Raw genomic sequence first — 72,089 nt, 5'->3', positions numbered from 1 at the left:
CAATCATGGTTTCCACTAAAAATATTAAGCAAAACATCAGTTTTCAAGACTGCTCTGAAGAAATGTTTCACCAAATCACATTAAAATGATTTCTGTAGGATCGTGCCAAAATGAATCTTTGCCAGCACAGAAATAAATTACATTTTAAAATATGTGAAAATATAAAACAATTTATGTTATAATAATATTTTACAATATTACTGGAATTTGGATCATAAAAATGAACACAAAAACACCTTTCACTAAAAACCTATACTGACCCCAAACATTTGTACCTTAAGTTTGTAAAAAGTTTTTTGGGTTTTTTTGTCAAATTTAGCTAACCTCTTGCTAGAGTTAAACTCCCAGAGACCACACACATGCAAGAGTGGAGTATAAGCTCTACTGATTAATTTAATCAATGGTGAGTGCTCTCCGTCTGTCCTTTTCTCCTCTACTTCACACCTGGAAACCCTTCCCTCTCTCTCACCTGCTAACAGGAGTTATTTCGGGTTCATTAATCTCTGTGACCTCCTGAGGAGACATCATAAACACACAGATGTGTGTGTCACCTGGAAGCAATGTGCGAGTTGTCTTTTCTGTGTCCACATTACCCAACAAACCCCTGGGACAAAGGCACTTCCAAGCAGGGCTCTAAAGCCATTTACACCCAACTCTGTCAATCCATCCAAAACAAGACTATAAATGCTACCAATGTAAACAAGGTCCAACATATTGAGATTCATCCACATCTGTAGGGAGTCAGTAACACTTTTAACCATATTATTTAACCATATTAGCACAGCTTATTCTTCTGTCAACCTTAAAAGAATACATTACAAATTATTCTGTTTTAAGCTATTCCAAATTGTAGAAAAATAAATAAATCAGTAAAGGTGGCAAAACAAATATTCATTATAAATACACATATTTTATTTAGTACTTAAAATTGCCTATAAGCTATATATATATATATATATATATATATATATATATATATATATATATATATATATATATATATATATATATATATATATATTTAGGCAAGGCAAGTTTATTTATATAGCACATTTCATACACAATGGTAATTCAAAGTGCTTTACAAAAGAGGAAATAAAATAATTACAAGATTTAAATAACAATAAAAGAAATTAAAATAAAATAAAAACACTGATTTAAGGTAAATTGAATTTAAAGCAAAAAGAGATTGATTTAAAGCAGTTTAAAATAATAGAAGCAAAGTAGCACAGTTTGGACACAGTTCATTCTGTAAAAGCACAACTAAACAGATGAGTTTTGAGTCTGGATTTAAAAGAGAGATTTATTTATGTGTTATGCTTAGTATAGGTCTAATTGTTATTGTGCTGTTAGCTTAGCATCATGCTAACTTCAAACTCTCTTAACTGCCCTGTTTAGAGCGCTACCTGCGTGTTTAATTAAGCTGTTGCCAAAGTAGAATTAACAAATTGGTGACTTACGAGGCTCCGTGAAGCTTATAAAGCTTCCTACATAGGCAGCAAACAGCAGGCTCACTAGGATTTGGAGCACAGTTAATGTCTTCCAGGATTCCCTGTTGGCTAAATCTGTTGTTGTTTAGATGCATTAATGTCTTAAAGGCTTACTGTTAAACAGCCATGTACAACAGTTAAGACAATAAACATTAATAGAAGTCAATCTACTACTCACACAACAGGACACTGTTAAGACTGAGAATGCCTATTATAAAGTAAAACATGCAGACAGTCCTTTAACATGTTTCTCAGCTGGGCCAAAGAAAACATTTATCCGACAAATACCTTCAAACCTTAAAGTGTGAGCAGCAAAACAGCAGCCGGTTCTCATGTAACCTGCTTGAGAGTGGATGATTCCGGTAGATTATGAAATCTGTGAACTTTTTCCCACTAGAACAATAGTAAGCGGCGTAGCGGAGTGGACACCAACTCAAACTCTCACCAGCAAAATATGGCTGACCTGAAGAAAGCACAACAGCCCAGTGGGAACCAGACATGATTTCACCTCACAGCCGGGCAAATAAACACAATCGGGCAAGAAAAACAAGAAAGATAACAAGCATAGAAACAAGTGAAAGCCATGCACGTAAAGCACTTGTTTGTACCTATCAAACATTGTGTGTTTGCCTGACGGTGAGTGAGTGTGTCTGTACCAATCTGGACACCATGTGTCTTTTTGTGTGAGTAAAGTGGTAGACGGCGGGACCTTCCTCACGAACGTTATTTCAGGTCACTGGGTATGATTAATGTCACGTCAACATCACCATCGCATTGGCATTAATTTGCAAGAACTGGTAGTTTTGCAAACTGAGAAGCCCACTGGGGTCGTTCATGTTTTCCACCCAGTCCATTAACTATGACCTGTTATACCATATTACACATACGATTTTTCTAAACCGAAGATTAGAGGATAAACTGAACCCACTGGGAACCGTATGTCAGAAAAGGTCAGTGAGCTCAGCGCGTGTGTTTGTGCTTGTTTGTGAGAAAGGAAGAGACCGAGACAGAAAGAGTGTGATCAGGCATGAGAGAGTATGCCGAGTGTCACAATTAGAGGATCAAACTCAACTCTATCAGATGACCTCAGGGGTCAAGGGTTAATGTGGATGTTCAGAAGTGTGTATGTGCATGCGTTTGAACAGGAACAAAGAGAGAGAATAGGAGAGAGACATACATTTTAGTTCCAAAACCTAGTGGGCTGCCTGCCTAGATGCTGGTTGCATTAAATGTTTAGACCAGTTTTCAATTTTTTTTTCTATAAGACTGGGCTTAATGTTTTAAAATTCAGTTACATAAAAAATGTAGTCCACGTTGAATCCAGAAAATGAGAATGACCGCTCTTGGGGCTGGTAGGTCAAGCTAGTTATTAAGTTTAAGCATCCGGCCCTGTCAGATTTTTAAAATCAGATGTCTTCGCTGTACAGAGGCTGTTTTGAAAAAGGTTTCCAACATTATGCTGCTTTCTGAAATATTTTTTTAGAAAGACGTTATCATACACTTTAAGTAAAAAGGCAATGGCAACAAATACAATAATTTAGGTTAAGAAACAAATATATTACAAACATACTCAGACACACACACACACACTTTATAAATATACTTAAGAAATAAGTAACTTAAGTATATTTATATATTTTGAATATATTTAATATTATTATTATTATATTTATTATTTCATCCAACATTAAGAGCTCTCACAGTTTAATTTGAAAACTTTTACCATGATTAAACATGTTTTTCAGAATTCCACAAATGCTCTTAAAAATATTTATATATATATATATTATTGCCTGTTTTTTGAGGTTCTATTTCAGTTATGATGCTTTGGGACCTTAGGGGAGTTGCCAGTATAGATAAAAGGCAGCAAGGCAAAACAGTTAAGGTAAAGAACTACAGAGAGAGAGTGAGAGACAGGTATTGAGAGGGAGAGAGAGGGAGAGATGGAAGTAGTGATATGAGTTTGGGAACTGCTCTCCATGTTAGCATGAAACAGGATTTTCTGCTGTGAATCTCATTTCAACATAACGACTCCAAGCCCTCATATTTCCTTAATCTGATGAATCAGTCTTAATCAAAAAGGCTGTTTTGTGTTGCTGGTGTCCCCAAGTGCCGATTAAAATCTGTAACGGTGCTGTTGTGCTTTTAAAAACAGACGATCTTGCTATGATTAGGTTTGGTCTGTTATGTTAGAGGCCACAGCTTAACCTGTGGATGTTACCACTCAGCAATCAAACCTTGATCTCTCTTTCCCTTTCTCTCTCTGTCTTTCTCAGTTTTTCTCCCAGGCTAATATCTGAACAGAATGAAACCACAGTTCTGAATTTCAGATCTGTTGAGGATAGCCCATGGCAGCCGGCACGCCAGCGGAGAGCTCTGTTCTTCCTGTGCTGTCTGTGAATAATCATAACCATCCATCTCACTTATGGAGTCAACTTGACCAATGGAGGAATGAGGAAGAAGAACAGATACACGTTTGTGAGAGAGAAGATCACAAGAGTCCTGCCACTTTTGCGCACAGTAATTCAGCATCAACGTTGTTTTAAAATACTAAATTTTAAATCATTTAACTTTGAACCCAGCACTCTGTGAATCCCTGGTGTGTTGGGCATCTGCTGGTGACATCCATTTTGATGATGATATGAGAGTGACATCCACAACTGCTCCATTAACAAGAGCTTACAACGGCACTGATGATGCCATCTTCACTCATTGTAATTAGTGTGTGTGTGTGTGTGTGTGTGTGTGTGTGTGCTGGTGGGTGGGTGGGTTTAAAGACCGGTGGTGTGTGGAAGTCATTGTAACCTTCAGATGTTTCCCAACCCACCCATCCAGAGAAAGAGAATTTAGCAGAGGACAATAAATCTGTGCAGTAAAATTGTGTGTCCATTTGCACTGGTACGAAGCATGTATGGATCGTGAGGTGAACGCATCCTTGTTAAAGCTCTTTGCAGTGTTTTTTTTTTTCTGTTCACCCAAAAATGAAGGAAAGAGTTAAACTGTTTAAGCTTTCAGTTTGTTACCCTAATAAAACAATATAGCATCATCTATTCAAAATACATTTATTTTAAACTTTGCAAACTTCAAATCCATTAACATTATTGACATATAACGCAATACTTACTGATATAAAATTATAATTAAACGTCATATAGAGTACCTATTTCTTTATCGCACATTTAACATTTCTTAATATCATGCCTAAATTGTGCTTTATTATCACTAATAATGAGGATTGATGCATAACGTACGATCTCAGTATAATATCAGTCTTTAAATGCAATATATTTAAAGTGTACATGAGTAGTACAGTATACTCGCAATAGTTCTATAGCAAAATCAAATATATATATTTAGTTGGACTTCAGCAATACCTACTCACAATTAAAGTGCATTGAGTAGACAATTATCAGCTTCATTATTCATTATTCAATTATCAGAATCATTATTTTCAATGAAAACCCAGTTGATAAGTGGTAACTATTTATGTTACAAAAGCTATATAGGTTTCTTCTCTTGTTAGTTTTCTGACAGCTCCCATAAATATGCTCTTGTCTTTCTAATACCATCTGATGATGCATATTTCACCTCTATTGTTTAGATTCCTGGATGTAATGGTGCGGCGAGAGATAATTAGGGATGTATGCAGTTCTGCTTGGCTAAATCGGTTTGTCCAAAACACGTCCTTTATCATGTTAGTGCGAGCACTCTTCCGTTGAGTAGCTGGACATTCCACTCTAATGAAATACTCTTTCACAAGATATTAAAGTTTATGGTCATAATAATCCGTGAGAAAGCAGGAGGGCAAATTTCGAGATTCGTTTCAGTGGCACTTTCTATGAAGCCGGTATACACTTTTACTTTTTTAAATGTTTTGAAACTTTTATTTCAATTTTAAATAAAAATTATTTACATTTTATTTTATTCACTCAAAGGCGTTCAAAGTATTAAAGCAATCAAAAACAATTTTCAGTGTCATATCATGTGCTAACTTGCATTACAGTGTTTACAGATTTTTAGTAAATATAAATGATTACATTGTGGGTTTGTGATGTGCATTAAAGGCATTGTGAACATATCTGCATCGCATAAACAGAAAATGTAAAGGGCTTTTTCTCCGTATGCGAGGTTCCTATATAGCGTAACAGGACCCCAGACTTTGTCTAATCCGTCGTTACTCGTAAGGCCAAAAACGGACCGGCCCATCGGAGGCCTCACAGAAGTGATTTGTAGCAATATTATTTTAAACATAAATCATTTGTGGCGAGAGGCGAGCTGAAGACAAGGGTTTATAATTTGTAACGTTCAGCATTTTTTCCGTGGTTTTTAAAAGCACTGGGCTTCCACTTGTATATCTTTGCCTGGCCAGCAATATCCCCTACGTAATTTAAAAACAACAGCGTCTGAGAGCCGCCGGGCACAAAGGATCAGCAAGTCAAACAAAGCCTTGAGCCCTCAGTGCCCCCTCGAACCTGCTCTTATTCAAACAGCCATTAGCATTTCCGCAGTGGTAATGATCGGAGCTGAGAAAACACCACAGAAAAACTCATGGCTCACATCCCACACACGCTTACTCAACTATCTACATGGAGATACACCAGTGACTTCTATAGCAAATCTTTGACATCTTTATGTGCTAATAAAGACACTATTTAGTCTCCTTAAAGACTATTTTGAACTCATTTCACTTTTCGAGATGTTTTTTTTTTTTTTTTTTTTCGGATCTAGCCACCTCCGGAGAGAAATTTGGTTAAACCAAAATAAATCTCTTAATAAAGCATCTGCTAAATGAATAAAAGTAAAGGGGCGAAATTAGAAACACACCCACGCTGATATACATCCTCTCTGGCGTGGTTCTCATGGGCTATGGTTTCTGTGGAGTAGAGAGAGCGTTCTTAGAGTTCATCAAGCCTTTGGAAAAGGAACGGGATATTGCTATTTGATTTAGAAACGGACACGGCAAATCTGCTCAATAGAAACTCTCATGACTAAGGCGTAACCTCCAAATAACCCTTTGAAATGAACTGTTGTATTTGAAATTTGCTGTGGCCCAGCTCCAGCGTAGCTCTCCAGAGAAGTCCAGACCTCCTGCAGTTTATAAAACCGACAACAGGTGTCACTGCTAATGTAGATCTCTGAACCCAAAGCAGAGCTGATGCTTCTCAGGACAAAACTCAAATTTCGTACTTAATTCCGAGATTGCCTTATTCTGTGGGAGTAGCATCTCATTCACTGCACGGATTGATGTACCGTTCACAGACACATTACTAAGGGTTATTACCTGAAGGGAAGTGTTTCAGTATTGGCTATTATATAGGACATTAATTTTATGCATCCAGGAACGGAAAGCAGTGCCGAATGACCTGTGAGAGTGCAGACAGAAGGCACTAACACTCCTATCCTCCAAATATACGTTTCTTATTTAGCTGGCAGGTCTTAGGTCAGCTTTTTGTTGTTGAGCTGTCTTCAGATGTCGCTTTCTAATTATTACAGTGTCTGTTTTCACACTTAAGCCTTGCAGAGGTGATTGATGTACACTAGAGTGTGGGAAACTAATTAGGAGCTCACGGCCGTGTGTCTGTGTGTATTGGACTTTACGGTCCTCCTAACATTCAAAACAGCAAAGACGAGATATGTTCACAAACATAGTATGCAGCCTCAACGTTTATGTGTACATAAACATAAACTCCTTCAAAAACGGCATCTTAAATGAATCAAAACTTCATAAAAAGTGATTCACAGTGGATTCTAATAGAGTTTGATGCACACAAATGCACACAAACACTGGGTGAATTTAGGGATGCACTATGCAAGTTTTCTTCAACATTGTTTTTTTAACTTATTTATTTAACTTTATTTTTACGTGTGTATTTTACTTTGTTTTGAGAGAGAGAATTATTGCATTGGATAATACTGGATATTTTATTGCCAAAGTACAATTATTTTTACTGTTTTTATCTTCAGAAAAACACTACAAATTGAAATCTTTAGCAAACTTCAAAGTTAATGTACATTTTCATACTGCTCACTATAATTCTATGATGGCTATTCACTTATAAAATTATGAATTTACTTACAAAATTGATTTCAGCTCCTCATGTTTTATTTTTTATTTAGACAAAATAGTAAAGAAATTATTAATTAGAACATCCAGTCCATTAGTTAACACACACACACACACACACACACATATATATATATATATATATATATATATATATATATATATATATATATATATATATATATATATATATATATATTAAATATATCATATAATTTATATGAATGAATAAAAATGGATTTGTAAATGCAAGTAAATATTTTCAAAATATATGCTGTCTTTAATAAATATACACAGTACACACAAATATACTACGTACATAAAAAGTTTTATTTCAGATGCAACTAATCATGATTAAGAGTTTCACAGCACTATTGCTTTTGGCTAATATATGAGTCCACTATCCATAATGCTTTTTCAGTAGGAAATGTATCTTATCTGAATCAGTAGAAAATTAGGATAAACTTTTTCACTGGAGAAAGTTTCATTACAGATAATTAACTTTGATTTGACCAAAAGTGACAATGTGTAATTAAAATATTGTAATGAAGGATCTGTTTATTACAAACACTCTTCTTTTCACAAGATGTTGATTGATTGATTGGAGTCATGTGGATTACTGTGATGATTTTATCAGCTGTTTGTTCTCATTCTGACGGCACCCATTCACTGCAGAGGATCCACTGATGAGAAAAAGCTCTGACATAAAGCTAAATTTCTCCAAATCTGCTCTGATGAAGAAACAAACTCAATGCTTAAGTGAGAGAACTTTTTTTTTTTTTAATTCATTCAACTATTGTTATAAAATGCTGTCCAGGCAAGCAGCTCGCTGAGGTACAATACAACAAAAAGCTACAATACAACAAGACAGACAATAAATCACAATTATACTCACAGGGAACTCAAACTGACTTTTTGCAAAGACAAAATGAAATGTTGCATGGACATATGCTCAAAGGAATCAATAGGAACATGAGCACTCGACTAATGGGTCATATGTACATGATTAGAGAAATGTAATACTGCCCCAAGGGTTTTATGCACTGAGTACATGAATGAAATGGAGAGTGTTAATGGTGTGAGATGCATGTGTGCGGGATGTGCTAGTGATATGCTCACAAGCAGCCTATAGAACGGCATCAAGGGGAAGACCACGGAGGACAGATGGTGCATTCACTCACACACACACTGGTGGCAGACAGGTCTAGGGCTACAGATGGTGACATCACAGTGGGGGTGTGAATGACAGAAGCCTTGCAATGAAGGAAAAAGGAAGAAGAGAGCATTTTGGGAACCGTGTTCACATTCGATTTTGTTTCTATATTTATATGCCGACAAATACTGGGTAGCAAAACTAGTTTGACAAAGAGGTGTCATGGCTGGATGTCGTCATGAAAATCTGCAATAACTAAGGAACAACACAACTTTCTGTACATTTAATAGAGTTTTTTCATTCTTACTTTTCTGAATTCTGAGTAATGACTGCTGGAAATTCATAACATGTATACATACATTATATTTTAATTTCAATAGTACTTTTACTATTACTATTATTAATCTAACTTTATTTAGTTGATCTAAAATACTGTAGCGTTTACTGTATTTTAAATTAAATAAATGCAGCTTTGGTGAGCATAAGAGACATCTTTAAAAACCTTTTGAGCCACTTTTACATGCAATTTTCAGTCAAATGAAACAACTATTTACATTTTTTACAGAAATAAATTACTAAAAATGGTGATACATGCACATGAACACACAAACTGACACTGTACGTAGGCTACATAAACACTTCTTGTGATTTCATGCCGCACTTCCATGCTGATTTGCATGTTTTGACCAAAATTACGTGTGTGTTATTGTCTGCTCTGACTTCACTGTCAGTTCTCAGGTCCCTCCTTTTGTATGACTTCCTTTAAACCACAAAGGCCAGACTATTTTAGCACACACCTTCCTGAATCACCGCTCGACCCTCCCAACACATGCTGACGCAAACACTTTTGGGGATTCAGTCCAGTTTTTATTATCACTAACACTTTCAAACATAATCACTCTCACATGCACACACACACACGTTATACCAACTCCTATTTATGCCTAATTTAACGAACACATGCGTAAATGTAAATGTAAATTAACTGATGTGTGAGACAGACTATGCAGCAAACAAATGTTCCTAAAAATATGCAAATTGTGAACAAATTTCCGAGCTGACTGATACCCATCGGCAGTGTCTTTGTGATTATGCAAACCGATTTTGAAGACTGCACTATATCTCATGGCTTTGTCATAAACAGTCTGTAGAAGACAGGACAGTGGGTCTGGAGCGACGGTTGGTGTTGTGTGATGGGTGGGGAGGATATGTGTGTGTGTGTGTGTGTGTGTGTGTGTGCTGCATGGACAGTGCATTTGTATTCTTTTTCCCACAGCCTTCTAAATCTGTGACTATTGTTCTGCGTGTGTATGCGTGTCAGATTGTAAGCGTGTCGCCGTCTCAGGTGATGTAAAATTGTGTCCCCTTGTCGCTGACTGAGATCTTGCGTATGCATGTACTTTAGTCAGTCTAACACTGTGTTGCACGTTCGTTATCGTCACTTCACACCACTCAAACCGTCTTTCTCCATGTATCATTCTGGCTTGTGTCCAGTAATTAAATAAGCACATGGGCCTTATGATGGTCGCACAGAGTGACAGAAGCCTCTTTCCCTTCCTGTCATTTTTGTCCCCACTCTCTATTCTACGTACAAGAGATTCCCACCGTAAGACACAAAGCAGCTGTAAACAATAGCAAAAAGAAAACAATAGATGAGATGTTTGTGTGTGTGTGTGTGTGTGTGTGTGTGTGTGTGTGTGTGTGTGTTAAAAGCTTCCATCTAGCACTCATAAAGGTTCTTCAGTTTGATTGCTAATGGTGCAAAAATATCTATTTGAAATGTATAATAATATAGTATTCATTATATTAGAATAGAATTAAAGTCTGTTTGGTTTAATAGAATAGAATAGAATAGAATAGAATAGAATAGAATAGAATAGAATAGAATAGAATAGAATAACTCCAGAGCTTCCATAACGTCATACACTTGACAGAGTACCTAAATTTAACTTGTGCACATAATACACACTCTTTATTGACCATTTGTGTGTATTTGTCTGTTTGTGTTAGCCACCTTTGTGCAGGGGCTTTCCTTGTGATGTCCAAGCAGAAAGACCGGAATCACACAACTGGTTAAGTACTTACAGTAACTCACTGGATAGTACTGACACATCTATTTTAGACTGGACAGCTTCCTCAGGTCAGTAAAGTTCAGCAAGACATTCAGCCTTCAACCATTTAGCCTTCAGTCTTTTACTGCTAACACAATTCAAAGTTATTTATGAAATAAAGATCATAAAATAAATGGTGCTAAGGTTCTGAAGGTTGTTACTTCTTTTTAAATAATCTTTGTCTCTGCAGTCTGAATGTCTTGAATACAATTGGCTTAGGAATGCTCTAATTTGTATATATTTCATACTTTTAAACCAGGATTCTTTTTATGATTAACATTATAAAAATACCAAATTGCTTATATTGTAAAAATGTAAAATGCATTGAAATAAAATGCCTTCTGTGTGAACAGCTGTTCAAAATGTAAGCAGCAGCGATATTTGTAACCCAAAATGAATTTGGTCTTCATAGATTTTTCCTTCTTACATAAATTCTCCCAGTTATAGCAGGCGTTATACTGTAAAATGTTATTTGAATGATTTTAATGCATAGCCAACAGATAAGACATAGCCAACAGATAAGATTTGCTGAGTGTAATTAACTTTCTCAAAGGATATAGCAATCAAATATCTAGTTTTGTCCTGTTTTAATCGGTTCTACAATGCACTTTTGTTGTATAATACTCTTTTCACTCCACCCTCAAGGCAGGTGAAAATATGTGCGTGAACGAGCATCAGTGTGTTACCATTTCTGTACTTTGCATATCTTAGCAACTTTGACTGGTGGAAACAGATGGCAGAGATCACCTGTGATGAGAGTGTGTGACGGCCAGATGGGGAACGTGACTGACTGACTGAGCTACGAAAAACACAAGGCATGTCATCCATTAATGATAACCATAATTATCTTTATTAAGTATTAACAAAATACATTTTGAGGATGTTAAGATACTGAGGGCAAGAGGAGAGCCAAATAAACGAAAAAGCTTTCTTGCCTTCAATTTGTGCGTGACTTTGTTTTAGCTCTATCACTGGTGTTGGTCAGAGGTGTCTCATTTTAGAATGGCACATTAGATTGAGCAGGTGTAGATGTAGTGTGTGTGTGTGTGTGTTAGACTGGAAGAGATAAAACTGTTATCTGCTGGAGATACGTGGGAACGCGGGATGTGAGCATTCCACGCATGAGCCCAGTTAAGGGAGGAGAGAGTGACCGAGGGTCACATTCAGGTCAACATCAAGTCACCATTACCACCCACTTACTTCTAGCTTAGATGGATGTGTTTGTTCATCTATGTGTGTGTATCTGTGGTAGGGCTGGAATGCTAGAGTTGTATATGTAGGTTCGCAAGAAAGAAATAAACACACACACACACACACACACCGGCAGCAGCTGCCTCACCCCATGAATCGCCACCTACATACTGGAGATCTGGAAGGTCAGAGGTGCTCACACACTGCAACTACCCAAAAATATCAGCCTAAGTATCTCATGCGTTCTCATACACAGACTCGAACTCCAAAACACAAGCTGTCTTCACCAAATGCGTCCGTCACTTCCATTTCGACCTGCTTCGTTTGACTAATAAACATGAAAACAATGCAAAGTTTGTTTGGTTGACTTATTGAGGAGAGACAATGTAAAGTTTAGGTATTCCTTGCTCAAATGTATCCCCTTTTGTTTGAATTCAGTTGTTCCTATGATTAAGGAACAAATTCTTAATCTGGGGTCAAGGTTTCTTGCTCCCCTCTTGTATGTCATGTGCAGAGCTCCGTAAAGCAGTGCAGCAGTATAAATAAATTCCCAGACATACATCCATCATGTTGGCAATGTCCTTTGACCTGTGTGTTGTTTAAGCTATGATGTATGGACAAAATCTGTGAAAATAATTCACTGTTTTTGCAAAATATGTAGATTTAAAAAAACGTTCAGCTCACGGGTCTTCTCCGTTTTTTTTTATTTGTCAGCTTCTGCCGGTGTCTCAGTTCATGTGGCCTTATAGAATAGCAATGTTTCTGCTATTGTACTATTTAGAATGATTGCTCTATCTTATCTTAATGATTTTTTTAAATAGATTTCTTACTTATGGCTGCTTTGTGGTTTGTGAGTATTGTATAATATGGGGTTGGCATCAGGGCTGTGGGTTAAAGGGCATCCTTAAAAGTGATCAAAAGACTGTGGCGGTGAGTGTCAGCGCTAAGCAGCTCTGTGTCACTGTGAGATGCTAGAAGGTGAAACTTCTCACTCCTCCATTTAGAATGTAAGTGTCACATTGACTCTGGGTCTTAATAGAGCTGTCAATCACACCTGACCTCAGCGGTCAATAACTAGACCACAGCATGAATGGCTCACTCAGGGACCAGTTGAGCTTGCATGCACACATACAGCTTGGAAAGTTTTGTTTCTTTTAGTTTAATTGAACAAATCATGTGACACTGAAGTCTGGAATCACAACTTTGTTTCAAACTGTAGACTTTGCCACTGCAATTAAGTGCAAGCCTGCTCTGGAGAATCATAAGTTAAAGGGTTAAAACTGGTACTCCTGTACTTATGAATGGGAGAAAGTGCAACACGCAATATGGTGTGATAATACTGCCTTCTAAATGATAGCATTTCGATCATTACAGTGGCCATTTTCCTTAAAAGGGACTTCGGTATATATCTACATTTTGCCTGAAGTGGCCTGAATTTCAGTGCAAAACTTAAAAAGACAAATATTTTTGCCATCATTTTTTAAATATAATCTTTTCCGGAGAGGCCACACATACAGACACCAAATTTCCACTGAGATATAAATAGAATTTTTGTTTTTAGTGGGCTATCTTGTTTGGAGCTTAACCTTTCTATGCTAGTACCCTAGTATGCTCCTCCCTGATCCAGTTCAGAGGACTTCACCTCACATATGAAGCAACAGTGCTAAACAAGAACGCAAACATACAGATACACAGCTTTAAAGAGATTCTTAGATCATAACGATATTCATGTTAGTGTTTGACATGAGCAGGCATGCACGTGCAAATGAAAGCCTCAGCCCACTTTAAAAGCTTGATTCATTGAGCGTCAGAGAGACGGACGAGGTGAGAGACAAAAGGGCGGTTAGTGACAGCGACACGCACACGCCGCATGAAAATGAGAGTGGAGACTGAGAGGGTAACGGCAAACTGTGCTCCGGACAGCCGGGGTGATGGATATAACGGATCAATCACATCTAACTATGCTACAGGACATCAGTCAAACATGAGGGACTTTCATTGTGCGTGTGTGTTTGTTGTATAAAGAGTGTGGCGGGGTCCTAAGGGGGTCTTTAGGGATGCAAGGAATGAGGCCAACAGGCATTTAAAAAGAGTTTAACGGTATTCATTGTCCACATCCAGTTTTCTAGCGTGCAGAGTCCTTTAGAATCTTCTTCAAGCATAACTTTTTTTATGTATCTAGAATCGGACATGTACACAGGCATTTCATAAGTTAAGGGTTTCATGTGGAACACAACTAACAAAGAGTAAAAATTATGATTTTTATTTTAATGCTGAAACATGAACGTATATGATCACTCCAGTCATTTCCATAGTGCAGCTAAAATGACATTTGCAGAAAAAAAACGTATAAAAATGTGTGCAAATGCAAGGCTTCTAATCTACAGTTATCTGGTTTATGTATGTCTGCTTTTCACCATTTTCCCATGTGAAAGTTTCTTGTGCAAACTTACTTCCCAAAGAAGGTGCACTTACTTGGGCCTGCTTGTTTCGTGATAGCTTTAAGTTGTTTTTTTATTTGTTTGTTTTATTGCAAATGTCACTTTAGGGTCTCCATACATTTGTGATTACTGGATAAGAACTTATATAACAGTAATTCAAACTGACTCTCTGTATTATAATAGAATAATACAGAGATTTGTGAATAAGTTCAACTCACCAAAAAAATCAAGCATCACTATGACGTTTGAGCTAGTTAACTCCTAGCTTATGAAATATGTTAGAGCAGAGAATAAATAAGAAAATGCATTAATAGAATAGAAATTCTTTTTTTTTCATCACTCTTCAAAGCCATAGCAGAAAGCTTCGACTCAAATGAGCAATGATTTTCATTGTGTGGTCCGTCGTGAGGATGTTTGTACAGTTCTGCTAATAAATTATTCTGACCATCAAAACAGATGTAACTAATGCATGTACGCACACGTGTGCATGCTCACACACAAAGGTGACGTCAACTTTAGGGCCTCTTGTTTCATTCCTTGCAGAATGGTCTCTCACGCTCTCTCTCTCTCATGATTATTCACTCTGTCATTCCAGCTTCCAGTCTCAAGACTCAGTAGCAGGAAATGGCCATTGTTTCTAGACCAGGTAGAGAATGGGACAGAGAGTGAGATGAGGAGAGGAGGTCTGGAGCCGTGATGGATGTGGCTCTTTTCCTGCAGGGACTTTCTCAGGCTCTTTTTCCTGTGTTGCCAACGTCTCCCTGCCTCCCTTTTTTTTTTCTCAAGGATCTCTTCGTAGAGATTAAATAGCTAAGAAGAAGGCAAAAGGAAAAAATATAAGGGTTAAATAAGTTGTTTTTTTACAGGCACATAAGAAAATCAAGAGTAGGAATGAATAAGACCTGGACATTTCATTTGTCTCTGATCACCTTTCAGGTCAATCCAATACTGCAGAAGTGACCTTTCACCTCTTTGCTTGGCCTGCCACAGTCTTCCATCTATATAGCCGTTTATTTTAAAAGAGTGTCTCAGAGCTCAATGCTCTTTGACAGAGTTCACTAACTACTTCTTTCTTCAATGACCGAGGCTTTGGGTCCACATCTAATGGATTTAATGGATTAGATCCGCATTTAAACTTGTAACACGTATGAAAAGTGAAGTGTGTCACTAGCTGCACCTAACAGAATTGCAGTCCGTTTGTTTGAGACATAACAACATTAGCTACACCGATGATGGGGCAGGACACCAAAACAATGGAAGATGTGGGGATTGTAAGAAACGTATTACTGCATTTTGTATGCTGCTGCTGCTAGTGGTTAAGAAGCACCTTTTTTTATTTTAAAAGTAAATTTGCAGCTCATTCATGCAAATTTCCCTGCCACAATTAAATGATGTTGGGGGTGGTTTTATGCTTTAGCTAAGTGGCTTTAATGCATTTTTATATGGCTGTAAGGAGAGTTGTTTACTTGTGAAAAGATCCCACACCTACATTTTTCTTTCTCCTTTCTCTTTTGCAATATATATATATATATATATATATATATATATATATATATATATATATATAACTACAAATAATTTAAAATAATTAATTAAATTTTTAATTATTAATTTTATGTCACATGTCGCTTCTGAAATCCTTCAGCTCTTATAAGTTGTACAATGGATGTATTATTTGATGACCACTTAATTCTTAGGGTGAGAAGTTTGAGGAACGGTAAAGGCTATAAAAACGTAACACAATATATGTCAGTTATACAGTTTTAATGGCGCCTAAAGGAAACATATACAGAGTTAACAAGCAACTGAAGCATGCCGGAGTGAAAAGCTTCTTGAATTTCCATGAAACCTCACACACACACACAGTAAGGTGACTCTTTGCAGAAACAACCCCAGGAGACTTTAAGAAGTCGGTGACCAGGATCAGTCCAGTGACCAACAACACTGAAGCTATAGCCGGTGTATGACCCTCCCCCCTTCAACACACACACACACACATACACGCTGCAGGACGGGTTAAAGAAACTCCTCCTGAGAGCCTTGTTCTCCCTCTCTCTCTGTCTCAGGTCTTTCTCTCCTTTCCTCTCTTCAATGGCCCTTTGTGTAGGGGCCCCTGGGACATCAACATGACAATGTGCCCCAGCGGTGGGATCCTGTGTTTGTTAAGTGCCCTCACCCTCAAGAGACAGAGGCTACGGCCAACTGAGAGGCGAGGTTAGCCAGAGAGGAGAGGCCATCTTTGATCAAACGAGTAAAAAAGGGGGAAGAAAGAGCGCAGCGACTTTTCATTAACTCGAGTAGCATGAAGGCCATTCATGTTGGAAGAGCGGGAAAAAGCAGCGGCATTATACTGCTCAACTAATCATTTAAAGATGAGGTTAATATGTTTGAGAATTGTAAAATGGCTCGACTGAAAGCGAGTGATCTGGCCTAAGGTAGCGTGGCGTCCTGTCCTTTGTGTGACGTAACTCCACTGGAAGGAAATGCCGTCGTTCTTAGTGTAGCAGCTGGGAAGTAAGTCATTTAGCTTGATGCTTATTGATTATATCAGACACGTTTAATATTGTTGACTTCCTATAAACACTTAAAACTAAAGGTGCTTCCAATGGTTTGTAAAGAAGCTTTAACATCTGAAGAACCTTTATGTTTCATAAAAGGTTGTTTGTGGCGAAAGAAGGTTCTTCAGATTATATAACGGTAAGAAAGAGATGGTTCTTTAAATAACCTTTGACTTTGTAGAATCAAAAATGGTTCTACTATGGCATCACTGTAAAATAAATCTGCAAAACATCTGCAACTATTACTCTGCCTTTTAGAAAGAATCAACTACATCTGTAACCCGAAATCCACAATTTAATCTCAAATTCAACTTAAAATTACAGTGTTCACCCACTCATTCTTGATTACTCATCTGAACAACTTTGTGTATATTATTCTGTCACACAATGACCACGAACACAAATTAACTGGTAGGATGATAACACTACAGGAGTCTACAGGTTTTTTTCTCCACTGGAAAGTAAAGCAGTCATTCTTAGTGTAGCTGCTGGGAAGTCATTTAGTTTAATGCTTGTTATGTCAGACATATATTTACATTCTCTGGAAAAACAACAGAGAACAGTTTGTTTGTGTTTAGGAATTTCACATGAAAAACCACTAAAATCTCCCTCCTCAAATAAAAACAGATCCCTAACATCTACAGCTATCGCTATGCTGCTTTCCAGGAAGTGAAAAGTTCTCAGTCTAACAGCTTTTCTGAAATGCCCCAAACTTTCACTTTAACACTAACTTCTCCTGAAATATGCAGTTTCGTCTCAAAGCTGACAGCATTCTCCCACTCGTCCTGGATTATTCATCTAAGCAGCTTTGTACATTATACTGTTACAATGACCATGGACACTGAAGCAACTCAGGGAAACTTTCTCTTATTCTCACAGAACAAATTCTCTTCAGCTACAACAACACACCATGCTGAAAGATGAACAGGCTCAAGAAGAGTTTGCTGAGGTGATGCTTGTAACACTGGAGTGCACGGTTTTTCAAATACTTTACCTCATCTTGTCGGTGGTATCTGCCAGTGAGTTATGGGCTCAAAGATGTGACCTATTTGCCCTGAAGCCCGTAAGCATAAATATAGCCACTGTGTCTTAACACTTAGTTTGACCAACTACTAATCAATCTTATTTTTCAAATTAGACTCATTTACCTTTTTATGTGTCTGACTTATGACTGATCTTGAAGAAAAATTAGATGACTAACCGATGGCTAAGTCTAGCAGTTTATACAGCTGGCATCCAGAAACAGTGTTTGAACCATAAAACCACTGCACTGTTAGTGATTAGTAAATAAATGTTTAAGGGATAGTTCACACAAACCTGTATGACTTCCTTTCTTCTTTGGAACACAAAAGAGGATAGGGCTGGGCAGTAAGACGGCAAACATTGTGGTGATAATATGAAAAATCAGTTTATAAAGAGAAAATTGTATCGTCCATATGTATATAATAGCAGTGACTTGATTCAAGCTTTAATGAAAAAGATGCAAAGGTATCACAGGCGACTCATTTTGTGGTCTGAGGGCATATGATGGGATTTAGTGAAAAATTACAATTATTATTTTGCAAAAATTCTGACTTTGGCCATTGGTTAAAAAGGCTTAAGTTTTCCACAGAAGAAAAAAAACTCATACACAGAACTGTGCAATTTGTGTAAAAAATGAGCAACAATGAATGATCCAAAATCCCCATCCTTGTTTTCTTCACAAGCCAAAACAAAAGAGAAAGTCTTCTTTCACTCTCTTATCTAGACCCTCTTTCCCAGTTCTTAAAACAGAGTCACTATGGCTTTGCTCATGTGTGTTTTAAAATAGCCTTGGTCGAATATTTTTAGCCTGTAGTTTATCAGAATAAGCAACTGCCTGTCACAATGCTCCCCTGGAGTTCGAATGGGCTTGGACCTAAACTTAGAATGACCGTTCTGTCAGCAAATGGGCCTGACAAAAATAGAGTAAGTTATGAATTGGTCTTCATATGGAGCTAGGATAAGCTTATCTCTCGAGGAAACCAACAAAATGTGCTAAAACAGGACCAGCAGAACGGTACACAGAAAAATGAAAACAAGTAGCCAAGAAACTGATTATTATTTTGTGGAATATGTAGTAGTGGTTGTCTAACCAGGTTGTTGAGAGTTCACCGAAATTCTTACTTTCCAGTAAATCACCCGTCCGCAGGCCCAAACAAAATCCACACCCGAAGAGCTCCTCAAAAAGCTCTGCATTCCTGTCGTTCGCAAAGTTTCACACATTTCACACCACATGTCTTTTTATTAGGCTCTACATTCCGGCTAATTTTCAGCTGCCTATAATAGTGTGGAGCTCCCAGCTCCATTTGACACTAAAGTTTGCATCATTTAAAAACATCAAAAATCAGCGGAGACAATGCAAAACGGTCTGTAGATTTTGTCTGGACCTGCCCATTAGATAATAACTTGTTAAGCAGCTCGTGTTTCTTTCGTTTGGAAAGTATCGAAATAGTGTATTTGTGAAAATGTGCAGTATACTGCTTGGAGCACTGTATCCACAAGGCAATGTGCTCGACTTAACCAACTCTTTTAACTGTGATATCTACAGTGGGTTTTATCCGCTGATCTATATATAATTATGTAATTATATATTGCATAGATCAGTGGTTTTATGTTTCTTACCTTATTTGATCAAAATGACAAATGTCAAAAGACATTTTACATAAAATGTAAAAATGCCAGACAATTATTTATTGAAAGGTATCTGAAATGTCACTCATTAAATATGTAATGCGATGACAAAAATAGCACCTAGCTTACTCTTCTTTACTGTGGAATACTCTTTTAACTTAGTAGCCTACTTAAAAATAAATAATTTAAAAATAACAGTAGTCAACGGCTTTAAGAAATAATGTTGCACACACTATTGCGGAGAGAATATAATGTAGACAGTGACCATTTTTTTCTGCATGACCACCAGGATCTTTGGATTTGGCAAAATATGCAGTTGTACCCATTACCGCTTATAATGCACTGTGTAGTACTAAAGTACTGTTTCTGTAAATTCTGCTTTGTAGTCATCGAAAGCGTTTTGTGTGAAAACGCCTCAGTGAGTTTTAGTGTCTCCTCTCCTCTCCTCGTGTCGCTCGCTCACTCGGCAGCAGCCCGGAAATATCCGAAAAGAGCCGAGCCCGTTGCATTCTGGGAAAAGGAAGACCGGAGGTGGTGGCCATATTGTTTGATTCCGCAGATTCACTGGAGCAGAAAGCAACAAAAATTCTCATTAAACGAGCTCATATTTAAAAAAAAATTACACGGGTAACCGTCTCGTAATATTATACGAGGTCGCTGCAGACCGTGCTGCGTTCACAAGACCCTCTTTAGCGCTGTTAGTCGGATTTGTTCGTGCAGAATATGGGTCGCTCCCGGAGTCGCAGCACGTCCCGGTCCAAACACTCGAAACACAGCCGCAGACGGAGTCGCTCCAGATCCAAATCCAGCAAGAAAAGGAGCAGATCGAAGGAAGTGAAGAGGAACAGAAGGTCCCGCTCGAGGTCAGGCAGCAAGAGGGACAGAGGTTGCTCACCCCCCGACCGAACCGACATGTTCGGCCGGACACTGAGCAAGAGGAACACCGACGAGAAGCAGAAGAGAGAAGAGGATGAAAGGAGAGTAGAGATAGAGAGACAGAGGAAGATGTAAGACGTCTATATATATATATATGTGTGTGTGTGTGTGTGTGTGTGTGTGTGTGTGTGTGTGTGTGTCATCCCTGTATGGAGAAACCGCGTTACTCACTTAAGTCTCTATGACGTGTCACTTAGTTTGGACAACATCCTCACTTCACTTACGTGCTTCAAATAGCAACTCTTTGTTGTTTATTATTGATAAGAACCTAATATACCGAGCTAGTGTGCAGAAAGTGACATGCTTCACGTTACAGGTCCGTATTCAGTGGGCTTTCATCACTCCATGGACGTCACACATCAGGTCATCTCATCGCTGAGATCTGCTGGCCGTGTTAGATGATACGTCTTTGTGTCTATCACAGATTGTTGACATGTCTCTTTTGTGATTGGGGACCACCGGTGTAATGTTAAGAGGTTTGGGGGAAAAGAAGGAAAGGGGGTTTCTAGTGAAAGAACAGGAAGAAAAGCGCTGCAGCCCCAGGCTTGAGCTTCACCCAGAGTACGTTGTGACCGCATTCAGGGTGTTTTAAAACTCAAAGAGAAGCCCCGGATCAAGTTTCATGACACTGAAATCAAATCAAAAGGTGGCTGCTGTTGTTTGATTTTTGTTTTGGCTCTGGGCAATGTTATGGCCACTTGGTTCAGTATTGTGCCTGTGTTTTGTGTTCCTTCTTAAGGCCAGGTGTGACAGCTTGCTCTCCTCTAATGGGTTAGTCGTGCTTAAAATGTAAATAAAGTTGAAACATGCTTTTGTAATCATGACACACTTTCCTGTGGGTTTATGATAATGTGTCTTTTTTTTAAGTTTTTTTTAAGAATTGTGCAGATCACAGGTGGAGCCTAGCAGAAGCATCTGCCTCTTCTTTAAGGATCAGCGATGCAGAATGTACAATTCGAATTTCTGCGACTAGCCGTTTGCAAAATTAAGCAAATTATACAAACTTAATTCTACTAAGTCTGTGTTTTATTTGTTAGCTTTTTATGCACATCAGCAGCATAAATAGAGCCTTTTCATGAGATCGCATTTATGTTCTTATAGCATCAGCGATGTTTGGTTGAAAATTATAAATGAAAACACTAAAAAATATCCAAATACAATTGCATTTAAAGTCAGAGTATTCAGAGTTCATCAATTTTGTGTTCAAATGTTTTTAATTGGTTGGCCAGTTGGTCAGTGATGTAATAGCATGGAAATACCGGCCTGATTGTGCAAAACATATTAATGCCTCACTGTCGGCCCTGATTCTCATGAGTTGTTTTGATGAGGGTTTAATCGGGGTCTTCCAATGAAACCGCAATGTGTGATCCTTTCTTTCTCGTGTCCTCCGCAGCCGTCAACAGGAGATCGAGGAGCGTCTGATTGAGGAGGAGACAGCGAGGCGCGTGGAGGAGCTTGTGGCGCGGCGTGTAGAGGAGGAGCTTGAGAAGCGGCGCGATGAGATCGAGCATGAGGTGCTGCGGCGGGTGGAGGAGGCCAAGCGCATCATGGAGGCACAGCTTTTACAGGAGCTAGAGAGGCAGAGGCAGGCCGAACTGAACGCCCAGAAAGCCAGAGAGGTAACGCTCGGTCGTTCGGAACGCAGCGGAGCTGAGCCGCAAACCGCACACCCGCAGCCGTGGCACAACCTGCCAATCGTTTCCCTCCGAGATAGAGGCTAATGATCGGCCGGGGAATAAAATTAATTACAAAATGCGGCCATTTCAAGGTGCGACGCTTGGAGCGGTTCCGTTGAGCTGCTGCCTGGGGAATCCTAATAGTTAAGGACACCGGGTGATGGAGTTCGTGTTTACTCTGTTGACAGACAAGCTCTGCAGTTTTTCTGTAATACTTCAATTTTATCGAATCACACACACACCTCTAGTACGCTCTCGGGGGTTTCAAGTGAATGTTTTGCCACGGCTGTGATGGAACAATATTACGTTTCCCATCTTTTCTCTCCCTTTTTATTTTTCACCCCTACCCTGCTCTCTTTACTCATATCTTTTAGCGTTTTACTGTCACCAATGTATGAAACTGTTTGTCTTCAATAAAACGCTTTTCTTAAAAAAAAGGTCACTCGGTGTTCAAACCAGACGTTTTTGTTCACGAGCTTACAGTGTGGCCTTCCACCATTATACACTTTGAAAGGTCAAGACAAACACATAAAGACGTTTTGTATCCACTAGACCGCACTTAAACTAGTTAATTTGCTAATCCATAGCTTGTAATTCCACCCCTTAACATAAAGGAGGGTTACTATGCTCTAATTGTAAAGACGCAACGAGTTATGAACGAGAAACTAATTCCATTCCACAAGCACACACAAAATCCAGCGGCTCAGCACTAATAGGGTTAGATATGTGCCCTCCTTCTGTACATTTTAGATTTGTGCCCTTCATCTGTAGCCCTGGTACTGAACCCTTAAATGAATCCGTATTGTTGTAGATTTAGGATGATTTTGTCTTCATTTGCACCATCAGTCACCTTCCCTTTATTGCTCATCCATTTCTGTCATATGTGTTTTATATTTATTAATTGCTGGTTTATTTATTATTTTTTTCTTAGATTTCTAACTTTTTTTTTTTTCCTTTGGCCGTTTTGACGTCATTAAAAGTGCAGTGTTTTTAAATGTACTTCTGTGTCCTCACAATTTGCTTTTCCTCAGGAGTGCTGCCGTACGGGTACACACACACACACACACACACACACACACACACACAACCCCATCCACACTCAACGGCACTGTACCGTTGAGCTTAGACGCCAACACATGACTGTTTTTGTTTTCACACAAACACATCTAATGAATGATCCCACCTTTGTGTTTTTGCAGTCTTTAACATCGTTTAACGTTAATAGCCTGACGTCCCCACACGGTAATGTTGTATGATTAACATAATTCATTTTCCTGGACTGTGCTATATATACTGCATGTGGTGTTGCTGTGTAAGAGCACTAGCTCGTGCTAGCAGCTCAGAAATTTTTAAAGGGGAGGTGCTGCGCTGTCCAGGACGGGACACACGGGACCAGGCAGTAAATACTCACCCCTTTAATCAGCAGTTGTGTAGGTACAGTACACAGTCAAAGGAGAAAGGCGTAGGTATACGAGCATTGGTGAGCCACTACTATTCACTCTCTCCTTTGTTTAAGTTAATCTTTCTTTGTCTCTCTCATTTTCTTTTGAATCCTTTTTGCTTATGGATGCTGATAAAGTATATAAAAAAAGAGAGAGAGAGAACGAGCTGATTGATTTGTTTTTTTTTTTTTTTTTTTTTTTTTCCCTTTTTCATCAGCAAACGAATGAGATTCTTCGTTAGTTGTTGATGTGTTGTCTATACATACCTGTTCTGTATGGATGTAAATGGATGTTTGGATGATTGCATTTACATATTACCTGGCTGGGATTTAAGGTGTGACTGAATACATCCGTGGGTGGGTTTTTGTGCTCAGTGTTGCATACATAGAGGTTAGCTTCAGACATTTGATGCTGCAGATCGGAATGTGAAATGTGGAGAGCGTGTGGAAGCGGGTGAGAGAGACTGCGCGAGTGTTGCTGGCTGGTACCTGTTTGTGCGAGTGGAGACGTGTTTGAGTGTGCAACTGGGTTTATGGGGACTTATTTCAGTGGATTTGTCTCCCCGCCCTAACATGTCACCATGTCACTCCTTTAGGCGGAAGAAAAATCCAAACGAGAGGAGCTGGAGAGAATTTTGGAAGAAAACAACCGAAAGATTGCTGATGCTCAGGCTAAGCTGGTACTTATTCCTGTTTTATTCCGACAGCAAAGCGCAAAACAAGAAACGAAAGCCAAACACAACAAAATAAGAAAACGAATATGTTCACAAGACAAAACTTAAGATTTGTTTACACACAAAGTGTCTTTTTGTTATGCATGTCCAGAAATTAGGGTCATAACAAATTTGAGCTATTACTGTGACCAAAATAATTCACCACCATATTATCCTAACCATATAGTAGGTACATGTAATTAATTGGTATTACTTAGTACTTAAATGTGTTATTATGCTTGATCGGGGACACCTTAAAATAAAGTTCACCCAAAAAGACTTTGTCCTTAGAGTTCTTATCCAGTGATAAGTGCTAACGTGGAATCTAAGCGTGTTTACTCAAATAGTTTAAGCCATTGTGAATGCTTAGGTGTGTGTGTTGTTACTGAATCTGAGAGAAGTCTAGAATCTGAAACGCTAATTCTGAACCTTTAAAATGGATGCTTGGTGGTGCCAGAATTTTTTTTTAATGTATATAGTAATGGTGAACATAATCGAAAAATTCACTTTTGATAATGCTTTGTGTTTGTTTCAGGCTGAGGATCAGCTCCGTATTGTGGAAGAACAAAGGAAGATCCACGAGGAACGCATGAAGCTAGAGCAGGAGAGGCAGAAACAGCAGAAGGAGGAACAGAAGATGATATTGGGGAAGGGCAAGTCCCGACCTCGTCTCTCCTTCACTCTCAAAGCCACAGAATGACCTCTCTTCTCTTCTCTTCTCTTCTCTTCTCTCCTCTCCTCTCTTCGGATGTGTGCTTCATGTTGAAGTGAATCGGAGTCTCAAAGAGAGGTCTGCCCTGTGCCCTGCTCTTCATAAACCTTGGAAAAAGAAAAACATTTGAATCCTCACGCTTCAAAACCGGACTTGCAGGCATCACCTCTGACTTACAGATCAGCGGCCATCTTTTGCTTTCTTCAGTATGTTGTATTGATATTTGACACCGTTACGCTGGATGCACCTTCAGAAACACAGGGCATTTTTTCGTTTTTTAACGGCAAGCAAATAATAATGAATAAGTGTACATATGTGTATATGCGTGTGCATGGTTGGTCGGTCTATATATCAGTGGTTTGGGAGCTCTGTTGGTACAAGCTCAGTCTAACTGCTGTTCTTGCGTTCAAAGAATAGGGGAAGTACAAAAAATCTTAAAAAAATGTAAATTGACAGACTTTGTTTTGTGCTTATCAGTGAACGTGTGCTGCAGGAGTGAGTGAAAGCATTTTGTATTTTTTAGGTTGTGGACTGAACACCTCAAAACATAGTTTCTAAAATGCTGCTTAACACATTGTTCCCATAATCACCAGATAAGAACTGCGTTTATAGCATTGTAACCTAGATCACATTTGTTCTTTTTGATGCACCGTGCTTAAATTGCTCTTTTTTTTTTAACGTGTGGCTAGCTAACTTATTTAGAATTCATAATGCAAGCATTTTGGTGAAAAAAGGTTACAATGTTACAAAGTCTTGTAATGTGTCTAGTGCTCGGTTGGTACCTTAAGGAAATCGGGAATCACAGGTAAGACTAGTTAGGGTGTGTGTGCGAGCGAGTTTGTGTGGGTGTATGAGTGTATGCTACAGGGTGTTCTTGTCTTGTGGTAAATTACCCCTTTGCTTGTGAACTGGGACATTTAGTGTGATGACCAATAAATCCCATGAACACAACATTGCCTGAATCATGTTTCTCGGGCGCTCTGCAAACCTCAAAGGAGTTTGTTTAGAGCCTCGGTATCCTCTTCTGGGAATTTGTAACCGCTCTCTTGCTTAATTTGAATGATTATTTTAATTCTGCAACACACCAGTCATTTGTTATTTTGCAAGATAATTACAGTAAAATCTAAACTTTAAAAAAACTAACACTTCTGCAGTTTTATAGTCACTTGAAGGTCAGTTTTTGCACGTTTTTAATTAAAGTAAAATTATAACTGTCTTATGAAACGTAAAGTGCAGAATGAGGATTTGTAGAGCATTAAAAAAAAACTAATCCCAAGAAACTGCCCTCATTAAAAGGTCTAGTGAGGTCATTCCATGAAAAAGGGTGTCTTTTGTGTTTCTCATGAACAGATGCGTAAACCATTACAATTAACTCCTTTTGATTAAGATGCAAAACGTCTATTACAAAAACGCCATTCATTCATTCATTCATTCCACTCTTCAAACACGAGTGTTTCTTAAAATAGTAATTCATGGTTAGTGAGGGACAGCTTTTAACTGTGTTACCGCGATTGCCTACGCAAAGCAAATGATTAAAAACCTTCACAGAAATACCCCAAGTAATTTTTTTATAATAAACACCTTGTAGTACATATTTTTTTTTTATCCCAACAAATAAAATAGTTTACATTTAATACCACGGTATTCTTCATCATCTGTCAACCTATTTTGAAAAATGACCCATTAACTAAGTTTAATGAAACACTTCTACCGAGTTAAAGACGTATAACCTAATCTTCGTTTGAGTTGAATCTCTGTTATTTCTGGGTCTTACCTCCGGTTCTCAGGTGGCCCGCGTAAGAAGCTAATGGAAATGTTGGCAAACCCTTCTTTTCACAGACGTGTGATTTTTGTTTTTCGACGAGCCCGCACGATGCAGTCCTGTGCGTGTATCAGTCAGTGTCAGGTTTAACAATACCGGCCTGATGAACGACTGTGTAACGCCGAAACTCTGACCCCTGCGCGCGCTCGACCCCGCGGTTCTTTTATGGACGTGCACGCAGCGTTCAGCGCCGGGCAGAAGTTAGGACGGCTGTTATGATCGGTGCAGAAGCGGTGCGTGAAGTTTGGCCGGGAGCGTCCATACCTCGCTGCTGTTTGTGCGTGCAGGGACGCCAGCAGGTGTGTTTGATCGCGCTCCGAGGGACCCGCGGACCGTGAGATCGTTCGCGTGCAACTGAATAAACATCGACGCGACCCCCTGATTTCAAAGAGCTGAGAAGTTGCTCGGAGTTTATCTTGAATGTGTGAAGAGCTGTTTGCGTTTCATTTCATGACACTTTGGGAACATTTAGGCTGAAATATTCAAACTTAAATACTAGGCCAATCCACATTTAAATGTCTGAACTAAAAAGCAAAAAGATAAACACATATATAAAGAACTGAGTAAATGTAAGTAATGTAAATAAATTGATAATTAATTTCAATTGAATGGATCCTTTTACAGTGCGTGTATATATTTAGGACAGACCAGTGCACGTGGATTGAGATTATTATTAATTAAATCATAATTGTTGTTAAAAATGATAACTAGGCCATATTTGTTTTAGCGCTCTGAAGAAGAATTCGAGAAAGAATGATCATGCTACAGATTGCAAGTTTAGTTCTCTACGTGACACTTTTAAATGTCCACGTCTCGTCTGCGTTGGTTATTTTTAAGATAGTTGAGGAAATTGCCGTTTCCGTGTTTTCCCGTAGGGATGACTTCTTGAATTGTGTTAGCTCGTCCTATTGTTTGCTTTTGTTTGCTAGTGTGAGAGCGTTCTCAGAAAACACACCGCCATTGCATAAAGTGAACCATTTATCACCTTTGGAGCTCTCTGTGAAAGTGGCGCTTGAAAAGCGGTTATAAGAGTGCCTCTTTAATTTTTGCGCTTGCGGTTCAGCGCTTATATAGACCAAATATGTCTTTACGTAAACCAAACGTGTCATTTAGTCTATTAGATGCGCGGACAAACAGACGTCGTAATCAGCCGATTGGCGCTCCTTTGAAGTAACGCGTTAATAAACCGCCTCATTAATGCGCAGCGACCATTCGGCATGTGTGGCGTGTTAATGATCGCTTCGATGTGGAATCTGCGCGTTTGATGCTCTCTTAAACCAGCAGAGCGACAGCCCGCACGGCGATAACCAGTAAATATACGCTGATTCAATTACAGCCTTCGGAAAGTGTGAATGCTTTTCACGCCGGCTTTTCTTCACACTTGCGTCCTAATTTAGTTTTAGGCGCGCTGCTTCCTCAAGGCCGGACACGGCGAAAACTCGTTTCATTGACGTTTATTTCTCCAGAACTTAGGCTAGCAGTTAAACACAAACAGCCCGTGTTTGATACAATAGGCTAACACGATACAATAATAAAATAAGACGTACTATTACATATTTGTACTTTTTTGTATTAGGCTGTTTATTTTGACTGCGTTTGTACTGTACTATTTTTATTTAAATAGTGATAAGAGTGCTTCGACGAATGTTTTTTTACCAGTAAAACTGCTTTAACTAACTTTACTAAGAGTGATGTCGCCTGCTATGAGAAACTATCAGCACTGCGTGGATACTCTGAATTATATTAGGCTTAAAAAAACACGGTTGGATATTCTGTCAGTGTAAAATACAAAAACAGTGCTACGCTAATGCAACGAACCGTTTATTTAATTGACACGTGAATGTAAGAAGGATAGTGAGCTGTACTTACTTCTTCGCTGGTTTCTGTCGAGTTGGCCGCTAGTGGGCGCTGTTGACTGCCGAATGAATCCTCGCGCGTTCAGCAGGCGGCTCTCTGCCGACCTCAACCTAAATAAACGCCTTTATTTTAAGATTATTGGCCGTGTGGGACTCGAAACCGAGCTTTGTGCGTGTCGATGAACACGATAGTAGCAATAAAATATATATTTTTAAATGAACAATGATATTATAAAATATAATAGAGAAAGAGTAATGATTAAAGTTGATTAGGACGCGCGTGGGTAGTATATATTGTGCACTTGTTAGTATAGTTTGCTGTTTTTTCGGTGTAGTTTTGATACAGCCGCGATTATATACGTTGTATCTAGATATGTCTTTGAAATGCCGAAATGTTATTAATCCCTAAGAACTCAAATCTGGGTTGACGACCTGAAGTCCGATATATTCTTCTCCCATTGCTCGACCAGTCGCCAGGCGACCGCTTGATTGACAGGTTTCTCTCCACGGCCACCCGTCCAATGAGAGAGCGGGTGGGAGGAGCCGGCGAAAAACTCGCTCTGACAAATATTCCGCGTTGTAGACGCTCGCAGCTACTTGCAGTACAGTCTCGCGCAGAGAAAAGAGCGGAGTCCCGCAATTCACGCGCACGGCAGTTCAGTCCGGACCTGCAGGGCTCGAGCCGCGGCTGTTCTCTGCTACTGCGAGGGTTCCACGGCGACCCATGAGAACTTTCATTTGACTTCATCGTTTTGTTTTATTTTATTTTTATTTTCAGTCATCAGCCATTCTCATTTTTTTTGCTTCACCCAGTAAGGCTGCAATTAATTCATTACCGCTCATCTTTTCCAAACTGCCTCGTTCGTTTTTTTGGGGAACTCCGGTGGGTTTTTCCCCCTCGTTTGCCTGCCCGAACGGAATACCTCGCACTTGGAATTGGTACCTGCTTGGTTTATGGTCCGCACCGGGGGGATTAACTTCCATGTCTCCGCGGACATCCAGCACTTCGGCGGCGGCGACACCGGTCGCCTTCCTGTGAGGAATGTACGTGCTCCCCACGGCCGGTTGATAGGAGAGTGCTCCGCTCAGTCGTTTATTTTACCGAATGAGAAACTGCCTGCTGTCCGCGGTGCTGCTCTCTCTCATCTCGAGCAGGACTAATAGAGGAGTAGCTCTTCCCTTCGGGATGGTTCACTTCTAACCGGGCTCCTATTCAACATTTTTTTTTTTTTTTACTTTTTCTCCTGGAACGGGGGATACTGAGTTTGGATAGGCAGCACTCCAACAAGACGCTTTCTTTTTGTCTAATTAGAAATTCCCGCGGAACGGAATTTGACCGTAACGGTCGTAACGGACCATGGGCGACTCTCTGTGGAGATATTACTTTGGAGTTCTAGTCATCGCGTGCAAGGTGAACCTGTCCCGCGCGCTCATCCTGGACTCCATATACTGGAACACGACGAATACCAAGTAAGCCCCGTCCCTAACCCTCTCGCCCCCTTAGAGCGACGTCCAGAGCCCGAAAGCGTCGGGAAAATCGTGTACGGTGAAGCAGGATAGATGGCTTTGTGCGGGGCGTTAAGGCGTTTCTTTTGTAAATGAAAATTAATAGCAGGTGATGTGGATCATCGGGCTGAGGCTAGCGACGCGTTGTTTCCGCTCACAGGGGTTTGGGACATTAATCTTAAAAAAATGTCCTGTTTTACAGTAATTAATAACCCCCCCGTGCTAACTTGTAAATCTGAGGAAGAAAGAGAAAGAAATAATAGTTTTGAGTGGCCCCGAAGGACCTCGGGACGTAAATCCTGAGGGGATTTTTACCCAGATGCGATCTGTTTCGTGACACGAAATTACTTAAACAAAACGATGAAGGGAAATCAAAGGAGTGACATTTCGCGTTAATATAGACAAACGTTCACAGTGCAAGTGTTGCTTAATTTTCCAGCTGAGGCATAGCCCTAATGTTTTATTGAACGGCGTAGGCCCCAACTCCTTCACCTCAGAAAATGTTTGTGCGATTCTCACCGTCGCAATCTGATTTAAAACCACACGTACTAATAAACGGCCCCTTTCTTCGTTTTCACCATTTCTCTCCTGGTCGCTGCGTACGCTTTAACGTATTCTAGTTTCAGACGCGACGAGGAGCCTTTTAGACTAACTGCGTGTGTAATTCTCTAAAATGTTCTCTTGAAAGCGTCTCTTTTCCTCGGTCGTCACTCGCTGCGAAGTCAGCGGTAAAATGTCAAGACGAGCGCGCGCGTAGCACATCGGCGATGAATCATGCATTAAAACACCGAAACATCAAGTAACGCGGAGATCCGAAGGGGTCTCGCGCCCCGCGCGGGAGTCTCGAGCGCTTCGACGAGAAACTCAATAATTCAGCTTTAGCTCTCGGCCCATTTTTGTTGAGAAAGACCTCTCTCTTCCCCCTCCTGCGTGTACAGGGCAAGGGGCAGCACGGATAGACCGCATAACAGGTGTCCCGTGTTGATAATCGCGGTCTTTAGCGCGCACAGGTAAAAGTGCTCCGGCAGTGTCGCGAGCGCGCTTAAGTACGTTAATTAATAAGAGCGTAACTGATCTAAAAGGCTTCGCTCCGCACAGGATGCGCTGGGATTGAATTGTTGAGAGGATCTTATGCAGGAACTCTATATTACAGAGTTTCATTTATTTATTTATTTAGAAGCGCGTTTGTTAATTTAGGATAAAAATAATACATTTGCTGGGTCTAAATTGTATTGAGAGAGAAGATGGATAGCGTGGGTGAATTAGTAAGAATAAAGTGACTGTATTTGTAGAAAATTCTGCCGCGAGGGAAAAAATGAAGAGGATGACGTGTTGCATTGAGAGACTCAATTTTGCTGAATGCGCTCGTGACCATTGGCCCACTCCACTTAACCTACTTTTACATATATATAAGACATTCTTTTTAGTTGTTTTGTTCTTTTCTCTCTTTTTTTTTACTCTATAGGGAACTATATAATTAAAACGACTAATGTTTTAGCTGTATTTCAATACGCTAATTCAGCTGACGGGAATGAGTGATGAAAACTCGTGGAAAAGTTGCCGCTTATGCCCGTTGTTAATATACGTTTTCATAGTTTATTTATTTTTCCACAAATATTGCATGAGGTGCTTTTGTAGAGTAAAATCTTTTAATTCTAAGAGCACTTCTTGACGTACAAATAGAAATCTGGCCACTATTGATCTAAACTATCCTATTTTGTATTTTATTTCAGACTCTTCGCAGTTTGTCCCAGTACTAAACAGGACATGTCCATAGGTACTTTACACTAGCGTTTATGTTTCTCGGTGCTTCACAGTCGTATTTAGTAAGCAATTATGTTTTTGAGGAACACTTTGTAATTCTACTTACAAATGATTTTAGGTCATTAAATTTGTAGATAACTTGCACGCTGAATGTGACATGTCACCACCATGTCGATATCTTTTGTGACATCTTCATTGATGGAGACCCAGAGCGTCCATGAACTGACCTCCAGCGGCGCGGCGCTCTATTGTGTGTGTCACTGTAAATATGCAGGCCTCATTCTCCCCAGGCAAGTCGGCGTTCTGTGGAATTACTCACCGCGCACATTCCTGCCGTTCTGTTGGGGCACTTCAATGTATAGTCCTTTGTAGCACAGGACTAAATGGCGATGGCACTGATAGCTTTGTTAGCGTTGGCGGCTGCATTTTACCACCCGACAGGATAAACAGAGAAAAGCGCTGGGACATGGCAGGAGTCTCGTTACATTCAAATATATTTTCATGCGTTAGCGTGCTTGGTTTCTCCCGCTTGCCTTGTTTTTTTTTTTTAACTTTGGCATTAAATAATTTCATTGTATGAATTTATTTTTCAATAATAGATGAACCGAGAGCCTGACTCCAGTCTCGTATTGACTCAGAAACACAAATAATCAATAAACGAAAAAGTAGAACTTACTATCTGAAGATTAGAGAGAAATCCCATAGGTGTAATGTTTGTGAGCGCTGACTAGCGCTTCATCTAAACTATCAGTGCTGCAAAATAGGGGGTGTGCTTAAAATCCGTACCGTGCTCCCTATGGCCTTCTGTACATGACCATAACACTCCATAACACATAAGAAAACCATAACACTCGATCTCTGAGCAGCTGGGTTTTTTTCCCCTTCCATTGCAAAAAATATGTGTCAATTCAATACACAGTACTTTTTACCCCTCCACTGCTTTACCTCTAATGCGTCAGGCATGTAAAGACTCCTTTCCCCTCTCTCTTCTCTCTCCCTCACGTTCTTGTTCCTTCTGGTAATCCATTTTGTTGGAGGTGGAGAAACAAAAGCAGTCTGCTCTACACATTTTCAGTCAAAGGAGGTTCCCCCTTCTCTTCATTAGGAGATTACATCGCTTAGCAGGGTTCTGACGGGGGCACATCCATGGCTTCATACACATGCAGATACAGCATGAATGAGCGAGGGGTGAGTGGGCCATGAATAATAACTACCCCTGCCCCCCTTCTGCGTTTAGGGGTGCAGAAACTTCTTGATAGACTGCTAGCGAAAGGCTGTTATGATTTAGATACAGAGTTAACCATGTTCCAGATTTGTCGTCGCCGTATTAGCAGATGGGTGGAGATGTTTCGACGCTGGGAGAAAGTGAAGAGAAGGAAGGGGACTGAGGAAGAAGTGTGACGTCTGGGCGCAGAAGTTGATTGTTAAATTGCATTTGTGTTGCTTTAAAATGTGAGGAGAGGGCAGATGGGGCCTTTCGGGATTATGGATTGAAAAGATGAGGAAAACAGGAAAGAATGAAGGGATATAGGGTGACAAAGGGATAAGACGCCTGTCTGGTCGATTTGCCCTCTCACCCGACACAGGTCTCGGTCGCAAAGCATGATGGAGCGATCAAATCGCGAGATGTCTGTTGATCTCTTTTGTCCAGTGCTTTCTGTCTGCGTCTTTCTGTGCCCAATGAACCTCCATATTGGTCTGATGATTGAAAGTCAAACAGCTTAAGTTCCTCGCCCAAATGCGTCCGTCGGCCAGTGTTGTTTCAGGTCTTTGGGTTAAAACGCAGCGTTCCTATTGGGCCGGGATTAGGCTACTGCTGTCACCGTGTCACGGCTCGGCCCACACAACTAGAGATTAACAGAAAAAGAAAGAAAGAGGGAAGCTTATGGACAAAGATTCATATGCAAAAGCTCCATCTGAAGAGAACGAGATATATGGAAACATTGGGGGTGTGGATTTTAAACAGAGTTGATCAGGAACACATGTGTTAGTTTTAGTTTTAGCAAATGAATCCGTATTTTGACCCCTAAGAAAAAAACGAAAAATGAAAAGGGCAATAGCGAATAAAGAAACAGATGTCTTATCCTTTACTCTTTAATGCTTTTCAGACATCCATCCAGCCCACCTGTTTCTCAGCATCGGTTTTATCGTTTATATCATGCCTAAGTTGCCAGAGATAGCCCTGAAAGTCTTCTACTCATTAACCGCTGTTTTTCTTTTCTTTTGCTTTAATGTCTATGAGCAAGCTTATTTAAACGGCTTCATTTTGAAGTGCTTTTAGAAAGGCTGCCAAAAATGAATATTTCAGCCTGAGCACAAGTGAATGAGTCAGTGGGAAGAAGACAATAAGAAAAGATAAAACAGATGCCTTTTGAGTTTAAAAAACATAGATATGAGAGGGGGAAAAAATGTGGATCACAAATAAAATTATGGAGAAACATCCTCAAGTGGCATGGCTGTGTCTCCTTAGATGTACTGCACATGTCCTGAGCGTTCGCTCTTACACGGACGCGCGCCTTTTCCGACTTAATGGCTTCTCTGTGTGCAGCTGCAGTCTTGTTAACAGAATGAGCGGTCTGTGTTAAACGTGTGCAAACCCTTATTCTGTCATCCTTTTCTTTTTCACATTCACATGTCCCAGAATATTTACGACCACCGGGAGAATCACCAAGGCTAAGGTTGTGGGGTTAAAGTGTGTCTTTTAGACAAGGATTAAAGCCATTTACAAACATGAGCGTGACCTCTGGCTTTATTTGTTTTACATCCCGCTCCCCACTCAAAACTAAAACTAGACTGTTTTAACAGCGGCTCCTGTAAAACACAGACACGTAAAACACCCTTTTAATAGGGGAATGTGTGCGTATTCGCTGTGGGGTGACCTTGCATGCCCTGCGGTTTAGGGCGATGACTGCAACGATGTATGTAACAACAAGCGTGTTGCATTCGGCCCATCTCTCCGTTTCACTTCCTAATTGCTTTTGCACATTAAATAGAGGAAAAATTAATTATTGGCATTAATGGCTCCTAACCTTTAACACTCGTCGAATGTTTCCAATGCACAAAAGAAGAATGTTTTTCATACCAAAAAATATGTTCACTGAACCCAGAATAGTTCTTCATTGGCATAGCTTTAAAAAATGTATTTGAAGAAAATGTGTAGCATTTTTCTATTTGGGAAAACGGGGCAGATTTGTAGTTTTGTAGGCGCGTGTGTGTATATAAACTTTAAAGGTGTGAACATGTTGTACTCTGGGAATTTGCGAGTCTCGCCCTCTTCTTTTGAAAGATCCCATGGCAAATATTCAAACACACCACACACATACGCGAGCAAACTGTTCTTGACTTTTCAAATAAGCTCACATAGCGATAAGACACGAGCGAGATAGGGATCCAGTGTTCGGCTCGAGAGGATTTGCGTGGCTAGATCTGTCGCACAGATAGTCCTGACAGCTACCCCGCTGCACGTCAAATGCACGCACACACAGCAGAGCAGTTTTCCCAGCTACTCCTGTTTTAGTCCCTCGAGGCGGATGGCTGGGAGCGTCGCCTGATGTGAGCTGCTGTGCTTTTCCTCCTTATTTCTCATGACATCATTTTCTTTTCACAGCACTTGGCATCAGAGAGACTATTTGCCTTTATTCTTAAGCATGAGCTGTGAGTCAACACCTTTGTCTCGTTCTAGCTGCTCCATTTTCTTTTCCGGTTTCTCATAAAGCAACTTAAAAACACTTGCGCATGCAGTTTAGGATCGTTTCAGTTATTCTCCTACGTTTTTATGATCCAGAACCCGTTTTATCCTTTATAATCGGCGCTAAATAATTGATCGCCCTCTTTTTTAATTATTGATCGACACTACGCTTCACCATCCAGCGTATTTTTGATCCTGAGAGCGGTTCGCATATGATTTATCGTCTGTGATGTGTCTCACTCAATCTCCGTCTCTGTTTTTCTTGAAGGTTCGTGCCAGGACAGGGTCTGGTGCTGTATCCACAGATTGGGGATAAGATGGACATAGTTTGCCCACGCGTGGAAGGCGGCTCAACGGAAGGAGTGGAGTATTATAAACTCTATATGGTTCCTCTGGAACAGCTAAAGTCCTGTCAGGTCACAAAGGCAGATACGCCTCTACTCAACTGCGTCAAACCGGACCAGGACGTCAAATTCACCCTCAAATTTCAGGAGTTCAGCCCGAACCTCTGGGGCCTGGAGTTCTTCAGGGGGAAAGACTACTACATTATCTGTGAGTATGACAAAACCACCCTTGCCGCGCTGCTCTGGTCAATTACGTTTGCTGGGGTTTGTTTATGTGGTTTTAAGTATCGGGAAATGTTGACGTTGTGGGGTGAACTACATTAGCAATGTTTTAGCGAGTCGTGGTGCAAATAATAACACATTTATACCACATTTGCTAGTGTTTGTTTACATCGGCTAAAATGGTTGTTAGTTCAGAGTTACAGAGACGGAAAGTTTCTGTTTGTGAGTGGCATTTGACCGTGAACGCATATGTACACAAACAAAAATGACTTCTCGTATACGCTTTGAACGGTTTTGCATGTGGGTCGAATTTTCACATTTGCAAGAACAATAACTGCTCACCTGGCCTCAAAACATACAGTTCAGGCTCAAAGCAAGCTGTATAAACAGCGGGTGAGGTGGAAGAGGAACGCAGGGATCTACCAAATGGAATAAGGCACACACACACACAAACAGAGCCTGCTTTGATACACAGCGTCAATCTCATTGCCCAGACCTGAGCCGTTCTCTCACTCTCGCTCACAATAAGAGTTCACTTCCAGCATAAGGAGAAAATCCAATTTTGCAGTTCTGGGCAAATTCTCTCCTCCTTTATTTTGCTCTCGCTCGGTTTCTCTTAAGCGACTCTAATTTGTGGAGAGAAAAGTAAAAGAGAGAAAAACGAGGTGGAGAAAGAGAAATTAGTTCATTTTGCTGCATTGTAGATGATAATTGCCCTGGTGTACAGCTGGAGTCATGTGCGTCTGTGGAGTTGTGAAGTGCAGAGATGTATGACTGCTGTGTGTGGTTGGGGGGGTTTATTCGATAAGTCATTAATTAAAAAGTTTAATCCTAATAGCTCAGTTTAATCACTCTGTCTTTATCAATTGGATCTGCCTAGAAACCAATCAGATGATTTCAATCCCTTATAAATGTGTTCAGCAAGCCAAACGTCTGTGTGTGTGTGTGTGTGTGTGTGTGTGTGTGTGTGTGTGTGTGTGTGTGTGTGTGTGTGTGTGTGTGCAAGACTCAACGATGAGGATTTTTTTCTTTAGGCCAGTCATAGATTTTTACTTGGCCTGACCACATTTTCACATGTATATGATAAACTGTTGTGTTTTTTTTGAGGAACATATTTTAATATGTCAGAATTTTATTTACATGGTGTTCATTAAACATTAAAGGTATTCTTTAAAAATATATATATTTTAAATATTCTGTTCAAATTCCTGAAAAAAAAGTTTCTTCTGCACCAACTCCCATATTAGAATAATTTCTGATAATCATGTGACAATGGAAATGGTGGCGAAAATTTTGCTCTAACATAATAGAAATTAATTACATTTAACTAGAAAGTATTCATTGCTGCTTTTACATTGATTTGTTCAAATAAATGCAGCCTTTATAAGCATAAATAAATACAAATTTTCATACAAGATTAGTTCAAAATACACATGATAAAAGCATGCAGTTGGTCAGCTGGCTTAAAGCTCACTCACTCTGACCCCGGGTCATCGTCCACTTTTATTGCTATATTGTTGAATTATGTGTTTGTGTGTGCTCTCCAAACTTTCAAGTGGCCCTTCTATTGTTCATATGCAGCCTGATGCTGATGACTCTAATATGATTGTGTGTGTGTTTGTGTGTGAATAAGAGCTTGACGTGATCTGGTCTGACAGATTGCCCTCAAGCCGGGAGCCAGAAGAGAGATACATGATCTAAATATGGCATGAGAGAGAGCGTTAGAGAGAGCAAAAATGTTTCATAAAAAAAGAATACAATCTGCAGAAAGACTGAATCAATTAAATGAAACGGAGACAAACTACATTTATGTAAATCTTAAAGATGTGTTCAGATGTGTCCCTTAAAAAAATCGAATAATAGTTAATTAGTAACAAAAAAGCAAGACGTGCTTAAAAAGCTGAATGTAACCAGTTTAGATCCACAGTTTTAATTACTGTTTTATCGCTTTTAATTAGGACGAGGTCTATGACTTGTTATTGTGTGTGTTTGGGATAGGCAGAAACATTTAGCAGATATTTCAGTTGCAGGTTCAGAGAGAGACAATTTCACATTCTCCGAATGAGTTTTTTCAGACTTCCCCATACTGACAGATGATGAAAAATGAAAATAATGCCTCTAAGCAGCTAGTTATGTAATGTAACAGCATGCCATTGCTTGAGGGCGAGCATGTCTTTAGACACCAACGACGATGAGCATTTATTACTGATAAGTGATGGGTAATTTAGAACTTTAAATCATATATAAAGTTGATATTTGTTTTCCTTGTATCGTATCTTTAACCTTAATTTCTTTCTTGTCTGTTTGTTTGTTTTGAAATAAATCTGTTTTCCGTATGCTTTGTCAATATCCTAAACGTTAACAATCATGCCAGTGAAGCATTACTGACTTTGAAAGAGAGATATAAAGAGAGAGACGTGTTGTTTGGCTTTGTTCGAAGCCAGTGAGGGCTTTTCGAGGTGCCGTGCCATATCTTATTAGAGTAGATGTGCAATGTTTGTGTGTGTGTGTATTGTTGTGTGTCAGCTCTCATTATTGGCCTGAGTGCTTTTCACCACTCTATGACCCTGACGGCATGTTGATCAGGTCAAACTTCACAAAAACAGCTACAGCTCATCATAACAACTCACATTCAAGTAGCTACAATGCTAAATTATTGCTGTTAATTATTCTAAAAATCCTTTTATGTTTCAGTATAATACTATCTAAAAGTTTCTATGCATTTGCGCGGTGTAATTTTCCAGTCCTGTCCCACTGGTTGCCCCTTTGTCATGACAGGACTTTACATACCTCGCAGCCCGTTTGGGATTGATAGGTTTCACCAAACAGGTATTGGTGTCAGTATTGGGTTTTTATGTCCTCTTAGATATTTGTCTAGCTGGGGGCATAACCTAGTCTAGCACATATATACAATACTTACTGCGGACTAACCCAAACCCTATTGTACCATTTAAAGAATGAAAACAGATTTATTTAATATTATATTTTACTAACATATTTTATTAATGAATCATTTTCCATCCGAGGTCGGCCCGAAAATGAGGTTTTTGGTTATTGAACTATATTAATACTACGGATTTTTTCTGTCTTGGTGGACTTTCCATTGACCTCTATTGTTTTTATACTGCTCTAATAGGGTTTTTTTCATAGTTTTATGGAACATTTTCTTTTTAGCTTATTTATTAACCTTTTTTACTTCACGGACCCCTCTTGCTGCTCTCCACCATGTAGGTTTCAGGCTTTTTACTATCCATCTGGGGAAATTCGGCCTTCACAATGTAGGCCAAATCTGTCCCGTACACAAATACTCTTTGCCAGCCATTCTGCAACTTCAAAGTCAAACATTCTTTCAATTGAAGAAGAAGAAGTGCTTGAAAAGTGTCTTTGTATTCTAATCAACTCATCACTTAAACTAGAACTAAATGAACCTTGTGTGTCATGTGACTGTTGACCTGGAATGCAAAGTCATCATGTGATTATTGTTTAGCAATGTGTTTGCTTTAATGCATGCGTGTTCAGGCTCATTTGCCAGATTTATGAAATGAACACACAGAAAGGAACGCAAGCTTTTAAGGAGCTTTCCATATAATGCGCTTGTGTTCTTCTCAACACTACAAAGCCACAGGTTAAAGATGCAACAGAGAGAGTCAGATGGTGTCTTTGTAACAAAAACATCAAGAAGAAAAGTAGAATTAGAAAGATCTGTCACATGACACACACGTAACTCGCTCACACTCCATCCTCAACAGCAACGGGAAAAAAGTGATGATGGGGGGACAGGCGCCTCATAGACTCCAACATCACCGCCCTCCCCGTCTCTCTCTCTCTCTCTCTCTCTCTGAATGCAGACCACATTGTTCTGGACGCTGACCAGACGTTAAGCCCTTGGCAGCTCGTTAGCTCTGTGTTACTGACCCAATAGACCGCAAGCCTGCCGGGCGTGCACACACACGCACACACACGCACATGGCATAGCTGCAGTGTACGGTTAAAAGCCCACATGGGACACGTGGGACCAATGGACAGAATACTTCTGATAGTTTGTTTAGCAACAGATAATGACGTCAGATGACTTAATTCAGTTCAGTGCATGTAGACAACTAGTTTTCCCGGTCACACTTATTTTCAGGTCCTATTCTAGCTGCTAACAAACCATCAATTACAACTTTTGCCTAATTTGCTGCTTGTTAATAGTTGGTTAGGCAGTTGTTGAGTTTAGGTGTTGGACAGAATTGGGTATGGAGAATATGGCCATGCAGAAATTGCGCTTTGTAAGTAATAATAAACAGCCAACATGTTAATAATAGGCGTTCTAATAAGCAACTAGTTAATAGTGGGAACTGGTCCCTGTATTGAAGTGTTACCGTTTTCGGTGCTTCATTTTTAAGTCCAACATGTACTCAAAAAAAGAGAGAACTGTTATTTATTTATTTTTAATTATTTAGTCTATTTTCCTCTCGCTCACTTGTTTCTTGACAAACATCTGCTGTGGCTAAAGTGTTACACGCTCTTAAACACGCTCCAAACCTCACATTCATTAATAGTGCTCTCTCTCTGTGCCTTATTCGCTAAATTATTAACAAGCACTCCTGGAGCTGGAGGCTTTTGCCTCACTGGTGAAGAAAATCAGCTTTTTATTATTCCTTTAATCCTTCTTATTTCCTATTGAATTGTTAAAGAGCAAAAGCGCACTTTCAACGGGGGTCCTCGTGACCATTTCATCTTTCAATACCAAAACAAACATGCAAAAAAAAATTCAGAAGTTCATAAATGGGCGAATAAAAGTTTGGTTACATGATTTATGAAGGTTCTGCACAGAGACTCGGCCGCATGAATATTCATTAGTCGCAGTTACACCATCTAAATAGCTTGTACCTTCTTTTATCAATCTCAGTTATGAGTCTGCATGTATAATACCAACACAAGCTGATATCATGTTGCTAAATGTCTTGTTTTTTTTTTCATTGTTTTTCAGCTACTTCTAATGGAACGATGGAAGGGCTGGATAATCAAGAAGGAGGGGTGTGTAAAACCAAGTCGATGAAAATCATCATGAAGGTTGGACAAAGTGAGTAATGGTTTCACTGTCATGTGTGTCTGTGACTGTCTAATAGCTATGGGCACAAGGGTGTAGAACAATAGCAAAGCCCTTCGAACCTGCTGCAGACCCTGCGCTGTAATTAATGGCGATTACTCATAAATCACCTCACCAGTGACATCTGTAGTAATTACCATAGGCCACGCCCACCAACACAAGCGACAGAATTTCTCGCTTTCTCACAAACATACAGACACAAACTGAAGGTCACTAGATTAATCATGGCTGCTTGTGTTTTAATGACGAACACACACATACACACTTTCAGGGTCGCTATCAGTCACACACACACACTTTTATTTCGCTGAGCAGCGTGAAAGTAATAGCTCTCCACATGAAAATGCATACATATATCAGAGTGATGAATGTGTTTCTTATCTATGTTTTGCAGACCCCTCTGATCCCATCCCCAACGAAAACCCCACCAGTTACCCTCCCAAACACCCCAACGATGGGGGCAAGGAATCAAAATCGAATGAAGTACTTGACAAGCCTGGTACGTCACACACTTTATCACTTCACACACCTGTAAGGAGACGTTCACTGATTCATCATTCTCTCTGCTTTTTAATCCCTTTTTTGCTGAGCAAGTGCCAGTCCTCTGTCACAACGACATGCACGCTGATTCGTTCTCATAAAATCCTTCTGACAAGGAAACCGTTAACGTGACAGAGCAAGACAGACGCATTCGTTGTAGAATTCAGCTTCTACGTAGAAGCATATGGGCATCAAAGTCATTTGAGTGGAGTGTGTCTTAGGTACAATAATCCACTTGTAAAACAGTCTGAGTGTGAGAGTTAGCAGCTCATCTGTTCCGCCAGACAAACTCACTGGAGTCCAGAGCAGTGCGAGGTCACTCTGTCCACAGCTTTCCACCACCACGGACGTTATCTATACTAATACACATTTCTGAGAGCACTGAAAACCGACGGCTTCCATAAGCACATAACTAATTCATTTAAACCATTTAGATAAAGGCACTTCTTATTAAAAATTATCTTTCTTTTCTCTACAGCATTACACTACTACTCAAGCTTTGTACTCCGGTTTCTTCTTGAAATTTGTTTTCATGGCACTGTTAATACCGTTGGCACTTTTATGATCAATCACTTGCTTTAGATAAAAGCGTCTGCTAAATAAATACATGTAAATTTATTTCACCATACATAAAAGACGTTTCATTTAGTGTCAAGGCATCTTTTTAATTGCTCATGAGTATGCCACTTCCATTCTACTCTGAAAGTCTGTTCACACCAAAAACAATAACCAAAAAAGATAACTGTAATTATATATTAGCATTCAAAAAGCAATATGGCAAAAATATATCACAATTAGTTTTTTTTTTTTTTTAGGAATATCACGATTTAGTCACGATTCTTCGAATTCATTCTTTTACTGTTTTTCAAGTTGTCTAAGCAGTACAGCTAAACTAATTTCACTATAACCTTTCAAGGTAAGCTGTAAGCATTATTCTTCAAAAGCAGATCGCGAAGACGTTTTAATCGTCCATGATCAAAAATCTCTCAATCATAGACCAATATTAAAGTATTGTAATTATCGTGAATTCTCATAGTGATCGATGTGAACAATCCTTAAAGCTAGTTGCTCACTGCTTTTTAGCTAACCTTATGTTGTTATTTCCCTCGTAGATGCAGCTCATCAAGGTGAAGAGAAGGGAGATGGAAATAAATCGTCATCGGTTATCGGCTCCGAGGTCGCCCTGTTCGCCTGCATCGCCTCAGCCAGCGTCATTGTCATCATCATCATCATCATGCTGGTATTTCTCCTGCTGAAGTATCGTCGACGCCATCGCAAACACTCGCCTCAGCACGCCACCACGCTGTCACTCAGTACATTAGCCACGCCCAAGAGGGGTGGCAGCGGCGGCAACAACAACGGCTCGGAGCCGAGCGACATCATCATCCCACTGCGGACTGCTGACAGCGTCTTCTGCCCGCATTACGAGAAAGTGAGCGGCGATTACGGACACCCAGTTTACATCGTACAGGAAATGCCGCCGCAAAGCCCAGCAAACATCTATTATAAAGTGTGAAAGCGGGCACGCTTCTTTCGGACGTTTCAATTCTAACCCCCCCCCCATGTGCCCCTCAATGAACCCCCCGTGGGCGGCACCCTCGTCCCGCCCTCTCTTATTTTTTTGCTGTTCTTGTTTATTTTACAATATTCCTGATTATTACTCTCAGTATAGTTGTTGCTGATGGTGGAGTGACACTCCTGATTCGCTGCTCTTGCACCTGCAAAAACGAAACAAATCAAAAACTGACAAAAAAACAGAAACCCTAGGGAAGATTGACATGCACTATATCGGATACTTTAGTGCGTGCACGAGGGAGCGTGTGTGAATCAGACGAGCGGGGGAGAGGGGGGTTGAGGGGGTGGCCGGGAAAAGAGAGGTCAAGACAATAATTCTTCCTCTATTTTCTACTACGTCATCTCCCTCAGAGACACAACACATGGAGAAGAGAAGTGACGTGACAGTATCAAACAGCAAGAAATATGAACTTGAGCTGTTTATTTAGCTCGGCCGATTGGCTGATCCATCTCGAAACAGGAAGTGAATGCAGCCTATTGGCCAGAGCTAAAGGAAGTGAATTTATCGAGGAAGCAGGAAGCTCCCCGGAGCCTACTGTTGGACATTTGAATGGACATCATCTGTTTTTGCACGTTCACTCGTACTGTTTTCATTTACGTTAGCTCTCCTCATTTGCTCACCTCTACAAAATGACTCACGATGTTTACTTGAAGTCTTTTTGTATGGTCATGCGTCTTACTTGCATTTCTTTCTGTCATTCCCAGTGCAGTCCACTTGCAGATTCGTTTGGTAGAAGACTAATAGGTATCGTCATAGAGATCCTTTTGTGCTGGTTTATGTGCTGTTTAGTAGCGTGGAAGACACATACACACATTTCATTTCGTAATACGTCTGCTGACAAGGCTGGAAAAAATGAGACACGTAGAGAAAGAAGGAAGGAAGGAAGGAAAGAACGTTGATATTTGGTACCGTCGCTGTCCTGTTGCCTGCTGGGAAGGTGGAGGACCCACATGAACACTTTAGCAGCACTTTGAAAGCCTCGCCACCTTTTCCACATAGAGTACAAACTGAAGAAAACACATTAAGAGAGAGAGAGAGAGAAAGAGAGCAGGAAGCGAATCACTCAAGGCTTATTAGCAAAAATTACAAAAAATGGCCGCCTTCCCCAGGCATGTCGCTGCAAAAGTTCCTGTTTTTCTAGTATTTCTGCCATCGCACACACACACACACACACACATTCTCCCTCACCAACGGCCAGTGCAGATTGTGGAAGAGAGGAACTGGTGCTCTACTTTTTTCGCTCAAAAGCACAGAGACATCGAGATCTAACTGTTTAGTTTGAAATAAAACAAAAGATTGAATTAGCGTTTCTTTATGGATTTGTTTAGTGCTAGATGAAAACGGTTGGAAAGAATGCAAGTAGACTTTATTTATGATGGCCTACAGACAGGTCGGCGTGAGACAGCAAGAATATGAATAATTTATGGAAAATCTGCACATTATGCAAGCTTCAAGTTGTCCTTTTCGTTAAAAGATATTTCTCCATCTCGCTATTTGCTTTTTTCCATCGATCTCTACACGAATAGCTGCCTTTTGACCACAAACACACACATACCCGCACAAAAAGCACATGCGCTTATGGCCAGGGAAGGGGCGGCTTTGGAAGGAGCCCTCAGGGAAAACAGCATGTTGGGTTTTAAAATAGCCGAAAGGAATGAGAGGGAAGGGCCAGAAACGGACCAAAGGAAGGGCACGTCTAACAGAGTCCTGGCTAAACCAACTTCTCCGGCCTGCCTGTCTCTGTTGATGAAGCTCAGATGTGCTCTGGGTTGAAATTAGGCCCCTTAATCTGGAAGGAAAGCAGTAGACGTGGGTTAGCGAGCATACCAGATGAGAACGGGCGCAGGCTAAATGCAGTAAATTGCATGAAATGAGATCTTTCAGGCTCAAATTGTGGGAGGTTTCTGGAGGAGAAAAAAAAACACATTATGATCGATGGAGGTCACAAGTGGACTTAGCGTGCGTTTTAGAGAGGAAGTTGCCGAGCAGAGGCCAGAGTATCCCACAACCCACAGGATTTTGGACGTCCGTACGTGTGTGTCGTCATTTGTGAGAAACCCTTGGTGAGCAATGCCAGCCGGCAGACAGTTATCTTTATTTGTTTCTTGCATCGAAATTGTTCACCAAAGGTGGAGTTTGAGAGTTGAAAGTGTCCACAAACTGACTGTGGTTCACCACAGTCAAGCATTAACTGTTCATCCATTTTGTTTTCACTTGTTCATGGAGGTTCTTGAATCTCACCGAGAAGCCAAGCCTTGTGTGATCGGAGCTTTGTGCCTCTTTAAGAGGCCACAAAATCTGCAAATATGCAATTTTTATTTATTTTTATAACAATTGAGAAAAAAAGATGATATACGTTCACCTATGGAAAAGTGTTCTTAACCACTGAAAATTAAATGAAACAATACAGCATACAAAAACACAACAACCCCAGTGTGTTATTATTATTATTATTATTTGATTTTTTACTTTGTGCTGTAGGTTCGAGGTAAACTGTGAAACATGAACTCTTACACACATACATATTGAAGACTGAGCAGTTGTTTTAAACTTTAGGAGACACACACAAACACGTACTACACAAACTACAAACATATTGCTGTTCGGTTGCTGTCCCATATGGGCTAAATATGACAATCTCCTTAGTTTCTTTGAATCCGAAGACACTGTCCCGGAAAGCAGGTTGCAAACGTTCCCGTAACATTTTAGGAGCGGTAGGACTTAACTAGTAGCGCAAGATGTTGCACCGATGTGGGTGGAAGGTTTGTGGAAGCGTCTGGGAGAAGTGTCTTCGGGCCACTGTAAAATGCCTTGCTTGTATGGTCACCCTGAGTTCACGAGACTCTTGTTTTTGCACCGTACATCTGTAGGTGAGAGGCTGTAAATACGTTATTGTTTGTATTGTATATGGATCCCCGGTTGTTACGATAGCCTTATTCTCACATTTCTAGCAAATAAAAAAAGTTACGAAAAAAAAAAAAAAGCAAAAAAAACAAAAAAACATGAATCACTTCAGTTAAAAGAGAGCATACTAATTTTTTTGGTAAATAACTTGTGTAAATATCGACGACAAACCCAATAAATCGTTTTTTATAAACTCTTAAGTAAAATGTTTTGTATAGAATTGGAATTTTTTGCTATGTATTTTAGCTAGCACTCGTCAGACCCCTCCCACTCAACCCTTTTGCACTGTTCCCATGGTGATCTGGTTTAAAAATGAAAATGAGATAGAGAATTGCCAAACTGACTGCTTGCTGCATATTTGTGCCATACGTGTGTACCATAGATATTTATTTAATTAGTTCTTTGTTTTTGCTTTTTTTCTGTTGGATTTTTTTTCTACCCAGTTTGTACGCAACCTCAGTATTATCATTTGAGTTTTCCCCCAACTTCTCCGTTTCCTGTTATCTTTCTGTTGCTATCGTTTCCCAATGGCCCATGCGCCCACCTTCTCTCGCAGTAAGATCTGGTCAGGACGTGCAACCTTATAAAGTCATAGAAATGAAATGGCACACATTCCACCAGTCTGTTACAAACTGAAAATGTTTTTCAATAAAATGTTTTTCCTATGGAACTTTCAGTTCTCTTTTATGTTTATTCAATGTGGTTGTGTCAGGTGGAGTTCATCCGTTTACAATTAGCCTTATTATTATTATTATTATTATTATTGCCATCTTTCCTGAATTGAATGAACTCTCTCTGATATTCATGAATGAAAACTTGCCCAGACACATTTGGGTTTGGTTCATAAGCTGTTAATGATATTGTGGTACAATGTTTGATCGTTCTACCACAAAAATAAGCAAAGGGTTCAAGAAGTTCAGAGGGCTTCATAATGTTCTAAAGAAAAGAGAAGGGTATCGATTTGATTCGTTTGGACATATTTTAGTTGTGTAAATGTGTACAATTATATAATTGTGAACCCCTGAACATTTGGATTTATAAACTCCACAAAAGAACACCAGAAAGTTCCAGTAAGCAGAAAGTCCTATAAAATGTCATTTTAAATGATGCGATAAATTATTTTTGCTGCACTAACAAAAACTGTCTTATAAGAATTAAATCAGTCATAGTGAATCAGTCATACTGGTCACTAAAAAGATCTGGCTCGTAAACAAGTGTTCATAAATCAGACTATACTGGCTGAGCGGTAAGATTTTAAAAGAACCAGTTCAAACAAAGTTTATGAATCAGACCACACTGGTTAAACTCACTAAAAAGAATCACTCAGAGTCATGTGTTCATTAATTGGACAACATGGGTTGCACTGTAGGATTTTGATTCGCTGATAAAAGAGTCATTTGATGGTGATTCAGACCACAGCAGTCAAGCTGTGATTATCGAGCACAGTACATGAAATTTTTATGTCAACACATTCGATTTAGACTTCCAACTCAAGTTAAAATGTATTTTTTATGCCGCGTAGATTTAACAGCAGTGTTGTGTCACCATTCAGAACAGTATAAGAAACACCGAACAACAGCAAGAAAAAAAATCAAGATCATTCAAATGCAGATCGCGTTTATTCGTAAAATCCATATTTTTACCCCGCCCCTAATTATTTAGTAGTTTTTACTGGCAGTTGTCAAATGTCACAGCCTAATAGAAGAATGTGAAGCAGATCGGTTTTCCCATGTCTTTTGTTGTCATTATTTAAGGCAAAGTTCACCTTATGTGTACCATCTGTGTGTTTTACCACTTGAGGGGAAACAAAAGAGGATGTGAGGAATTATCCTAGAGTGTTCCTTCTCTCCCTCAAGTTTATCAGAAGATCATTGCTCAGGCTGTACAAACATTCACTTCTTTGACTGCACACTGAGTTTGGTCGTCCTGTGCTCTTTCTTGTTTTTCCATGTTGAGAGGCACTGAAGTATCTACATGGTGGTCTCCCCAGAGCGCTTCCTTCCAGCACTCAGGAGAGCTTCTTCACCACTTTCCTGTCTCTCTGCACATATCGTCTCTCCTTTTTGAAGTGAAAAAAAATGAATCAAAGAGGTCTTTATGAAGGTTTTCCTTACTTTTGAGAAGAATAAAGCAATGTTTTCAAGAGGTTATGAGTTTAAGGTTCATATATAGTTAGGCCTTCAAGTCAAAGAGCGGTAGAAGCTTCTGGAAATCGCATCTGAGAGTCGAATAAACAAGATGAAACATGATTTAACTATCTTAATCTTGGGTGAAACAGTGATTGCATTGTTCCAGCAGTTCCTGTTGAACTACATGTTATGCATTTCATTCATTCGGCATGCCTCCGAATATATATATATATATGGGTATGCCAGGATAAGTGAATAAAATGAATGTGCGAGAGCTTGAAGTCCCTGGAGATCTACTCGAAAATAATCTGTGCCGATTACTGCGACTGGCTCTCTTTTAGAGGAGCCACGTGTCGCAGCTGAATTCTTTGTTCCAGAAAAGTCTCTGGTGGGGAAGAACACATAAAGCAAACATCAAACCGAGAGAAAGAAAATAATGTTGTTTCTAAACGTGATTTTTTTCTTTGTGTTGAATTAACGCTAGAGATCTTCTCTCTGGGATTTGTCATTCAAGGAGTGCTTAGTTCTCTTATCGCTGGATGTGTTGATAGTTCAGGATTTAAATGAAGCCCTGGATGGATGTGAATTGGGAAACAATGACTGCATTGTCTCGGAGAGGACCAGAGGTGCGGTGCGGTGCGGTCGGCATTACTGACACCGAAGCACAATATTTGTAATATCATAAGAATATGCTATATGATTCAAACAGAAGGATTGCGACATATGGTTCACGAAAAAACTATTTGTCAGTGTTTATGCACAGTAAGTCAATGTCAAAATTCCCCAAATTACAAGAGTCATCCTTACATGAATAATCCTTGTTTTTGAAAACAAAAACACAGAGAGGAATCAGTGGAGTTTCATGTCCGGAATTTGGACGTCACCGTGTTTGGTTGCTCATCTCCACACCTCGGTTTTACAGGGAACGTGGCTGTCTTTATTTATAGTCACTCACCTCACTCTGAATCCTGAGCCTGTTTAACCGCTATTGTGCACCTGGACATGAGAACACACACACACACACACACACACACGCCCTCTTCTAGAAAAGACAAATGCAGAGTGTGTTAAAGCACACGGCTGTGTGAGAGGTGCGCTGGGTGTGTTTGGGTGTGTGTGGATCAGTATTTGCTTTCAGCAAGTGCAGTTTCAGGTTGGCCAATGTGAAAACGATTATCTGTCACTAAAATATGCTGACACATGGATGTCTGTAAATATGACTAAACAAATACAAAACCAAAATCAATCCCATAGGATCAGAGGGACAGCCCATTATTTGTCAAATTTGTAACTGTGCAATTATACTATGACCTTAAAAGATTAGCACGGGTGAATGCTAATGCTAATGCCAATGAGCTGCTTTTGGTAGTTTTCTATTGTATGATACATACACTGGGAAAAGTTATCCTTCACTCCCGAAATTGCAAGAAAATTTCATATTTAAAGAAAAAAAAAGGACCTGCAAGAGAAGTGTAGGTGGAAAATTTAAATATGCATGATTTGTTTTTATTTGTTTGTTTGTTTGTTTATTTATTATATGATTTAAGTGCATGCACACACATATATATACGCAATGTGTGTAGTAATTAAAAAATAATTGAAAGTAAATTATTGAAAATATGAAATTACACACACATGCACACACACACACACATATATATATATATGTGTGTGTGTGTGTGTGTGTGTATATATGTGTGTGTGTGTGTGTGTGTGTGTGTGTGTGTGTGTGTGTGCATGTGTGTGTAATTTCATATTTTCAATAATTTACTTTCGATTATTTTTTAATTACTACACACATTGAGGGTCAGGGTTTGGGAAATGAGCGCTTTTATACAGCAATGACAATTCCTTACATCAAAATTTTATTCACTTTTTGTTCACAAGAGAATTCAGTAAAAACTATGTTTAGCTTAATTTCCACAAAAATGTGAAGCAGCATAAATTTTCTTATCTTAAACAGCAAATCGGCATATTATAGTCATAGATCCTTATTTCTGACGGATCGTGTGACACTAAAGACTGGAAAAATGACGACTGAAAATTCAGCTTTACCATTATCAAACATATCATAAATATATCATATATATAAAAAGTTATTTTACATTGCAATAATATTTCAAAATAATACTGCTTTCCCTGTATTTTAAAGAGAATAAATGCAGCCTTAGGTAGTGTTATTTTATTTAACCAACTATATAATAATCATATTTTTATACATATATATATATATATATATAATATTAAAAATTATTTGAAATATTAATCTGTATACGTATATCTCAAAAAAGATCTCAAACACCTCAGAATACATCATTTTATTCAAAGTTCCCCCAAAGCCAACGTAGAAAATGTGAAAAGCTTCACAGACTCTGCCCGGGCTCATTAGTAAACTAGACAAAATAGTTTATTGTCCTCAGTTCCACAGTGGCTCCACTTCCGCTGTCACGGACTGTGAAACGGCCAAACGTCTAGAGAGCTCCAGCTTACTGATGCCTACCAATCAATGTGATTGACAGCCCTCAGGAGGCGTGTCGCAACAGATACCCCACCCTCTGTCATTTCCACCTGTCACCGAAGAAGCTTTGAGCTGTCCATCAAAACGTTGCCATAGCAATCGCACCATTTCGGCTTGATGCGACGGAACTTTAGCTGATGCATGAACACACACACACACACACACACACACACAACAATAATCATAAAACCCGATTGTAAAACCCCCGTGGGACCAACCTACTGCTCAAATAGCGCATAGGACACGCTCTGCCTGTCTTTCCCCCAGCGTGCACATATTCAGCCGGAATTATGCATTTATTAAAATCATTTTTATTTCCAGAATTCCCTCATGTGTGACTGAAGCTGAGGTCGGGATTCAAGGCCACACTGGGGTTTGAGTGTAAAAGATCTGAATTAACACGCTGATTCTCCGCTCATTTGCATTGTTGGAATAACGGCGGTGGATCTTTGCATATATAAATATAAATTGATGAATTAGCTCCTTGCCTCTGTGATTAAATAGTATTAAAGACTTTGATCATGTGGACTCTATGTTAAAAGTGACCTGTTGGATTCTCACACTCAATTTGTGTATGCATGAACTCTTCACGCGGTACTATAGACTGTTTATCATATGAAAGAGCATTTTTGTGAATATCTTCCAAGCGTTTTTTTTGTCTGCCTCTCATCTTAAGCGCATAATTCTTTAACAAAACTGTGTAAATTCATTTAAATAGCGTTTCAGTAAACTGTCTGTGAGACACGCTTGACGTGTTGTTCATGTGTGAGCTGTGAATCTTGAAAGCCATCATTCCATAATGTGCTTCATTACGCGTTTCTGATACCAGCGTCGTCACATCAGCAAGTCTAAACATTAGACTGCTGATGATTCACTAATCAACCGTACAAAAAAGCTAAACGTAATCACTATTCAGATGAGATTAGTTTACTAAATAATGTTTGAGTAACCGTATGAACAGAGGACGCGAGTGATTGCGTGCACTGATTCAGACGGGACTGGGATCTCTGCTTTTTACTGAGATGGGAGTGTTTTCTCTGCTTGTGAGTGTCATGAAAGGTCATGGAAAGGTCGTCTGAGTTAACCAGACTCATGTACAGTTGAGGTCAATCTGCAAAACGTTTATTATCTTACCAAAACGAGAGGAATCGTACAAAATGCATGTTATTTTATGTAGCGCATTTACGTGTTCACCATAAGAATATTTCTTCATATTACTTTATCTTGTGGACTACGTGAAATATCAGGTCACCACATCCCTTTTATGTTGGTAAAATGATTAACATTCTGCAGATTCTGCTGGGTATATGTAGACTTTTGGCCTCGGTTGTATGTTATGTAATTATAGATGCATAATAACGGATGGAATTCATTTAAATCGTATAGGCGTTTCTGAGAAATTTCCATGATCAGATTCTCCTTACTGATTTAATTTTCTTGTTATGTCAGATGGGATGCCAGCGGAAGCTGAACCACAATCTAGTACTTTACCCTGAAACTTCTAAAACCATAATCGAGGTTCACCAGGCAGCTCAACAAGGCATTTTGGTTTAGTCACGGTATACAGTAAAAAATCTAACGAGAATATATGCTGGGAAAAAAGGAGACACAGACATGTTTAATAAAGACATGCTTTAAAATACATCTGTCGAACACTATGTATCTGACCTCCTCAGGGCCTTATTTTAATAAATATACCTGTATAAAAAAAGAAACATCACTATAACGCACAGTATAGGAGCATTTAAAATGTACTCGACATCAAAAAAATATTATTTAACATTGAATAAGAAACTCGGTATATATAGAGCATGTCCTATTTTGTTTCTGTTAGCGGGATTTTTAAGCTACATACACAAAGAAGATTTCTTATATTTCAGTTCATGTCTCATGTGACAGTTTCTGAATAATATCATGCTTCTTGGATATTAATGATGCACGGCCATACAGGTAGAATCACATTTAAACACGTTTTTGTTCTCAGCTCTGCTTTTATCAACCCTCTTCCTATTGTCTGTCAGTGACTTTGCATCTTCTGCAAATAGAGTGAGAAAGTTCTCTGTTGATTCATTTGTATTTCTCACAGAAAGAATGACATGGTCATCATAAATAGAGTTCATCTGAAACTGTCTGTCTGTGTTTCTAGTTATGGTTCCTCCTGTCTTTAACATTTGAGTCATATTCAGAAACCAAAGTAACGACGCAATTTATATGATTAATGTGTGACAGCCAAATTGCTTATTAAAAACTTTTGTCTGTTTTTATTTTATTTTCTAAACATACATTTTTTTCAGATCATTCATCAGTCTCAATTTATTGTACATTTTTCGTTTAAGTTTTAGTCTGCTGCTAACCAGCATTGTTATCTTTGGTACTTTGAACTATTACCTTAATTTTTTTTTTTTTGTCATATTCTCTCTGCGATGGGCATCACTATCGCGCTCCTGTCACACTTCTGTCAGTCTGTCATCTCATGGCAGGTCATCTGAAGACGATCATGGACGGAGAGGGGAACGTAGCGAGGGAATGCAGTGAAAGATGAGTGTGAGAGGAGGAGAAGAGAACAATGCGAGGGCTGTTGGGTAAAGAATCACAGAACAGGACATTAGCCAGAAAAAGACGGACTCGGAGAGAGAATGCTGAAGATGATGGTACTAGATTACACTCTAATGGAAAGAAAGGACACCTGTGGAAGATCGAATCTGAATGTGGGAATCCAAGGGGAGGGTATTCAATTAAATGCTGTATTAAATTAAATCTAATTAAATCATTTTAGAAGTAAAATCTATATAGTGGAAAGGTTTGTAATATCAAAATTAATTAAGCTTGATTTTTTTTTTTAAATTACCTCACTTCAAGGTCATTTTAATTTGCATCAGCATAAAAATGCATTTCAACACACAATAACACTTGTATTTACATTAGGAAAGTATGCTATGTGCTATATTATGTAAGAAATAAAATTATATTAAAAATGTAGTTAAATGAAGGGGTCATCGGATGTCCATTTTCTTTAGCGTCTTCATGAAAAATCTATAGCATACTTTGGTTAACATTTCTCAACGTTAGTGTAAAAAAAAAGCTTCTTTACTCAGCTCTGTTTTCAAGCCATTCTTGTCCATGTTGCTTTAAATGCTAATGAGCTCTGCTGACCCGCCCCTCTCTTCCGTGGAGTGACGAGCACACTGTAAACCAGCGAATCGGACCTAGCACATTATTAGAAAAGGCTTCTTCTGTAAATGAAGCTTGATCACAGATGATTTACGCAAACATACAAGTAGACGCATTCCCTTTCAAATAAAACGAATTCCCTGCGTCTTCAGAGGCTCAGATTTACTTTACGGGAGTAAATCACTAATGCTATATTCATTGTTACGTCCACCAATTAAACGTTTCGCTTAATCAAAAAATAGGGATAAAAAAAAAATTATGGATTTTTATCATTATATGATGGATGTGGAAAAACACTTCCAACACACATTCATGTAAAAAAAATTAAAGCGCAAAAAGTATCTAGCAATGCTGTCTAAAATGTAGGCTACTTAGTATTAACTTTTTTTTAAATTGAAGTTTTGTATAAAATAACAGCATACCCAAAGCTAAAAGCTTTCTTGTAATGAATGTAATATTGCTCCATTTCAGAACATTGCCATTTTAGTTGTATTGTTTCTCACTTGGTTCCTAGAGAATATGCTAATGTCTTTGTGTGTGTAATGCAGGCTCTTGATGCCAGTTTTACTATGGGCAGCATTGATAAGATGCACACACACTCACACACACACACACACACACACACACACACACTAATATATATGCAAACAGGAGTGAATGGATACAGATGGAGAAAAAATGGGGAAAATGATGAATAACTTTACAGTAAAGAGCTGTAATGCCTCCCAGCTTTAGCTTACATTTCAGTGCTTAGATAGCATCTCAAAAGCACTGAGTTTAATCTATAGGGTCGTATACGTTTTCCTTTTATTTCCATCTCGCCAGCATTATAAATTCGGCTGGAGAAACGCCACTTAATAGCTAAAACGGGTGTTAGCTATATCAAGAGAGTTGAGCGGTAAAACTGAAGCAGCTGCTTTTAAATTGGCCTTAATGAGACGCCGTTACTGACGCATGGAGCCCTGACACGCAACCATGCACACACACACATACCTTCGCTGCCCGAAGATGGCTCAAAGTTTCTCATAAGGTCAGTGGGTTGCTTCAAAATCCACGTATCATACCATGTTCTCGGTTCTCTCTTTCATGTTTAGAGTCAGACACACACAAATGAGACCCTCGGCTATGTTTCAGCAGTGGGTCTTACACCTCTCTTGTTGCCATGGGTACACTCAGGACTGTGGAATCCACCCCAGGAGTGTGTGTGTGTGTGTGTGTGTGTGTGTGTGTGTGTGTGTGTGTGTTTGTGCGTCCAGAACCCAGCAGAGATCAGAAGAGCATCACTCACAAGTTAAGATCGATATCTTACCCCCCACCTTTCTGAACTTCTACACTTCATCACACACATATGAGTACTGTGCATGCCACTCGTGAGGATTACACTGAACACAACAAAAACTGTTGTCATGAAATAATAAGGAAAGAGAGAAGAAACTGGATGGGTGTAATTGCAATTTATTTCCACTTCAGAGCCTGTGGGGTAAAAGAGAGAGAGCGAGAAATAAAATAGGGAAATCCTTTAATATTCACAGCCTTGAGATGAGATGAGAGAATACAGCCATACCTTCAGGTCCATGAACATAATGAGCTTTTTATTTCACCCCGTGTGTGTGTGTGTGTGAGAGAGAGAGAGAAAGCTTTGTGGTCAGGAATTAGGATCATCCACGTCTGAATGCTTTGCACAGTAATTTATGTGTTCACGGAAGCATCTGCCTCTCGCTCTGTTTCTGTGTGGAAAAACTCAAGTCATAGCTCTTCATTTACAGTATAAAAGTAAAAGAGCCGAAGTCACGACACCTGCAGAATGAGAAACCTTACTCACTGATGGAAATTCTTTTCAACAACGCATTTCTAAAGAACAGCTCATTCAATAATTCAGATTATTTAAATGTCCCTTGATGATATTACTAAGACCTGACCCTCGTGATATATGATCCTGAAAGATAAAAATTTTAATAGAGTCAGACAGTCTATAACATCATACTTGTAATGTATATATATATGTGTGTATATATATATATATATATATATATATATATATATATATATATATATATACATTAATGAACATACAAATTCTATCAATCTCTCAGTCTGTCTGTCTCTCCTATACACATGCTTCAATACGCTGTGGCGTTTGTAAATCGATGGAGCAGCATGTAATATCTCTGACTGCTAATGATCGATCACTGAGTCCTTGTTATGTTGCATTAGTTTGAGACCAACTGCCGACAGGCGCTTTTAAACTAATCTGCTCTACTGGGAGGTCTTCATCCTTTCATCTTTCATCCCATCGATTGGGCCGATTTAAAGCGTTTATTAGTGAAAATGTACTCAACTTGTGAATATACTGCTCATTCTAATTTAATTCACATTTGTGCATTGACAACACTATACTGAGAGGAATCTGTGACGTCACTTACCTATGAATAAGAGTATTAGAATTAATATGGACAACTTTATTTTACCCTACAGATTGTGAAGCAGCTTCACCGTGTGAATCAGAAAAATAGCAGAATGAATTATGGAAACTTAACAATAAACAAAAGAAAACTGCATATTCGGGTTATGTGTGTAACACGGCAGATAGTTTGAGCTGGTCCTTAGTTCTGAGCTGGTTTAAAGGTAAGGTATGCATTTTTAGAAATCGGGCTGAGTAGCAAAACGAGTCACGCTGAGTAAGAAAACAAACTTGTAGCCAATCAGCAGCAAGGGGCGTGTCTACTCATGACATTGCCTGGGTTTTGTGCATATGTAGGGCGGAGCTATCATGATAGGGACCCCTTTTGGGATAGAGGTGTGTTTGTTTTGGTGATTTCAAATATCAACATTGGCTACCAATGCTGTTATAATCACTTACCCTACCTTTAAGCTGGTCATGTGTTGGTCCTAAACTCCTGCTCAGGAGATCAAACCAGCTCATGACCGACTAAAGATTTAACCAGCTTTAACCAGCTGCCACGTTTCAAAACACACTTAACCAGCATATTGTGGGTTTTTTTGTTTTTCAAGCAGCTCTAAACCTAGTTGTGAGCTGGTGACAATAATAAGTGAAATTTTTAACACTCTTTTTTAATGGCAATTGATGTATGACCGTTCTGCGCTTGAAGGCAAATAAATCATTAATTAAATAAAACAATAAAAATTCAGGGTTATGGTTAGAGGCTCTCAACCCATCAAACTGTGAGGTATCTGTACAGACAGCTATTAAGAGAACTGCCACTTTATTAAATAATCTACACTCACACAATCAATTTCCCTCGTGCGTGTCGCAAAACTTTCCTCCTCGTGTGAAGCGCGTGGAGCCGACTGATTGCGCAGCTGAATACGACTAGCGTGTAGCTAAGCTAACAACACACAAGGCAGCTCACCAGGTTTTAGATCAGAGCCCTTGTGTAGAGTACACCTCTGTAAACGTTTCGATGTTGTGTTGCTCTCATGTGCTCTTTGTACAAACTCAATGAAATCAACACTCAGGCAACTGAAAAGCAGAGAGACAATAAGCTGATAATGAGGGTCTCTCTACAAATGTACTCTTATTATACCATCACATGTGTCATTTACTTTTGTCTTTTTGCTTTCACTCTACTATCTATCTATCTATCTATCTATCTATCTATCTATCTATCTATCTATCTATCTATCTATCTATCTATCTATCTATCTATCTATTTATATTCATTCAGTGTATGCTGAATAAAATATCTAATATATAATAGCACTCTGACTCTATCTGAGTCTTTCTCTCTTTGTTTGTCTCCATTCGGCATCAGCCCTACAGCACACTTGTCTGTTTTATACTACAGGTGGATGGGCTGATCTCATCCTAATATACATTCATCAGTGTGTGTGTGTGTGTGTTGGAGAGAGCAATCTCCTCTCATAACAAAGAGAACAAGTCTCCATTGTCTTTTTCGTATGGATGGGCTACAGGCTGTTATATGTGAAATAACCGCGTGTATGTGTTGTGTGTGTGTGTGTGTGTGCCTTATGGCGGGCTTTATTCTAGCAGCACTCAAGCTGATGAAAACAATTTTTATCTATCTTCTCTGACTTCCCCTGCCTCACTCATACACACACACATGCAGGTATATGATGACAACAGGACAATGCCGAATGTGTGTGTGGAGTTAAACAGCCTGTAGCTGTAAGATAGGACGACATATCTGCTGTCCGACCCAGAACATTCCTGTAATGTAAGAATGACGTTGAACTAGGACACTTCATACACACACACACACACACACACTAACATCAGTTTAAGCTACATATTTGTAATGTGTGTGTGTGTGTGTGTTGTGTTGGGTGTGTGAGACTCATCAAACTGGTGGGAGTGTGTGGGAACCTGTCACAATAATCGGAAGAGCAGTGTAACGTTACACCTAACTGCTGTGTTCAGTAACACACACACACACACTCGCGCTCTCTCGCACAAATGCACCGTCACTCAAAACCCTAAACACACACTTTCACCCCCGAACCCTTCAGGTAGAGCTCCAGTGTCACGTTACGGTGTCTGTGAGAAAACACTCACTAAAGCCGTTTACAGTCCTGAGCTCTGCTTAACTCCGCAGCACTCTGTACGACTCTCATCTGATACAATCACAGAAGGGTGTAGGGTGTCCAAAGTTTTGAACAATGCACTGGATTTAAAAAAAAAATTTAAACTCCAGTTTCGTGTACAGATTACAGATTGTGCAGAAAATGACATTTACGGTTGAATACCAGCAGAATTGTACCATAAAAAACAACATTTTAGGTTTTATCTATAAGTATCCATGCATTGCATTCGTTTGGCTAGGGTTTCTCAAACAAACATTAAAGTTTGCCTTGAAAAACTTGTTTGAATTTGAACATTTGTATGTGTTATTTTTCATTTATACGATGCCAGAATGCACCAGAGTTTTTGCACTTTGTACTATTCACTTATTCCCACTCGGTTTGTAAAGCGCTGCACTAGAACATATAGACTTACTCTCTGAAGCTGCATGCCGTCTCAGAGGTTAACATCAAAGTGAATCTAGCAAACATAAAGAAGCCCACTGGCACATAGTCACACGCAAGACTCTAGAAATGTTAATTCAGACAGAAAAATAAAACACTTTAATATTGCAATTTAAAGCGTGATGCAAACATACACTATTTGCATTATATTCAGTACTTACGTTTCATTCAATAGAATGAGATATTAGTACGCACTGTTTAGTATTCTGAACCCAAGCGTGCGCTGCCTTGACTTAGTTATGACTGTACTTCAGCCCTGTAACTAAATACCTGCATTTTTTTGGATGTTTGGGGTAAAATGGAGTCCAACAGCGATGTGCGAACGATTATTTATTTTCATTTGTCATGGTTAAATGATGTCCCTGACGTATTCTTGACTTTTACACAGAACGTCTTTGTTATCTCTCATACTGTAAACAGGGCTTAAAACTTTAAAAGTTCATTTAGACCGACAGCTCTATTAATTGTGTTTATATCTGAGTGACTGTAAACATAAGGTTTAAGTGTGTCGTACAGAGCAGGTGGATTATATTCTCTACAGAAATACGCGCATAATGTTATGCCGATACATAATGCGCGTATACCATACACAAACACCTGCGGTTGGCATGGTAAACATCACCTCATTTGTTGTGTTTATGTGACCTCTGATCTCAGAAAACAAACCAAAAAAAAACGAATACAGCATGACTTATAGTGATAAAAAATAGTCGAGCTTGTGTGGTTGCAAATTTATGGAACATTACTGTTAAAAGTCTCATTGGCCTCATATGCAAACACTATAAAATGTAGTTTTCACTCCTCTTCTAAATATTTGCACAGAGTTTAGATATTTATGAGAGCTGCCAATCAAATTAACTCAAAATTCATGTCGTGTCAAACGAACTTTCATAGCACGTGAACACCAACATTTGTACGTTTGTACGTAATGTCTTTCCTCTGAGATATTACTTTAGCTTTGTATAACAGAATCATCTTAAATTCAGTTAATTCAGCTCTATTTCTGATGAATTCTTTCTACCAATACATTATAAACTACTGTTGCATCTTCGGACTCGTATTTTGATTTATGGGTTTTATAGCTGAGCCAAACCCATCAGTTCTAGGTTTAGATCGCGAGAGATCAAAACGTTGCCATATCACTATCACCCATTGAGGCTCCTGCGTTCCATGCACATACAGAATGATAATTTTATGTGATTCACTCCCACATTTAAACGCGTTTGTCCCTCCCAAAACTTTGCAGCGTGCTTGCGGTGTTTGTTACCTCTACCTCTGTCTACAACACACCCCCACACACAAATTTGCATTTGCTATTGTGTAGCTTCCATCATCTCTCTGTCTAAAGCTGACTGAAGTGTGACTAAACACATTTCCATAAGTCTCATCTCTCCACGGCACCTAATCTTCCTCTGTCTCTCTGGCTTTCAGTTCACTTTAGCTTCTTTGTTTGTGAATGTTCAGTATTCATCGTCTTCAAAATACTGAGATCTTCACACAGTATGGGATCTATCAGACTTTTATGGCAGTGGTCCTCGGAGCTTTAATTGTTTACGATGGTGGAAAAGAGTTTATATGGATCAGGAACCGTTTACATGTCTCGCAGTGCTGCTAAAATGTTCATAAAATATGCATGTGTGCTAAAGACTCAAACACGCGATATATTATGGTGCATGATGGAGATGACAGGAGCGTGTGTGCATTTGCCTGATTGGGTAATGCGCAGTTCCCTCTTAAAGGCATAGTTCACCGAAAAATGATTATGTAATTTTTTTGTATTCATGTCATTCCAAACATGTGGAACATAAAAGAAGAGTGCATTGGCAACCAAACAGTTTCGGTTATTGGTTACTTCCACTTTAGTGACAAAAAAGGTAAATACATTTTTAAAATTCCTTCTTTTATGTTCCTCATAGAAACATCTGTGGTTTGGAATGAAATGAGTAAGCCAATTATTTTGGAGTAAACTATTGTTTAAAGCTACAGTGTCCGATTTCATAGCCACTAGTGGAACCCGAAAACAACATGTGCATCTGAAATCACATACCCTCTGAGTACTTCTTTTGAAATAATAATTACCTTGCAACATTTAAAAAGTGCATTCTATAAAATATGAATGTGATCCAGGCAATCTTCATCCATCATGTTGTCACTGTCGTTTAATCTATACAGCATCAATTGTGTCACTTCATTGCCATTCACAAGGCATCATGGGAGAGGTAGATGTCTTTGGATGCACATTTCAACATCAAGCCAGAAGTGGTAGGTAGTCATACAATTTTTATGCTATTTTTTTCACCTATGTGTATTCAGATGCAGCCAATGAGCGTTTCCAAACATGGCCTCTGAGCTAGCACCGCCTCAAATTTACGCCATAGGTTGTGCCAATTTAACACAACAATACACACAGCTAAACAATAAAACAAACATTTAATTGTATGGTCGACAAAAGAAAGAAAAAGAAATATAGACAGAAGAGGACACAGATGTCGAGGAGGAAAGATATAATGGGATGGTCAGAGAAGCAGTTAATCCACTAAAATACTCTTTTGTGTGTATTTATGCTCTTGTAGACTTGAGTATGAATGTTTTATATTCCATGATGACTGTTTTGATTTGATTTCGAGCAAGATTGTTTTTGTTCTGGGCTATTTTGGACATTCTCCATGATCCTACACCAACAGGACGAACAGACAGAAGGATCCTCTTACAAGACAGTCTGTCACTTAACAGTGAGATTTACCATTAATCTACCTGCAAACAATCCCAAAACCAAGTTTAAAGAGATTAAACAACATCTGAAGTACATCTGTCAAGTATGAATGTAAGGAAAGAACAGAAAGATCACCCGAGAACCTGCTGAGATCTTTTATGTATGAAGAGAAGAAAAACACTCAGGGATAAAAATGTATAAATGGAAAACACAAGTTTTTTTCATTTCAATTATGCAAGTTTTAGGTTTAAATGTAGGTCTTTGGTCTTTCAGTCTAAAATTCTTGCCTGAAACTTTTGCATGTTAAAAAAAAAACGCAACCTCATATTGTATCCGAAACTTTCATCCGGTGTGATTTTCTTCACATCTGTAGCAAGCATTTTGATTAAAAAAGATGATTAATACAAAAATAAAAACGGCAAAACTTTTGTATTCAGTATGCAATGTATTTAGTATTGAGTATTTAGTAAGTACTTTTTTTACATTTTGTACTGTGCTACTGTTATTATTAGTTTTTAAATACTTTAATTTAGTAATTAATTTAGCTTTCTGTGTTATTTTTAGTAATCTTAGTGCTTTTTGTTTCACTTACAGGCAACATTTCTATTATCTCATTCTTCTTTTTCAAGGTATAAGTTCAAGTATTTCACCTTTTTTAGTTCAATTAACAAAAAAGTTTTAGCTTTAGTTATCAATAACAACACTGTAGAAAGAAAACCACAAATTCCTCACATACGAGGTTTTAGCAAATGAAAAGCATAAACAAATGCATACTTTTGCAGTAAAAATAGAACTAGAACTTTTACATACTGTTTTCACTCTCAGTTGTTAATATTCCAATCTCTCTTTGTCTTGTATGTGATTCTTTAGAAAAGGGTTTGGAGAAGAAAATCTTCATACAGGTTAACAGAATTAGTTGTACCTGTCAGCATCTGCTTTAGGTGGCATCAAAGCTTAGATGCAGATGTACATATGGTTGTACTCACTGCACACAAACACAAAACTGACATGTTTATGGACCGGAGAAATCGACACAGTAACAGAGATCAGAACAAAGGACCCTGGGAAAGGTCAGAGGTCACCGACAGCTGTCACCCTTCACATTAACACCTCGAAAGGTGAGGATGATTCTGATCGGACACGGTGGTCCCCTGGGGCACAGGTACAGGAAGAGAGAAAAAGTCTGTCATCAGACGAGTCAGCTGTACAACAGAGACAAGCCTGAAGACGTCATTGAAGTGATGGGACGTCCAACTCATTTCCGCAAATTGACTCTTTGAACAGTTTGTTAACAAAAAAGTCATCAACAGTGTTTAAAGCCATATGTGGACATAAAAAATTTTATTACTTAACTTTCAGTAAAGCTTTATTAATAAGGCTATCTATATTGTTATATAATCTATATAATCTATCTATATTGTTTATACTTTTAATAAATTATATATTTTTATCTCTTAATCATTGCCCTAAATGCAACCATTTAAATATGATTTATCAGCTGTTTTCTTCATGGGGACCATTATATCCCCACAAGATCTAATATCTTGGGTATTATTATGCTATTACTATGCAATAGCGTAAATACTAGGATCGATACCAGGATCAAACACACACACACACACATTCCTTGTGTCTCAGTTCACTACTGCATGATCACACACACACACAAATGCACTCACACTTTTGGGTCACATTGCCCCTATTCAAAAAGAAAATGGCAGAAACATGTTATGATGGGAAAATGTAAACTATATGTCAATCAATCTGACAAGCTTGTGACAGAATGCAAATGAAAGAGGCTTCCTCACATACTTTGTGTGTGTGTGTGTGTGTGTGTGTGTTGCAATCGGGCTGTTGGTGGAATCCATCCCAGCTGAGTCAGTGTTTGTAATTGTGTTTGTGTTTAAATTGATATTGAGCGAAATGTTCTCTTGCAGAGGCTCAAACAACATGATGCTCAGCTTTCAGTATCTGACCTCATCACAAGACAAAAAAGAAAGATAACGCTATTGAGGTGACACTCAGAGAGAGAGAGAAAGAGAGAGGGAGAGCGAACAAAAAGGTTAATGATAAAAAAAAAACACAGACTGAAAAAAGCTGAGAGAGGCAAAAAATGGACAGGCGCTGGAAAATAAGTGAACATGAAGAAGCAAATTGAACAGAAAATGTTCAATCTTCCCCTCATTCTCTCTCTCTGTATTGATCTTTTTCTTTTGACTGATGAAGTCAAGCAGAGATGATAAACAGATGCTGATGGTTTTCACTGTTAGCACAGCTCTGACACACTGCGATGCTAACTCACTTCACACAGCAGAAATAAAGCTCTGACGGAGTGTTTGATGGAGAAAAACGAGTGAAGATGCATTTTGAGTCATCCCAAAAAAAACAAGCTGGAATTCTAGGAACTGGATTTCAAAAAACTCAACTGGACCTGCCTCTCATATTCTCAGAATGCCAGAGCTGATTTGCATCAAATTAAAACACATCTTTTAGTCTAAAGAATGAATATTTATGACACTGTGTGAGATTTTCAAATAGATTCAAGCAGAAAGGAGCTGTACTCACAGGTAATATAGTTTGATAATAAAAACATTGTGAGAACGTTGTTTTGAAATGTTTAGAAAATGTTAAAATGTTGCGTTTTCTCACTGGGGTTATAATGCTATTCAAAGGTTATAAAATTATTCCTACAGTGTACAACTAATTTCAACTATTACCCAAAACATGGCAACATTTTGATGCTTATTTCGATATTCATAATTTCGTTGTGATTAGAATGTTCTTTTAAGGTTCTGAAAAATATTTCGGTGTCCTCGATATTCAGGATGTTATCAAGTACAAATGAACTCATAAGGACATTCAAAGAAGGTTGTTTTAAGAACATTGTCTATCAACGTTTTGAGAAGATACAAATAAAGTTCAAAGAACATTCCATTCACATTACTTTAAGAACGTTGTCCTAACATTTATATAACATTAGTTAAAGTTTTGAGCACATATGGCCTGATATGGCCTGATTCTTCTAAAGTGCACTTGTCATGACGCAGAGTCGAACTTCATTTGACAGTGTACACGCAGACACAGACACTCGAAACATGACAGTTTATAATAATGTATACTTTGAAAAGCAATGCATTCGGCTAGCGTTCGTGTCAAAACTGAAGTATACTTTGGGTTTCACTTGTCTTTAAAGGGATTACGGAGGAAGAAATCAAGCTCACTCTCTTTGATTTTGTATGGCCGTGTTGTTGGATGTTGTTGACGAGAGAGCTGCGTCAGACTTAATGAAGATGAAAGAAACCTTTCTTCTTCAGATCATGTGCTGGTGTGCATGCCAGCACTTTAATACACACACACACACACACACACACACCATCCTGCAGAGTTCACAGCTCTTGGCTCAAGGTGTTGGTTTGAGGTAAATTTGCTCAGAGCGTATACGGGCACTTCTGCATGTGTAGTATTTGCAAGAGAGCTACTGTGAATCAATGTAAGTCACTTCGGACGAAGGCAGCTGGCAAATGTATGAAGGAAAAAAAACATCTGAATCAGGATATCTTCAGTGCTTGTGTGGGAGACTCATTCAATTCTGAATCAGGTGAAGCATATTTTTATCTTGTTTTGATAGTGTTCTTATAGACATCTCAACTGCCAAGTCTTCAAAATCTGTACGTATTCCTAAATACTCCATCAGCTGCATCAGACCAGCCCCTGCTGCGGGTCTAAACGTGAAACCACAGCAGAACACATTTGTCAATAGCATACAGGCCTCAGGATTAGGAAACTGATTTCTCAAGTGGCTAAACCAGAACGAAGGGAAGTTTTGTCAATTAGTAAATGGAGTAAATGGAGTTAGAGGAGGTCAGATCGATGGTTCCACCATTCCCTGAGCGTACACACAAAATCATCCAGAAACAGACCAGGAAAAAGAACTAATTTGAGCTGACTAGAACTTCAGAAAGTTCTTTTGCAGAAACAAAGACCCGCAGCAGTAAACTCAGAGGAGCCTATATAGTGAGACTTTTGAGGTGAGAGGAAAAGAAAAGGCTGAACCATCAGAACAGTAAATTGAAGGGTAAAGAAAGGGCTATCTGCCACGTTTCAAGCTAATAAATATCAAATGACTTAATGACCAAGTCATTAGGGACTTGCATTAGAAAAAAAAGAAACCTTTTTCTATCAGGATCATCTCAACAATGGCTTCATCAGATAAAGCTGAGCTCGTTTCATGTCTGAACATCAACACCTCCAGAATCTCAATGGAATCAATAATCACATTTTCATAATCCATAATACAGTGTTTCCCCACCGATCCCAGATCTCATCAGTATCTCATTACAGCGTCTCCATTGTCTCGTTGGAGAGTCGAGCGACGTCTCGCTTGTACCATCTCATCTGAATATATCAGAGATTCCCTGATGGCTCGGAGAGTGTTTTGTGCATGTGGAGAACTGTGTTATTCTGTTGAGCGGTGTCATTCTTTAAACCAATTACTCTAGACGCTAGATGACACGCAGATGAAGTGAGGGAACCATCAAGAGGGCCAAAGGAGGAGAGAGCGATGGAGAGAGACTCCATCACTTTGGTTTTGGAGAGGGATAAAACAGAATGAGAACAGAAGAGAGACACTCTCAGGCTATGTTCTGAATGAATCCGTTCTGTGCGGTATGTTCTGTAATTGTGAAACACTGCATATATGCAATAATAAGGGTGCATGATAATAGGTTGTGTGTTTAATGTAATTAAAATGTATGAAATGTATTTTTAAAAATGGAAAAAAAGTTTTACCACAGTAAAATAAAATAAAATAACAGCCATAAGCCATTCGTTATACTACTGAAAAACTGGATGTATACAATAATAATGTTGCATGATAATATAGGTTGTATATTTAATTTAATAAAAATGTGTGAAATGTATTTTTAAAAATGAAGTTTTACCAGAATTAAAATAAAATATAATGAAAAATTAGCGATAAACCATTTGTTAAACTACTGAAAAACTGGATGTATACAATAATAATGTTGCATGATAATAGGTTGTATATTAAAGTAGGTTGTATTAAAAATGTGTGAAATGTGTTTTTTTAAAAATGAAAAAAGTTTTACAAAAATAAAATGAAAGCTATAAGCTATTAGTTAGACTTCATTCCCAGTGGCCATGTAGCATTGCTAGTTTTCATATTCTTTCATATTCAGTAGCTGTGCCATGTCAAAAAAAACAAACATATTTTTTTATTTCAGCAACCAAGTCCTGTTTGTGGAATTTCCTGTGTGTGGAATTTTTCTTTCGGCTTTTAGAAACAGAATTAGTGATGCCTGGTAGAGAAATTAATTTATCAGTCAGTTCCTAGCAAAAAGGTTTGGGGTCATTACGTTACTCTTTTGGTAACGATAGAACTTGCAACCATAGGTTCTTTTGGAAAACACATCACTGGATCATCATAATCACGCTGAATTCATCAGAAACATTCACTTGTTTAGATCTCTTCTTTCTCAATAAATAAACCTGATGTGAATTTACCAACCAATCAGTTCAAACTACTCAGGTAGGCTACGTGTTTAAACATGTTTAATCTAATTCAATTATTTTTGTTCATACCTCGCTGTAATATTTATTATTAAGGCATGCGGTGCACAGTTTATGTAATGCATTCATAAGAGCAGTGTAACATTATGCTTCAGTGTTCCGTACATCATGTCAGTCTTGGTCTGGTGAACTGATGTGATCTTGACACAGTCATTTGGAGATGGAGGAATGGCAGAGGCCATATGGCTGAATTACATATGGCAGATGAGAGAGTCTGTGATTTCAGAAGGAGGTGGAGGGCAAGAGAGGATAGAATAATATTACTCAAGAGAAGAGAACAGACTTTCAAGACATTAAGAGGCAGGAAATAGCCTCACTCAGTCCTGTCAGGGAGTGTAAAGGCCGACCTTTAAAGTGACTTTTTTTTAAAACACAATTCCTCAAGACACTCTGCCGTTTGACCTGTTTTAGTAAGTAGTGATGGTGTAAACGAACTAAATAAAAGAAATAAAAGGCTGTACCACACTCACACAGAGAAGTGCAAATATCCTCAGCCGTCTCTGGTTGCGTTTGATGGCCCGTATCCACCGGCATAGGGTATTCGGTCACCCTAAGAGAGATTTAAGGTCCTGTATAGGGTATATGCTCAGTCTGAAGGACACTTCACACAGCATAGGGAACAGACTTATGGGCCTCCTGATATTTAACTTCACGGGAACTAGAAATAGCGCGCAAAATGCTGCTATCATCACGACCGTGGAGATAAAACAGATAAAAAGACGAATGCATCATATTGTCAAATTGTGTTATTTTAATATTAAGCACTTGCAACAGTTTTAGCAATATAGAGAAGGACAAAGTAATATTTTAAATTGATAAACAGATTGTAGTTTACGTGAAAAACGTATAAAACATATTTTTGTGCACCAAGATTATTAGAATGATTGGAACACATTATTTTAATGATTTCCAAACTATTCATAGGAATAAATTAGATTTTAAAATATTTTAAAATAGAAAGCTAATTTTAAATGTATTTATTTATTAACGTCATACTGTATTTTTAATAGAAAAAGCAATAAGGAGTGAGGGATTGTTTGCATGGAAGTGTATATACATGAAAAAAAAAATGCTGAAAATACGTGAGATTGGTAAGCTATATTATTAGCTGTACATATTAGCTGTGTTATATATAATATACATATTCTTACACAAAACTCCTACTCAGTGTGTAGGGAGCAGTAAACATAGGGACCCTATGAATAGGAACACTGCTTCTGTCCCACTCTTTCCTGTTTTTTAAATTCCAATCATACACAAACACTCAGTGTCCATGTGGGCCGGCGCTACATTCAACCAAAAAAGCCTATTTGATCAGTCTCCACACATTTCTCATCTAGGATGTATTTTCTTTTTCTGTTTTTTTTTTTATCTTAAAAAATCACCCTCGTGCATTGCGGCTCTTGGATTTTGTGTTTCAGCTGCGTTTTGCTACAAGAATGTGAATCAGAGGCTATATACAGGAGTGTGTGTGTTTAACTTTACTCTTTGCTGCATACGCATGTACACACACACACACACACACACACACAAACAAACAACTGCTAACAGCACAGCAGCGACACACAAAGAGCCTGCTGGAAGTAACCTATGCAGCCAGCATGTTAATGTCATCCAGCGTTAAGGAGTCGTGTACGTCTGTGTGTGTGTGTGTTGCTATGAGTGTGTTTGGCCCTCAGCGTCATGACAAACAGACTCAAACAGAGGGCAGAAAGCCGCCCAGTGGCCGTGTAAGATGTGCTGTTCTCCTTAGATTCAGTGAATACCTGCCGATCGCTCCCTACGGTGCTAATAAACCCTGTGACCTGCTGCTTTGCTCATTTGTGCTTGTACACTTGTTAATATTTATATTGCCATTAAACATTAACGCCCGACAGACACTCCAATCAAATTCGACTTACTCAACTTTATCTCATAAAGTTGCCATTTGTTTCAATGCTGCCTCATTATTCCGCTATATACGGTCCTAAACCATGATGCAAAGAGGTTTCCTTGCGGGCTTGTTGGGTCTATTTATGGAAATCTGCCTGCGTTACATTCATGAAATGTATGCGCGTGTGTTTGCGTAATGTAGTGATGTTTCATTTATCTTTCCCTATTTGACAGCAATGGGAACCAGAGCACAGCAGAAGTGAGGTCACCTTCCCATCTGAAACAACAAGAGCATGTTTGTTGGGGGAGGAGACGGACAGGAAGTGCGCGTTAAGTGTTGAGGTCCCTCTGGATAACTAGCGTTATTCTCACGGGGGTCTTAATGGCGTCTCACGGGAGCGGATCCTGATCTGTTTACCTCGCGGTGTCTCTCCGATGTCGCTTTCTTCCTGACCTCTCTCTCTTTCTCTCGCTCTGATGACTGATGCGACAGGTAAGAGAGATTGACGGCGCCGGGTAACGCGGAGAGCGTCCGTGTTCGCACACGTTCCCAGAATCCTGCTGGGTTTTTGAATGGCGGGTCAGCTCCCGTTAGCTCCCGCGTCCTGCTGAACAAACAAACTTTTACAGGGTCGCAAACAACCTCCCTCCCACAAACACATGAGTAAACATACCTGACCCTTCCTGAGTGCTGTGTGAACGGAGGAAGGGTCCGCTCGCACACATACATGTGTTTACCTAGCTGACACCAATAGACTTCTATTGTTTTTATTCAGAGATGGTTATAATGACCACGGACCGACCCTCGTCCAATTCCTGAAATACAGCCGAAAAACAACAAAGGGTTTACTAAAGCATACACACACACACACACACACACACACACATATATATATATATATATATATAAATATATAAATATAAATATAATATGTAAATAAATATTATGGACATATTATGGACCATTCAAATTCTGCAATCACATACAATATTTACTCATAAGCATTTATAAATCATTCCATATGGGGACGAGGTGTTGAGTAGGATCTCACACCTCTCGGCCACATAAATTAAAATAATCATGATAAATACACACACACCTTATGGACTACACACACACACATACACACACACACACACACACACACACACACACACACACACGCACATACACACGCGCTGTGCTGAATGATGAGGATTAGGAGGCAAAAGAGAAGGATAGATGTGAAGAAGCTGTGATGATAGATGCACACACGGAGGCATTCACATCGGCCTTGTAAATGTATGTTTTTGGTGCGTCTAGATTAGAAACACTTAAATGAATTCTTCTCTGAATTCATCTCCGTTTGATATAGCTGCAGAAAACCAGTGAAAAGAGATTCAATAATTTAAAATGATGAAGGTTCGGCTGGAAAAGTATGAGGCAGTCTGATGTATTTTCCATAAAAATACTTGAAATTTTTCTGTTTTATTATTATAGTCAGCACAACACTCTCTCTCACACACACACACACACACAAACACGTGCATAAAGGTAAGTGGTTAAACTCATGTGATATTTACCAAACGAGGAAGTGCAGAGATAAGCGGGATTAGTTACAATAACAGCTGCTCGACTTGAGATGGAGTCAGTCTGTCAGTGTCTCTCTCCTGCAGCAACAGGACACTTCAGAGGCCGACCGGTTAACATGGCTCTGAGTGACAGAAGAGAACAACAGAGATAGACAGGGGTGGTGGAAAAAAAGAGAAATAAACAAAAAAAAAAATCCCCCCTCCTTCAGAATGGAGAAACGGGATGTCCTCAGGACGGGACTGAAGTGGAGAGAAGCAGGACGGGAGGACAGAGGAAGTGGAAATTTGCTGACAAGTGTAGTTATATACATATATTATATATATATATATACACACACATTTTTTTGTAGAGTCAGGGATGTGATTCCAATGTGTCACCTTTGTCCTCAATTTAACTTCTTTCCTGTTAACATTTGGTAATACATTTAAATAACAAAAGGCCAGCCCTTATGACATCAACTTCCAATAAGTGAAATGGTTTTGGAGGGAAAACAGCTATTCTGCACAGGCTTCAGCAAGTACTTGCAACTTCATTCATCGATTGATTCATCGATTCAGTTCTGTTTTATATGGTGTAACACCACTATCATTTATTGGTCTCGATTTTAGGTACAAAAAAAAAAAAATCACAAAAACGTTATGATTATGATCAATCTGATATCAAAACATGATTAAGTTGATGAAGTGCTTGTGATGGTTCTAATTTGTAAACTGTTAAATAAAGTTGTCTAAATTAAACTAATTAGATGTAATGGTATACACTAAAATGTATCTTTAATTTGACACTCCCATATAAGGTAGCTCGACGGCTAATTTAAGTTTTACTTTTATTATGTAGCCATCCTGTGCTGTGTTTGACACTCTGTACATAATCCATCTATAATTGTAATCCCCAAAAACAAACATTTCACACCGGTAGCACATGATTTTTCCATTTCAGTGCGCTTTTAGCGCTCACGCAAAAATACCGCTTGGCAACTTGTTGGTTGAGTTTTACATTTTCTGACATGTCAGCAGGTTTTAAGCTAGTTCATAAAGTAACACTGTCAATGTAAATGACGCCTCA

General features: G+C 39.0%; 2 protein-coding genes across 2 annotated transcripts; both read left to right on the top strand.

Moving 5' to 3' along the window:
• Nucleotides 1-20,155: 20,155 nt before the first annotated feature.
• arglu1a (arginine and glutamate rich 1a) lies at nt 20,156-26,089 on the top strand. Its single transcript, XM_043248593.1, has 4 exons — nt 20,156-20,667; nt 21,990-22,215; nt 24,310-24,393; nt 24,962-26,089. The coding sequence occupies exons 1-4, from the start codon at nt 20,384-20,386 to the stop codon at nt 25,124-25,126; spliced, it is 759 nt and encodes a 252-aa protein (XP_043104528.1). The 5' UTR covers nt 20,156-20,383; the 3' UTR covers nt 25,127-26,089.
• A 3,311-nt stretch (nt 26,090-29,400) lies between these two features.
• Nucleotides 29,401-47,125, top strand: efnb2a (ephrin-B2a). The gene is made up of 5 exons (XM_043249140.1): nt 29,401-30,286; nt 36,043-36,326; nt 41,316-41,408; nt 41,830-41,934; nt 43,088-47,125. The coding sequence occupies exons 1-5, from the start codon at nt 30,174-30,176 to the stop codon at nt 43,489-43,491; spliced, it is 999 nt and encodes a 332-aa protein (XP_043105075.1). The 5' UTR covers nt 29,401-30,173; the 3' UTR covers nt 43,492-47,125.
• The last annotated feature ends 24,964 nt before the right edge of the window (nt 47,126-72,089 follow it).

This window comes from Puntigrus tetrazona, chromosome 9, assembly GCF_018831695.1.
Source record: "Puntigrus tetrazona isolate hp1 chromosome 9, ASM1883169v1, whole genome shotgun sequence".
Taxonomy (NCBI): domain Eukaryota; kingdom Metazoa; phylum Chordata; class Actinopteri; order Cypriniformes; family Cyprinidae; genus Puntigrus; species Puntigrus tetrazona.
This window is presented reverse-complemented; position numbering and strand designations above follow the sequence as displayed.

Bases quoted from the DNA above. Each gene is read 5' to 3' on its own strand.
- arglu1a (XM_043248593.1), top strand. From the start codon at position 20,384: ATGGGTCGCTCCCGGAGTCGCAGCACGTCCCGGTCCAAACACTCGAAA. The intron at 20,668-21,989 runs GTAAGACGTCTA...TGTCCTCCGCAG, and splicing joins ATAGAGAGACAGAGGAAGAT to CCGTCAACAGGAGATCGAGG. The intron at 22,216-24,309 runs GTAACGCTCGGT...TCACTCCTTTAG, and splicing joins ACGCCCAGAAAGCCAGAGAG to GCGGAAGAAAAATCCAAACG.
- efnb2a (XM_043249140.1), top strand. From the start codon at position 30,174: ATGGGCGACTCTCTGTGGAGATATTACTTTGGAGTTCTAGTCATCGCG. The intron at 36,327-41,315 runs GTGAGTATGACA...ATTGTTTTTCAG, and splicing joins GAAAGACTACTACATTATCT to CTACTTCTAATGGAACGATG. The intron at 41,935-43,087 runs GTACGTCACACA...TTTCCCTCGTAG, and splicing joins TGAAGTACTTGACAAGCCTG to ATGCAGCTCATCAAGGTGAA.